This window comes from Bidens hawaiensis, unplaced genomic scaffold, assembly GCF_021521415.1.
Source record: "Bidens hawaiensis isolate Kalapana, Puna unplaced genomic scaffold, B.hawaiensis_p1.1 tig00019918_1, whole genome shotgun sequence".
Classification (NCBI taxonomy): Eukaryota; Viridiplantae; Streptophyta; class Magnoliopsida; order Asterales; family Asteraceae; genus Bidens; species Bidens hawaiensis.
The window spans coordinates 61,529-133,617 of NW_027493021.1; the positions used below are offsets into that span (position 1 = coordinate 61,529).

General features: G+C 35.8%; 1 pseudogene across 1 annotated transcript; it reads right to left on the reverse strand.

Annotated features, from left to right (window-relative positions):
• Window positions 1–10,569: 10,569 nt before the first annotated feature.
• Window positions 10,570–31,589, reverse strand: LOC143559440 (ABC transporter G family member 1-like; annotated as a pseudogene). The gene is made up of 7 exons (XR_013139942.1): window positions 31,326–31,589; window positions 31,172–31,251; window positions 12,092–12,556; window positions 11,906–11,992; window positions 11,707–11,832; window positions 11,442–11,636; window positions 10,570–11,363 (listed from the first exon to the last, which is right to left on the reverse strand). The product of XR_013139942.1 is annotated as an ABC transporter G family member 1-like (transcript).
• Between the last annotated feature and the right edge of the window lie 40,500 nt (window positions 31,590–72,089).

Consider the following 72,089-nt stretch of genomic DNA (forward strand, 5'->3'; position numbering starts at 1 on the left):
CCCACACAAATGCAACAAAACAAGACACTATTTTTGAATTCTTTTTAATTTTTTGTTTTGTTTTTCAAATAAAACACACACACACACACACACACTATTTTTGTATTTTTAATTTTTTTTCTCCCCCCTAAATTTGTGAAAAAAGTAAAAATTAAAATAGAAAAAAAACTTTTATGTTACATCAAAAATAGACCCAGACATCAAAACGAAGAAATTGAAGGAACCCTACAAGCATATAGAATCGAGTTGTACCAAAAGGCCTGGTAAACAAGTCTGCCATATTATTATCAGTGTGGACGTGTTGCAACTGAATCAATTTACATTCAAAACAGTCTCGGATATAATGAATTAAATTTTCAATGTGTTTGGTTTTAGAATGTTGAACCGTATTCTTAAAAATAGCAATCACAATGTCCTTATCACAGAAAATAGGAGCGTCAAGAAATTTCAAACCGTAGTCCAACAATTGATGTTGCATCCAAATGACCTATAAACAACAGGTGGATGCAGCTACATATTCAGCCTCAGGAGTGGGTATAGACATAGTATGTGGCTTTTTGCATTGCCATGAGATGAGCCGATATCCCAAGTAACTGACATCTAGAAAATGTGGATTTCCTGTCAATATCACAACCTCCGTAATTGCTGTTAGCATAAGCATATAAATCAAACTTTGAATTCTTAGGATACAAAAGACCTAACCTTGGCATCCTTTTCAAATATCTTAAAATTCTTTTAACATCAATCAAATGAGAGATTTTAGGATTAGCCTAATAACGAGCATATTGACAAACTGCAAACATGAAATCAGAACGACAGGCAGTCAAATAGATCAAGGACCTGATCATTGATCGATATAGAGTCCGATATGTGAGTTTCCCTTATGGATCTGAACTGAGCGTTGGTCTCTCAGCCATTGAGTCGAAGCAAACGTGGAGCCTTGCATCTCAAACTTGACCAACATGTCTTCTACATATCTACCTTGATGTAAAAAAATACCATCTGAACTCTGAAGAACTTGTAAACCCAGAATAATGGTCATGTTCCCAAGAGAACTCATCTCAAACCTTTGTTTCATCACATTCTCAAATTCCACACCTAACTGATGACTCATAGACCCAAAAATGATGTCGTCCACATAAATTTGAACCAAAATGATATATTTGTCGATTCTTTTTATGAACAGTGTCTAAATAATTATACCTCGCGTAAACACATGTTCTAGAAGATGATGTGTCAAGGTGGCGTACCAAGCTCGAGGAGCTTGATTGTAAATAGCCTTACCCAATTGTATTTAGGATATTTCGGATCAGTGAACCCAGGTGACTAATCCACGCATATCTCTTCTTTGACCTCTCCATAAAGGAAAGCTGTTTTGATTTCCATATGATAAATAGTAAATCCCATGTATGAGGCATACGTTAAGAAAATGCGAATGACTTCAAGGAGAGCCACGGGAGAATAGACCTCAGTGTAATCAAGACCCTCAATCTCACCAAAACTACGAACCACCAAACTTGCATGTTTCTCACAATCACCCCACTATCATCTTGCTATTTTGAAAAAAAACCATCTAGTATCAAAATAGTTCTTGCCTTCTGGTAACTCAACCAATTTCCAAACCTTCAACTTGTCAAACTGTTTCAATTTTTAATGCATAGCCTCATCGAGCTTGTTTCTTGTAACTCCATGTCAATGTTCTTCGGCTCAATCCGAGATATAAAACATGAGTAGAGACATTCATTTATTTATCCAACCTGAATTCTAGTAGAAACTCCTGCCTCAATTGGACCGATGACGTTCTCAATTGGCTGATCACGTTGAATGTTGGTAGGAACTTGATGACTTGGCACAAAATTACTAACTGGAATATTCGTGAAAGTATCTTGGTATCCAAATGTGGAAGTATATTGTCGAGATAGAGAGCTGTGCGAGTACGAGGTACTTGCAACATACTTATTAGGAATTGGTTCTGGGAAAATGGAACTTCCAAACGTCTGACGAACAGGGTCATTGACATTTGATGATTCAGTATCAACTACATGTTGCATAGATTTTTCAGAAACACTAGAAGAAGATTTTGCCATTGGAATCGACTCATTTACAGATATTGAAGATGCATGTGCTTCATCATTCATCTTCGATGGATCAGTACTTAGCACCATTGGGTTATTCATAGCAATAGTTGTAACAATAACCTCATCTTCATTATCAACACCATGCGAAGAACCTACAATACCTGCACCAACTTCTAGAAACACATTAAAAGGTTTAAACAATTCATTATAATTAAACAACCAGTTAGGACCAACTTGTGTGTCAGTCTCATTTTCCTATAGCCAACGCACATCATAGGACTCCACAATCAGTTTTGTGACCTTGTTGTAAATTCGATAAGCAGTGCACCCAACATATCCAATGAAATAGTAATCATCAGCATTTGAATCAAACTTTGGGACAGCCTCCAAATGCAAAAGAGTGCACGGGCATCCAAATGCGCAAAAGTGAGCAACTGTCGGTTTATGTCCATAAAGCAACTCATAGGGTGTCTTAGTATGATGTTTGTTCATGAGTACCCTATTTTGCACATAGCAGGCAGTATTGATTGTTTCAGCCCAGAAGAAAGCGGACAATTTTGAGTCACACAACATCGTATGAGCAACTTCAATTAGCGTAAGATTTCTCCTTTCAACCACTCCATTTTGTTGTGGTGTTCTGGTAACACTGTATTTCCGTTGCACCCCCCCCCTTTCGACACATAATTGATTTAACACTGCATTCTTGAATTCAGTACCGTTTTCACACCGTATACCCTTTACTCTCAAATTTGTCTGATTTTCCATCAACATTATGAACCTTTTAATTAGCTCTGCATTCTCATTCAAATTAAACAAAAAGAAAACCCAAGTTTAGCGTGAGTAATCATCAGTAATAACCAAATACTAAAAGTTACAAGAGATGCTAAGCACTTTAACAGGACCAAATAAGTCCATGTAAAGTAGTTGAAGCAAAGAATCAATTGTGTTAATCAGTTTTGGTTTGTGAGATTTACGGTGATGTTTTCCTTGTGCACAAGCATCACATTTCTCAACAGTTATGAAATCCTTGATTGTTAAACTGAGAACAATGTTATTTTTAGCAAGACGGTTAAGGTTTTTAACATTGGCAAGACCAAAGAGATGATGCCAAAGCATGGCATTGTGTTCCAACACTTTTGAAAATAAACAAGTAATTTTTTCAGTAACACATTGATTCATGTCGATTACGTACGCATTATCTTTTCTTTGTGATCGAACAAGAATCCAATCATCAGGTATGACAATGCCCCATTTTAAGATAAGACATTCTTTATTAGTAAAGTGTGTTGAAAAGCCTTTGTCACAAATCTTAACAAACTATGTATCAACTGAAGAACATAATTCACATTAACAAACTATAAAACCCCATTACTTACGGTACCCTTCTGAGTGATTTTCCCCTTTCTCCTCCCGCAAAGGACACATACCCTCCATTAATTGTTTGAATCTCATGAAATTGAAAGATGCCTCTTTTCATGTTCCAGGAACAACCACTATCAGCATACCAAAGTCTGATGATATCCTAAATAGTTGTTCCTGCACAATATGCAGGATTAGTTAGTTTTAGGTAACCAGTCCATTGGGACACTGGGTAAACCTGACTTATCTACACATGACACTTGTTTCCATGTTATATCTTCCATATTATCAAGTATTTCACAAGAAGTTTCACTAGGAATTTTAGATGACTGGTCCTTGACAGATTTGGGCAACCATCTGTAAAGGGGTTTAATGACTTTATGACTAACACATATAGGTTGTTTAACTTATAGATTAAGATTTTGGTCCCTTCGCCGATTTCAAATGAGGATTCGGTTTTTGGGCTGAATCTTTCTTTTTGTCAGGTTTATTTTCCACAATTGGCTTATTTCGTTCAATCTCCTGACTTGCAAGTTTTCGGGTGTTCCAGTCACCCTATGATAACTTTTCCTTGGCGGGTTTTCTATTAAATTGATTTATAAACCCGTATCTAGGCATACTCCTTTCTCCTCTTCCATAGCAAGGAACATATGGAGGATATGGAAATTTTATTGCTATGTGACCATGAGTTCCACAAGTATAACACGTTTGTCTCTTAACACGAAAGGCATTATGGTCAACTCCTGGTCTTGATGATTTGTAGGGACTTGTGGATTTCCTGTTAACCTTTCTAGTTTTAGTATTATTTCCACAAGAGCAAGTACAAAAAGTACATTCTTTCACAATCTTTGGTACATTATATTTACCAATTTTAGTTGGTTTAGTAGCATTAACATTTGCCAAATTATTATCAACAACAAACCGTGCGTCACCGAAAACCTTGTATTGAGAACCTGTTGTTACTGAGAACTCTAGTGACCGAGAACTTGTGGTTACCGAGAACCTGTAGCTGCTGAGATGTAACATTCGGCCCCTCACGTCACCAATATTTTTCTCTTTGCCCACGAAGAGCTCACGGATTTGCTTTTTTTGTTGCCCAGGTGGAGACTTCCCAGGATGTCACCCATCCTGCTACTACTTCCAGTTGAGCATGCTTAACTGTGGAGCTCTCCTCTCGTCCACTACCATTAAGCCCAAAACGTGTTGGTAATTTAAGAGGCAGGACATTTACTTATGAACCAAGGATCTCTCTTGTCCACGGCTGCTGTGGGATTTGCCTAGGATGTTACAAACACCCCCTTTGGACTCATCGTCCTCGATGAGGTTTGCCCCACCATCCTATCCAAGATGTGGGATTTGCCTAAGTTGTACCTCACGACACCCCCGGGGACTCACAGTTCTGGTGAGGTTTGCCCCACCATCCCGAACAGCACAAGAGTGGCTCTGATACCCCTTGTTTACATCCGACCACTCGCACCACCAATACTGTCCGCTTTGCCTACGAAGAGCACAAGAGTGGAGACATCCCATGAGGTCACCCATCCTGGTACTACTTTCACCTGAGCACGCTTAACTTTGGAGCTCTCCTCTCGTCCATTACCGTTAAGCCTTAAAAGCCTTGATGATTTAAGAAGCGGGGAATTTACTTATGAACCAATGATCTATCTTGTCCACGACCGAGGTGGGATTGTCTTTAGGGAGGCACATGGCATGGACTGAGCTGACAGGGGGGTGGGTGTTTGTAACATCCTAGGCAAATCCCACATCGGCCGTGGACAAGAGAGGTCATTTGTTCATAAGTAATGCCCCGCCTCTTAAATCATCAACACGTTTTGGGCCTAACGGTAGTGGACGAGAGTAGAGCTCCACAGTTAAGTGTGCTCAGGTGAAAGTAGTACCAGGATGGGTGACCTCCTGGGAAGTCTCCACCTGGGCAACCAAAAACAAATCTGTGAGCTCTTCATGGGCAAAAACGGACAATATTGGTGGTGCGAGGGGCCGTATGTTACATGAGAACCTATTCAAGATATTCAAACCCATCATCCAAACGCAGTCAGAAAAGCTCAGGAAAAGCAACCCAACAAGGGCGTGCTTTTATCAAAGAAACCATGGTACCACTTCAAATTAGTCTTCATACTCCCAAACCCACCTATCTTCAAGAAGACAAGCACTGCAAGCTGCATATTTTTTGACTTTTCGTTTATATCCTTTCATTCGAATGTATTCATTATAATGCTATGTTTTTAATTTTTTTCAATTTTTTTTGAATTTATGTTTGAATTCGGTTATTTAAAATTTTTTGTTCTATTATCATTTGTGTTTTCTCTCAATGCACGAATCACGTTTTCCTGCATCATTTATAAGACATAGTTTTGCATTGGCGAATCAGTTTACTCAATCTTACAGTCTGTGATCGGTTATCCAGAAATGTAACTGTTAATGGAAATGGGGACTCTGAACACGGTTATGTAAATGGCTATCAAATTGTAATCGTATCATCTCAATCTAACGGGCTAGACCGGTTATCCACAAAGGTTATCATTTAGTGGAAATCGGGACAATCATAGTCTAACAAATTATTAACTTTGTTAATTGTTTATAACGTGTGACATAGTTAATCACACAATAACAAAATAACATATATAATAAATAAGTAGAGATTAAATAATTATTAATTTATCTTCAACATTTTTTTAAAAGTCAACACTCATTTTCTTTGTTTATAGTTCTATGCCCCTTACACATCCGACCATTGTCCCCGATGACGGTGTTTTCAAGCAACCATTTCCATCAAAACACCATATTCTCCTTAATGTTTATTGGAAAATAGTAATGAGAGGTATAAATCGAGTTCAAAGATGATCTAAAAAAGATGAATGGCGTCTTTGGCGAATGCCTAAACACCAATTTTTGTGGAAAAGATAGCATGATAACCCAACACTCAATGTAAAACACACCTTAGTTGGCTAATATGTGTGACAAAAACGGTCGGGGGATGCTTTGGTTGCACATATTTGTAACCTTGTTCGTCGGAAAAAGGTATGGGGACCACAAATTCATTTGGTCACCTGAAAACCACCCCATCTTTCTCCATCTCGTCAAAGATTTGAATCCCTTGTTACGACTTATTTTTGTCGAGGCTACGAGAATGGTGTTGTTGGTGTTATGATAACTGGAAGGGTCGATTCTAAAGTTCCGGACAAGTTTCAGACGGTTTTAGCGGTAAATGGGTCCATTCTAAAATGTTGACGAAGATGAATGCATTATTAAATCTTTTAACTTATGTATATATATTTTATTTTATTTATTGTGATAATCCACATTACACATCACGTCATAAAACACTTGAGGAGTTAAATATTTGTTAGGCTGGGATTGCTATTGGTAACGAAATTAAAAGTTAGTACTCTTACTAATTAGATTGTTAGTTTAGATTAATATTGGTCAATAGTTAATGGTTTAAGATTATATCAAAATTCAATTTCCTAAAACAAAGTATCTCTTACAATTGTTCTCTTCGTGTCGATCATCCTTTCGAAATATTTAATTATATCTTCACCATTATAATATTAACAAGTAGAATTATGTAATTCGTGACTTCTAATGGCCTGTTCGTTTCGCGGAATTCAGTGGAATTGGATGGAATGGGATTATAAATCCCACACATTCCTGTGTTCGTTTCACTATTAACTGGAATTGGAATGGAAAGAGAATCCCATCAAATCCCATTTTCTTAGGATTTTAAAATCCCACCAGTTTTGAAAGGAATATTAAGGAATGTTTTAAACCCTAACCTAAGCCGCTCTTTCATATTATCATCTTCACCAGTCCACTATCATCGACTCTGTTTCACCGCCTCTCTCCACCACCATGCTCCACCGCCGTTCTCTACCACCGCGAACCACCGTACTGCTCGTCTACCTCCACCGTCGTTCTCTACCACCGTGAACCACCGTACTGCTCGTCTACCTTCATCGCCGTTCTCTATCACCGTGAACCACCGTCCTGCTCGTCTACCTCCACCGCCGTGCTCCTCCACCACAGGTTAGATTTTCGTTTTTTGTTTGTGTGCTTTAGTTACAGACAATAACGAAGAAGATGAAGCATGTATTATTCTTATATATTATTATTATTATAATCATCGAACAACTACTCAGTTATTGTTGTTGTCCCCTTATCGATAAACATATATTATTATTATTATTATTTATTGTTATAATTTAATTTTTGTTTCGTGTTTAAACATATACTAGACGGGTGCCCGCGCGATGCAACGGGTGTTTGAATCTGTTAATCACGTACAAATATAAGTGTTTATAGTTCGGTTAAAACCTTGAAATCGTTTACATCGGTCATTGGTTTAACTTACTTTTTTCTTTTTCTTTTTTTACTTTCGGTTTGTTGGGCGGTTTAAAAATTTTCAAAACGTAGTGATTGGTTGGTTCGCGGTTTATATTGGCAACCGGCCATATGAAACCAGACCAGACTGTAAATGTTGAATGCAATTTAATCTTTTTTATTATTAATTATTAGATATGTTTTGTAATATATATTAGATATAGTTAAAATTTAATTGAACATAATATTTTTATTAAAAATAACTTGGCTATACAACTTCAAATTAACCTAATTGCAATATGATTCCTTTTGTAATATTTGTTGTTATTATTACACGTCCTATATCTTCCATTAATAAATACCATTTATGTGGCTAAAATTATCATTTTTTATAATCATCTCAAGTATCATATTATGTTGGTTTTAGTTAAAATTGATGGTACATTTAAATTATTAATTATTATAAACTAAATTTATTATTAAAGTTTAAACTATGAAACTAAACTGGAACCAAGCCGTTAGTAACGATTCGGTTTCAACTTTCAATGGTTAAGTTTGGTTTTGGACAACAACAAATATGTATTAACGGTTGGCCTCACAAATTGAACTTAAAAACCATCAAAACCGACACTGAACACCCCTACGTAACATATTAATTTATTTAAAATGAAAAAAAAATTACAACATCATCATATTCAAATTAAAGAGAATAAAATCCTCATTTTTATGGTGCAATTTGTTTATAAAAATATTAACGTATAAAAAAACTATAGTCGTTTAAAAATCATGGGTGAGAAGTTAGTTTACAAGTTAAATTAAAAACATAATATTGTTAAAGATGAGGGACCAAACTTGTAAGTTAAGTAGATTGTGTTTAAAAGATATGTTTACCCTTACTAACACATGTACCTCATGCTTTAGTTATTGTACATTACTTAAAAATGAGTGTCTTAATTTACCCTTGTTTGGTGTATTATATATAGTATAGATTATCCTTCTTATTATTCCCACTTTTGAACATGGGTGTAGGTAAATCTTGGATACTTTTCAAAAAAGTTATCAAAAGTTTTTGAAATTTTGAACTATTTTTAACAAATGTCCATTGCACACCAACTGTTTGATGAAATGCTTCAACCAAATTTGTGCTTGATGAAATACTTTGATATGTATATTTATGTTTTAGTTCATGTTTTTCTATAGAAATGGAAAAAATAGAAAATATCGAGGGTGGAGTGCCGAAGAAGATGCAAAACTTATTGAGGCCTATGTAGACTTGGTTAACACGAAGGGATTTAAATCCAACAATGGCTTTAGAACCGGGTACTTGAAACATCTTGAATCATCATTGAAAGAATCACTTCCCGGAACGGACATTTTGGCTAGACCGCACATCCTAGAAATTTTTTTTTATATATTTAATATATTTTTTTAGTTTTATTTATTTGTTTTATAAATATTTTTTTGATTTTTTAATTAATTTTCTGATATTTATATTTTTAGATTTTTTATATTTTTTTTGTTATTTTATTATTTATATGCTAGTAGATTAAAGGGAGATGAATAGAATAGAGAAGATTTCAATTTCAATAACATATTAATCAACCAAACATATGATAGGATTTTCAAACATTCCATTCCATTCCATTCCAATTCCAATTCAAATTCCAATTCCAATTCCAATTTCTTTAAAAAAATTCCGTAAAACGAACGCGCCCTAAGTATTCTTGAGCAACTGAAAGTTCTCACATTGAAAGGTCAACAGAAAGATATTCTAGTTTTATGGGTAGATATTTTTCTTTATAAGATACATGACCAGGCCGGTCCACTAATAACAAATAGCCCTAGTTTTGGGATATCAAATATTTAGGGGCCCATTAAAAAAATAAATATCCATAATTTACAACCTGTATATTAAATGGACTTTGATGCCCTACTTAATATGAACTAGTAATTTTTCTCGTGCATTGCGGCACTTTGATTCATACAATGCAACGCAATGTTCTAAAATCAGTAAAAGTTAGAATGTTGTAAAAATGAGCGTAAATATTAAAGCGTATATAAAAAACGAAAAATAAACCATATTGACATACTTTCGAATAAAATATATGTCAAACATAAGCATGCTCGCGTTTGAATAAAAACTTATGTCTAAACGTAAGCATACTGTACTTAATATAATCATCCGTGGAGAGTATAATGGCTATTTGATTTGAGGGGCATGTGCCATAATTTCTAGCATACGAAAATGGGCGTCTGTTATTATCTTGAACGACCGTTTTAACTGTTCAAACACAGTGAGATTAGATCCTCCAAAGTGTGCATACTGTGACCCTCTTCTCAAACACTAAATTATGATTTTCATATAGTCACAACTTTATATTATTCTTCTATAATTTATGACATATATTTACACCAAAAGAGTTCAAAAGAACTAAACTATTTTTCGTTTATTGAATAACTGAAAACAAAGTTCTTTATATTAAAGGCTATGATAAAAAAAATAATAATAAAGTGAAGTAACTAGCTAGTGATAATAATCATCTTAATATTCAAATTACAGATAAGATAAATACTATCAAACTTTAAGAGAAATGGCAAAATAAAAACTCGATAACATGCCGTGCCCTCTTAAGCTCCTCTTAAGCTAGACATTCGGAACAACGTGTAGCTTAACATAAGTTGTAGAAGATCAAAGCATATGATAAACCATGGTTAAAACAATATAATATTTATTCTTCTGCCTTCCCTTTGGATTATTGTTATGGTTTCGTGTTAACTTATTTCGGTCATTTTACATAGCACTCCAATCACTTAAGGAATACTTAATGCGAAGGTGTGCCAAGAGGATTGACTATCACTTGCACTTTCTGCTTCTTTGGAATAGAGAACACCAAATTCATTCGACCTGACTTAACCTTCTCAGCAATCATGTTTATAGCCCCAAATAAGACCCTAAAAATCACCACAATCCCTAATATTATCAACACATCAGTCCACTTGGAGTAACCCATTTCAACTTGCCATTTCTCCCTTAATATATACTATCCATCGATGATTTTTGGCACCCCCGCTTCTTCATATTCATACTTTACTCCTTCAAACTCGTTCTTGAACAATCCTTGATACGCATACTTAAGGTAGCCAATGTAAAAAAAATGGGTATTTCCAAATAGGGTGAGGCAAATCATTGGGTAAGCGAAAGAACCCACCGCCTAAAGTCATGAGGCCGTGTATCCCTGCACCCACTATGATTCCCATCAGATAATTTGGAACTACACTTGCGACTATCATCATGAGGCTCTCAACTGTCAGCATACAAGAAAAGAGTATGGCTATGTAGTATGCAAAGTGATCCAACCCCTCACGAAGTCCAGTTAGGTAGTATGCTATGGCCCCTGGAATCACGGATACAAGGAACAAGTATGGTATTGAAGATAGCGTATTGGCTATAACGAAAGCCCCGGGTGTGTAATGTCCATTTAATCTTTCACGTTCGAATACTTTCATGTCCTCCACAAATGAGGGAAATCCCCCGATGGCCATCAATGTTAAGAACGAAGCCACAAACATTAGCATCGAACTTCTAGCCTACATGTTCGTATTGATAGTTTTAATTAAGAAGTTGTAGCCATGGTGTATAGACAATATATTAGTATAGTGTTTTACCTCAATCGAACTGTAACTCGATCCAACTTTAAAGTATAGTGTTCCCAGACCTAAGGACAATACTATATAGATAGCAAGGCGCAACCAGTAGTAGCCAATATCACGGTGCATATTGACAAAAGACCTCTTCGTGAGTACAAGAGATTGGGTTGAGAAGCTAGCATGGTCTTTAACTTTGTCATGTGTTGCATCTCCCTAAGAAATACCACAATCAGAACAGTCAATTATGACATTTTTTTTTGGTATTTATGAATACCTACTTCACCTTTTTGCATATTTCAGCAACTTTATGGTTAACTTCTAGGTAGGTACTAGATGACTTGTAGGAATCTACTAAGGTGTTGATAACTTCCTCTGTAGGTTTCCTTCCAGCTAAACCTAGTTCGATATCCTGTGAATTTCAATAACGTTACTAGAATCATAGAGAACAATTAATAAATACGATGTGTTCTGTTAGAAGTTACCTCATCAAAATCCTTGTTTATTGTTCGAAGAAAGTGGTCGGAAGGATTCTTGAAATTGGGGCAAGGGAAGCCATTCAAAGTGAAAAACTGCAACCAAACAAGATATAAATTTAGTTTATTTTCAGAATGAGTTCACATTTGTTCAATGCAAAACCATATTGAAGATGGTGTGATAGTCATATATACTTCATTTGCATAGCTTGTCTTCCCGAAGTAAACCGTTCTTCCAGAAGAAAGAAGGCAAAGATTGTGAAAAAGTTCAAATACTTCGCTGCATGGCTGGTGAATTGATGCAATGATGGTCCTTTCTTCGTGTTGATCAAGCCTTGCGATCCTGCTCATCACGTAGTATGAGGCCGCACTATCGAGGCCACTTGTTGGTTCGTCAAGAAAGAGAAGCTTAGGATGAATTAAGATTTCAATGCATATGCTAACACGTCTCTTTTGGCCTCCGCTCAGGCCTTTAGCTCCCCACCCTCCAATTCTTGTGTCCATTGAAGCTTGAAGACCCATCTCTTTTATAGTCATTTCCGCTCTCTCTTTCTTCTCAGATTTAGACATGGAGTCCGGAAGTTGAAGCTGCGCTGAATAGTAGACGATTTCACGAACAGTAAGTGATGTGATTAGTGCATCATCTTGAGTCACATAAGCCTGTATATAGAACGTGCGTAGTTTTCAGTTAGTAATTTTGTGTTAGTTACCGAAAATTAGAACATGGAAAATCTAGATGAGCCAAATAAAAGCATGTTTGGTATTATTATTTCTTACAATGTCCTATATGCTAGGGTTTTCATGATTCAATTAACTAAAATATTACCACTCATTAGTTGTTTGTTACACCTCCTCTCATAACAATCAGTCCGGCCATCTCTAAATTCAAATAGGAATCATAAATTTAGGATAATATACGTGTGTATGTCATAAATCTTAATTACATTATATGCTTATGTTGTCTAGATTAAAACAAAATTTTATTTTCTCTGTGTCGTATCTATTTATCCAGAAGAACAAATCATGCGATTTCCTAACTAATCTGCAAAACCGAACTACAAGAACTTATTATTATTGAATGTTTCACGTTAGTACGATATGTTTTTATCTTTTGCGGAAGAAATTTGTAAGCGCAGTTGTATTGGAATTTAATTATTACTTAAATCCTATCAAGTTAGAGCATTCACATTACCCTACATTAAAAATTATTATATTTTCTCTCATTTTCAAATTTAAATACTAATTTGTTATCCTTTATCATGGGTTGAGTTATAATAAGAAGATTAGTTTTCTTAAGAAGGATATTAAATAATCTTGTCAATTTATTTTAAAATTGAATGATTGAGATTAGATTAGAGAGATCATCATTTGTAAAACAAGGGTAAGGGCATAATAGGGATAACACATTTGTTGACTTTCTCTCTTCACATGCAAGACACATGTCAAATACCCCAATCATTTTAAAATGCCCAAAACTTTTTTATACTACATTTTTTTCGAAACAATTTCAACTTAATAACGAGTGTTTTTATCGTTTATATGAGTACCATATTGCTATATATAAAAAAATCATGGGTTTTTTACAAAGTGTGTTTTACCAAAATTGTGTTTTACAAAATTGTATTATACAAGTGTGTTTTATTTTTTCATAGTGATTTTGCATTGTGTAATTTAATTGTGTTTTTCATTATGTTTTTGTCATTGTGTTTTTATTTTTATAGTGTTTATTTCATTGTGTTTTTTACATTGTGTCTTTTTCATTGTGTTTTTCATAGTATTTTATTTTTCGACGAAATTTCCGAAGACTTTTCCGGCAAGGTGGCGGCAGTGGGTGGCGATGGGCGGTGGTGGTTGTAGGAGATAAGTGAAAATTTAAGTGGTTAATTAAATGGGTTTTTGAAATTAAATTAAGTGGGTTTTCAATATTAAGGTATTAGACAAAAATACCCTTTTTCTTAGCCTTCTTAGAATAATCAAACTTCTTATTTGATCTTTTCTCCCTTTATCATTACGTTTTCTTTTTTCTACACTCACAACCACTTTAAAAAAATATTAAAAAATTAATTGAGGTGAGCAATGTCTTCCTAAATATACAATACTGATGAAAAACATTTCTCTATTCTCCTCTCACAACAACTTTCTATAATTTACGAAACCTACTCATAAATTTATAGGAAGGTTAATGTGAATGCCCTTAGTAATGTGAAATTGGTGTATAATGAAAAGAGGAGAAATCCAACTTGGTTATACTAAAGGCAAGTAATCAAGTCTGACAACATTTTTCCCAACAAGCTTTATAAGGAGCTCTAGGAACTCAGGATTCATACTTTCACGTTTTATTTATTCATTATTTAGTTGTTGCACGAGATAACAAATGATAATGAACAAACATGCATGTTATATCCTCAGTCATGGTTCAAGAACTTTAGTGTAAAGAAGTTTGAAAGCATTTACTTCCAATGAATTTTAAATAAATATGTTATTGTTAATATATATATATATATATATATATATATATATATAGTAATGGCCCTGTAAGTGTCACATCACTTTACCTTTTTTTACATCATTTCATCTAACTGAAATGGTTTATCATCGCTTAACTTGCCTTAATTTAATTTAAAAATAAATTTTAAATTATTGTGTGATAGCGTAGAGGATTTGTAAGCCGGTTAACACTTTAACCCATCTTGTTTTTGACGTCTCGATCTCACCTGTGAAATGAGTGATATACATATTAACCTTTGTTACATCAGTTTTAACACCTTGCACGTTATGATATACGCTCTTCCTAAAAACATTTCTTAATTGCCTATTGGAGATAAAATAAGACTACAATCCATTTTGTCAATAACTCAATATTGACTTTGGGAGCAACTTAATGAAGTTGAGGTATATGATATATATCTCCTCACTCTTCTAGAAAGTAATAAGTTAGTAGTTTGTTGAATGGGATTTGATTTTTATTATGTTTAGTTCTTGATTAATTATTGTTTGATTTTAAGTCAATGACGAGGTTGTTAAGAACACGACAAACAACGATTATTGTTAAAACTTTTCATTAGTTTATTCTAAGGTTAATTATATATGTGATTATTTCTTTAATTAGCAACGGTTTGTGAGAATTTTGTATTGATTATGCCTATCAATAATAGTATATATGCTTATGATGAACATAATGACATGTGATAAATGTTGGTAATTTCCATCTTATTAGGCTCGTCACGTATAGGTGACCGGATTAGATTTATTGGGCATATGAAATTTATTAATGTTGTAATGGGTTTATGTGCAATTGGGCTTTATATATGGTAATTATTTGTTGGCCAAGTCAGGGTCACCTTATAAATACATAGCCATGACAGGGTTATTTTATGGTAAGAGGGATTATTGTAATTGAGTTTTGTGCTAGTTTCTTAATTATAATAATACGAGAGGTTTATCTAAATATCGTGTGCTCGTTTGTGTTTCTATTATCAATTCGTGTTCTTGAATTGGTATCAGAGCCTTGTGCTCTTGGTGTTTATCAGTCAATTAGAGTAATGATTGATTATACCGTTGAATTTTATACCACCGTCATCATATCCGAATATCGATAATACTTCCATCGTTCGTTATTGCAAGAAAAGGAAGTGTTGAGTTGAATTCAAAAGAGATCAATAATTCTTGATTAGTTGATTGGTAATAAAAGACAAAGAAGTTGATCATTTGCTAAATTTGTGTCGATAAGGAGTTCAAAGGAAAATAATAGTAAAGTTGATTTATTATTTTCCTTTGGTTCGCTCGATACGAAGAAAGGAAAAAAAGAATAAGTAAAAGGTTTCTTTTTTATTTTCTTGGTTAAAGAAATCTTAAACTAATTCTTTTTGTGGTTACGGTTTGACGAAGAATGATGGGTGATAAGGAAGCAGTGAAGACGAACGGTGTGAGCGGGAGCGTGAACCCTAATGCGTTCCAAAGTCTCATGCTTGCCTCTACCAATTACACGGTATGAGATATTTGAATAAAGGTACTCCTGAATGTGCATAATGTTTGGGATACCATTGCCCGGGTGTAACTGATGATAATAGAAACAACATCACGATTGCGTTAATTTATCAGTGGATCCCGGAAGCGACAATCATGCAAGTGGGTAATCTTGAATCGGCCAAGGATATTTGGAACGCTATTAAGACGCGTAATCTGGGGGCTGATCGGGTTAAGGAGGCAAGATTGCAAACCCTTATGAACGCGTTTGATCGTATGAGGATGAAAGAGACGGAGACCATTGATGAGTTTGAGGCGAAACTCTCGTGTACGGCGTCAAAGGCGGCGAGTTTAGGAGAGATGATCGAGGAAACTAAGATGGTCAAGAAGTTCCTTTCAAGTTTACCTCGAAGTAGGTTTATTCAAATTGTTGCCTCTCTTGAATAAACTTTGGATCTCAAAACTGTTGGGTTTGAAGACATGGTGGGACGTTTAAAAGCATACGAGGAGTGGATTCGGGAAGAAGATATGCATTCCAAAACCTAAGGTACGTTTGTGTTTCAAATGTTTGAATCCTCAAGTAATCGGTACAATGATCATGAGTCCACTTGTCGAGGTCGTGGAAATGGAAGAGAGCGAGGACGACGTGGTCGCGGTTCGAGTCAAAACCGTGGTCATCAAGAAAATGCCATGAACCGGGAAAACCGTGAACATAAGGGCAAAATGGGGACCTCTCAAAGCTTCAATGCTATCGATGTGATGAGTTTGGACACTTTGTCCATAAGTGTCCTAACCGAAAACAAAAATTTCAAGGCGAAGCAAAGTTAGCTGAAGCATCCGAGACAAGGGATCCTGCTTTATTTATGATGGAGTTTGTTCAAGAAATAGTGTTCTTTAATGAAAAGAAGGTTATACCTGGAAACTACGAGTCCAAAGATGGTGATGAATGGTAGTTGGACAACGGCGCGAGTAACCACATGACGGGTAACAAGTCTTTCTTTTCTTAACTTAACAATCGTGTCACGGGAAAGGTTAACTATGGGGGTGACTCTTATGTTGATATAAGCGGTAAGGGGTCAATTTTATTTGAGGCAAAAACTGGTGAACATCGTTTGCTTACAGATGTTTATTTTATACCGAGTCTTCGAAGCAATATTATTAGTCTCAGTCAAGCCTCAAAACACGGGTGTGATATTCATATAAAAGATAACTACCTTAAGATGCATGATGGGCAATGTAGGTTATTAATGAAGGTGACTCGTTCCTCTAATAGGCTATACCAGATACAATTAAAGATAAGTAAACCAGTTAGTTTACTTAGCCGAAAAGAAACTAGTTGGTTGTGGCATGCTAGGTGTAAAACCAAATTTAGTGACTTTCGATATCAAATTACGAAACCCGTTAAACATATTATGGTTAGGTTAAGAATTGAAGTAGCGCGAAATCCAGATACGAGACGAGAGCTTCGGTGCACAAGTTTATATTTACTTTTATGTGTGTGTTTGTAAGGTGTTTTCATCCACCCAATGGGAGATCACCTTGGGCGAGGTCGGTTATTTGTTATCAATGTTATTAATCTTTTAACTGACAATGAGATCGTTCATTTATATCTTATCGTTATATTATTTATGTTCGGTCATTTGAATTCACTGCAACCGTCTCCAAAACCGTGTCAAGAGCAAACCATTCAGATGGTCGTTTTGGGACCTACAATTGGTATTAGAGCGGGTTGAATATTATAATTCAACTTTGCTCTTGATATTCGGGTTCTATTTCCGTTATTACCCGAACCGAGACGTTAAAACCCGTTGAAGTTTGAAAATAAAGTTTCTAGATCTAGAAACAAATTTGGAAATAAAGTGGGAAATAAGCGTGTTTGAAGGATTTTCCTTGTAGATCCGGATGTTCGGGGTCTACAATTTCCCAATCTGGGCGTTTCGGGAACCGTTCCGCCATACGCCGAAAATCCGGCAACCCTACGGTTCTTCTCCGGCGATGATTTCAGAGATTGGAGATGCACACATCAAACTGCGATACTCAGTTTGGTGCCTATCGGTTATCTCTTTTTGTTGTAAGAGGTCGGTATTTCGGTTAAAAAAAGGGAAGTTGTACATTTTTTTGGCTACCGACGTCTGTGACTTTAGGTGGTTGGGGGTGTATTGTGTTGACGAAGAGTGACTCGTCAGAGCTCGATTTTGTGGCCAGATTGGTAATCGGTGGTTGGATGAATGGTTGTTCATGCTGGGAGAATGATGGTTGAAGGCTTATGTTTCGAAATATGGTTTTTCGACACCTGTGGTTTTATGACATCGACGGTGGTGACGATTTTGATGTTTTTAGGTGGGGATGGCGGTTTGAGTTGACCAAATCAAATGTTTCGAGCAACTTGCAGATCTCTCTGATGAATGTCCGAATTCCGGCGAGGTGACCTCTGTTCACATGTATGTTGGCGGCTAGAAGATGCTAGGTTTTTTTTGCTGCTGTTACTCTTCATCGTTGAAACCATCTGCAAGGTTTGATTTATTTTTCTTTTGGGCTTGATGATTGATGATGGGCGGATATGAGCTTCAAATCATAAAATTGATTGTGTTAGGTAGGGCTAGTGATTCTTTTTTTCAACGTGGACCTGTCATCATAACTTGGGCATGGCAATTAGACCACAAATTGGTAGATTATGTGAAAAACAAAATTGGCATAGAAAGTGATTATTATTTGGGTTGACCAAACTGACGAAAGTCAAAATTTTCTCGAGTTTTTCTTCATTATTGGACCGTGTTCAAAGCATATTATTTATGTTATTTTCTAGGTGTTCAAGAATTGGATCCTGAAAACGTGGGCTACAAGCATCAGAGATGCTTATTTATTAAGGTGATAAATTTTAAACAAGTTAGATTTAAAAGGGAATTAAATTGTCTAAGCTCTTAATGTGACATTCGTCATTTTTGGTTTAACTTGTAATTGTTTTTGTATCGGAAACCCGACCCGTTTTGGTCCTACTGATCCTACGTTATTAATTAAATGTTTGGTTTTATGTTCATTTATGATACACAATTGTTGGATCAAGAAAACATCCTTTTCGGTACCTTAAAACATCCTTTTATGGCTAAAAACGAGTTAAAATAAACTTATGGGACTAAAATTGTCAAATAACAAAATCTAGAAACAACCCCACACTAGGGGCGCCGCGCCATGCGACCACCAAGCCCATGGTGGTCGCGCAGCGCCTAGGCCTCTTTGCAGACCACCGGCTCGTTTTTCTTGTTGTTTTGTGCATTGTTTGACCTTTTAAACATATCCAAATGCATGTAATTCTTAACAACAACATTATGGCCAACCCTTCACTCTTTCCTTATATAAACAAGACCAATGCATCCCATTTTGGTATGCTCATTCACCTTAAACTCCCCCCAGTCTAGATCTAAGTATTCTTCTCCAAACTCTTGATAGTTTGACTTCACAAGGTCAAACTAAGACTAATATTTGTTTCTAACTAATTCTTGTTAATCAAATCTTGTTTTTATAGCTTGTTTAAAAAATGCTTCCCTTATTTCTTTGGCTTTCCCTTCTCTGGCCATGTCGGTTTAAGTGTATTGCTAGGCAACGCTACATGGAGGACTATTATATCCTTGTTAAACACTTTAATTTATGCTTTAATTTTGTTTAAGCTTATTAATATTGTTTAGTCCTTATTACTTTTAGTTTCCAAATCATTTTAATAGTTCAATGGTATTTGGGTATGTGACCACCATCCTCGGTTTCATCCCGAGTCAAGAGCCGAACCGAAACCAAACTTTTGTTTAAATACTTTATTGTTAACATATTGTATGTAAGACTTGAGTGTTATCAGTTCTAAGTTTTTTCTAATAAGTTCTATGGTATTGGGTATGTTGTAACCATTATCGGTCTTATTCCGAGTCAAGGACCGAACCAACATCGAACTCTCGTTTAAATGCTTTATATTTAAAATGATTTATTAATATGTTACATGTAACATTTGTATATTATAATTTCTAAGTTCATTTTAATAAGTTCTATGGTATTGGGTATGTGGTAACCATCCTCGGTCTTATTTCGAGTCAAGGACCGAACCAAGACCGAACTAAACCGAGTTCACTCTCTTAAGACACACTAGTTGTGTTTTGGGCCACCGAATCTCGTATTTTTCTCTAAAACTATATTATAAACTAATTTTAATTTTTTCTCAAAATACTTGGCATGTCGGATCCAACTTGATCTTATAACAAGTTTGGACCGACAAAACCAAACACTCGCTTAATGGACGTTGGGGTTCTTCTTAATATAACTACACACTTTTTTATGATTCTTTTGATTTCATTGAGTTATCTCATATCACTTATTACTTGGAATCTCGGCTTCGAGCTTGACCAATTATCAAGACTTGAACCGACAAATCCGAACACTCGAAAAATCTCGTTTTGGTATCTACCTAACAAAGGATCTTGCAATATTGCAACCTTACCCAAATATTTACTTAACAAAGGTTAAGTAAAACAAATGAATAGAATACTGAGTCCCGATTTCGAGTAAACTTACTTTTCAAAAACCATTACTTTAATTTCTTATGTAATTACATTTTAACCTTTAAAGTTTAATTATTTATCTTACTAGTCATGTTATTTTACTTTAAAGCTTTTAAGACCATCTACTAACTCAAGACCCTTTTTTAATCTAGGTCTTGCTCGTTGAACTTACATTTCCCCGTTTTATCGGAAACTAATCCTTCAAGTTACTTATGTCATGTGAGTACATTTCATCCCCCGTTTATATTTTTATACTTTGGGGGTAACATGCATACCTATTCAAATTATGATACTATATTCTCAAACCCCAAACTCTAGAGTATATGATACTTGAATATTTGCCCTATTGTGTGTTATATGCTTCATATATGCAATGCTTTACGTGCACGACTGTTTATTTATGTTATTGTTGAGACTCAATAAGTATGATCATACGCACCCCTAACTACTTTAGCCTTGTGCTAATAGAATAGAGCCTCATTATCCGAGTATGTCGGTTGTTACCGGTTAGAAAGGATCCTTATTTATTTTTGATTTATATACTGCAATTCTTGCCTTTATTTATAGTTTCATATACGAGTTGTGGATTTTGCCTCATATTATATATACTCGAAAATGTGAAATTGCTCACCAACATTCGTGTTGACAAATATTATTTTATGCTTTGTTACAGGTTTGGTTATTGGTTGATTGAAGTTCGAAGATGCTATCTTATTTGAAACCGTTTAGGTTATTAGAAGAATGAACAACTAAATTCTTATATTTGGTGTTATTTTGTATGAACGATGTTGTGTTACTTTTGTTGATTAAATGAAGCGAATGAGTTGTTTAAATATTGTCACTTTAATAGTTTCTTGTGTTCTTGAGAAATCCATTGCACCCCGGCATGTTCCACCGCCTTTGTTCGGGGCGTGACACTCAACCTCAAAATGTGGGCTATGAGTATCTGGGATACTTATTTATTAGGGGTGAGTTACCTAAATAATTTATTCACGGAAATAATAAGCTTTGTCATTTGTTCATTGTCCCCGATAGTTCTTCTGAGCCTATACTGCTTGAAGATCCAATATGGATAAAGAAGCGATAACTCCTTTATGAATGATTTAGGTGGATCATACCTTTAGGGGGTGATTGAAGAGGCTTCGGCTTTATCGGGTTGATTCGTGAAGATGCGAGACATGGTTCAACGAAGTTTTTAATATCATAAGTCAAGGGGGTAACTGTATGGCCAATTTTAGTGACTTTCGATATCAAATTACGAAACTCGTTAAAAATATTATGGTCAAGTCTATAATTGAAGTGGCGCGAAATCCAGATATGAGACGAGAGCTTCGGTGCACGAGTTTAGCTTCAACGTTGAGGAGATCTTCTAGAATGTTTGGTTTTAGCTTTAAATAGGACTTTATGTTTACTTTTATGTGTGTGTTTGTAAGGTGTTTTCACCCACCCAAGGGGAGCTCACCTTGGGTGAGGTCGGTTCTTTGTTATCAATGTTATTAATCTTTTAACCGACAACGAGATAGTTCATTTATATCTTATTGTTATATTATTTATGTTCGGTCGTTTGAATTCACTGCACATATCTCGAAAACCGTGTCAAGAGCAAAACCGTTCGGATGGTCGTTTCAGGACCTACACTAGGTTTGGTCACATGAACTTCGAGTCAATAAAGATAATGGCTAAGAGGGATGGTTGAAGGGATGTATGGCGTTACCCATGAAAACAAGTTATGTGAATCTTGTTTGGTCGGGAAGCAAACGAGGCAATCATTTCCTAGTTCGCAGCTTTTAGGGCAACTCTAGCTTTAGAACTTGTGCACGGTGATCTGTGTAGAGCGATTACCCCTCCAAAAATAGCGGGTAATAGGTACGTTTTTCTTTTAATAGATGATTACTCATGATTTGTTTGAACGTATTTGTTGAAGGCTAAATATGAGGCGTTGAAGCTTTCAAGAAGTTTAAAGAAATGGTTGAAGGAGATGTCGGGAAAAAGATCAAGACATTTCATACCGACCGAGGTGGTGAGTTTAACTCACATGAGTTCAACAAGTTTTCTGACATGGAAGGCATTCAAAGACATCTAACGGCATCGTATACACCTCAACAAAATGGGGCGGTTAAAAGATGGAACCGGACCTTATCGGAGATGAGACGAAGTATGTTAAAAGCACTGTGTGTTCGGAATTACTTATGGGGTGAGGCAATCCGACATGCAACGTACCTCGAGAATCAGATTCCTACTTGTAACCTAAAGGATACAAACGCCATACAAGACGCTAAAACAAAAGAAACTGAATATTGCTCATCTTAAAGTACTCGATTGTGTGGCGTATGCAAAGATAGTGGGCACTCACTTGAAAAAGCTTGACGATCGTTTGACGAGTTTAGTGCGTATCGGAGTCGAGACCGAGTCCAAAGCTTATCGGTTGTTCAATCCGAAAACCAAGAAGGTTGCGATAGCTCGTGACGTGGTTTTTGACGAGAAGAAGACGTGAGTTTGGTCTAATTCGGGTCAAACCAATGAAGAAATGGAGCTAGCAGCGGGTTTATTTTGGGTTGATTGATACGGGGTTATTGATACTGGAGTTGGGAAACTTGTAACCGAGCCAATTGGACGCAACAACATTAGCGACGACTATTCAGCTTTGTTTCCAAATTCTGAAACATAATCAATGACAACTTCTGTCGCTAATTCAGACAGCCCACCGGCACCTTTAGCGACAACATCTGATATTCGGGTCACTAATTCCAACAACTTAGCAACAAGTTTAGCGACATCAGCAACTGATTTAGCGATATAGGCACTTAATGAACCAGAAAGTAACTTACGAAGATCTACGCGTGTTCCGATCGCACCGGTTAAGTTCAATGATTTTGCCCTAAGTTTGGAAGTGGAGGACATTGAACTTTTTTTGTTAGAAGTAGGTGAACCGAGGAATTTTAGTGAAGAAAAATCCAAACCAGAGTGGATAAAAGTTATGCAAACGAAACTCGAATCCATTAAACGTAACGACACATGCAAGTTGACGGAGTTACCGAGAAGGGCTAAAGCTATCGGATTGAAGTGGGTTTTCAAGGTGAAAAGAAACGCAGATGGTTCGATTAATAAACATTAAGCAAGACTCATGGAAAATAGTTACGTGCAACAACCAGTAGTCAATTTTGACGAGGTCTTTGCTTCGGTGGCGTGACTTGAAATCGTATGTATGATTATTTCCATTGCAGCTACTGAGTGATGGCAATTACATCATGTGGATGTAAATTCAACATTGTTAGCGGTGGAGCATATTAGTGACATGGAACATCGAGCTGACATTCTTACAAAAGCACTTGCGAGAATCAAGTTTGACGAGATGAGAAGATTGCTCGGCGTTGAAGATCTCTTAGTTTCGAGTCGGAAATAAGGGGGTGATTGTTGGTAATTTTCATATTATTAGGCTCGTCACGTGTAGGTGACCGGGTTGGTGTTGTAATGGGTTTATGGGGTTACAATTGGGCTTTATATATATAATAGTTACTTGTTGGCCAAGTTAGTGTCACCCTATAAATACATAGCCATGATATGGTTATTGTATGGTAAGAGGGATTATTGCAATTGAGTTTTGTGCTAGTTTCTTGATTATAGTAATACGTGAGGTTTACCTAAATATCGTGTGCTCGTTTGTGTTTCTATTATCAATTCGTTCTCGAACATATATCACACAGTCAACATGAAAACAACAATTAGGCTATTATTATATACGTGTAATCTTAATATTGAATGCATATAATTTTAATTAATACATTTTTACATGTATAGTTGAGTATCTTTATCTTTAAATACTATTAAAGCAATACAATTATACACATGACCTTCTTCTAGGCTATCCACATGTGCAATCCAGTCAGCAACTTTCCATTCACATATTCTCTATTAGGCTGCCACGTGTGATGTTGACCAAACACCCTATATTTAAACCTTAATAATTCATAGTTTTTCACCCTAAACATATGTTTCTCTCTTTCTCTATTAGCCGGATCTCTTTTCACCCTCTCATATATTCCAGCTACTCTAGATCTAGATATGTATTAATCGTTTTCCGGTAAGGTTATATTTTATAATAAACTTCCGATTGTTGATATATGTATTTCCGGCAACATTATATTTTCTTCCGCTAACTGTTTCCTCTAACCTTTTTATCTTTATTTTCATTGTCAACTGATTTTATTAAAATCAGTTTAGGTTGTAAATCAAAAACAGCGATGAAGCTTATATGTGGACGTATTTACGTTTTTCCAGTTAGTTTTTCCGGTAATGTCTTATACCTATAACAATGGTTGTTTTATATTTATTTGAAATTTTATATTTTTCTTTCCTCTCATATATTCCGGCTAATCTAGATCTAGATTTGTATTAATTTTTCCGGTAAGTTTGTATTTTATAATAAACTTCCGATTGTTGATATATGTATTTCCGGCAACATTATATTTTCTTCCGATTATTGTTTCCTCTAACCTTTTTATCTTTATTTTCATTGTCAGCTGATTTTATTAAAATCAGTTTAGGTTGTAGATCAAAAACGGCGATGAGCTAATATGTGGACGTATTTACGTTTTTCCGGTAAGTTTTTCTTGTTAGTTTTTCCGTTAAGTTTTTCCGGTAATGTCTTATACCTATAACAATGGTTGTTTTATAACTTTCAGGTTATTTTCATTGTCATTTCAATTTCTTTCCACTTTGTTTTTTGTATTCTTTCTAATTGTAATCTAATTTTACTATAATCTATATAGGTTCTACATCAAACTCTAAGATTCAATTGACATGTTGAAGGTTTTGAGATATACGAAAATATTGTTGATTTATTTCCTTATCGGAATTATTATGATAATTATTCCGATTACATCCATTAATAATTCTTACTGATTTGTTTTTTAATAGTTCAGTATATCTAACATTAATTTATTCTTAATAATTTTAGTTTATGGCTGCCCAACTTGATAGATTGGCCAATTGCATGGAAAAAGTATTTGATTGAGAGTAGATTGATTGAGTTTGTTTTGGTCATTATGATTGTATTTTAGTTAACCCATTTTTTAATTTCTCTTAGTTTTTAATTTGTAAAGTATTGATATTTTCTTATATTTGTTTGTTATTTATTTTGCAGTATCGCCATAATACAATGTTGAAGTTTGTTAAATTTGAATTGTTATGTTAATTATTCCATTTCGAAGTTAAGAATCTCGCATTAAAAGTTTTCCAATCTCAAAATTCTTTCCAACCTTTATTAGAATTCCATTAAAGTACCAGTTAATTTTTGCACGATTCTATTTGAATTTGAATTCGAATTCAAGATTATATTATCAATGTTAATTGTAACATCCTACTTTTGGTTATGATAAATAAATGGAAATTTTGTTTATTCGATAAAGCGTCGTGTTTCGGTTTAGATATATAAACTATAAGATGACGGGCGTGGACTATAAAAGATGGAATAAGAAATGGAATGGGCCTTAGGTCCATGGGCTTAAGGGAGTATAAATACCCCTTAAACCCTAATCTTTTCCATTTTATTTATCTCCACACCATAGCCTACACCATCAAAAACACACACAAACACTATTCTTTAACCCGAGCCTAGATCCGAGGTTGAAAACCCGAGCTTGTTGGTGCAAGATCGTCGTGACAAACCTAAACAACATCAAGACCAGCTCGTGTTCATATAGCGACTCGTTTAAGGTACGTTTATATTTAGAAATCTTCATATATGTCCGGGTTCATTTAGATAATCTTAGATCTGTATGCGTATTGTAAAAATTAACCAAACATGATGATTCTTGCTGAAAACCATTAACGATTGATAGGTTAATCGCTAAGCTAAAGAAACCGTAACATATATGCCTAAATCGCACCCCTAAAACATGTACGTTTGGCCGATTTGATGGCTAGGGTTTGTAGGCGCTTGGATTCCGAATCCATTGATACCTAAATCGTGTTATTTGGTTAAGGAACTAAGGTTTAATCGCATATCTAAGGTCTGTTGACTACTATTTTTCTTGACGATTTTGACTTTGACCCTTGAGTCAAATTCTGGATAAGAACTGTTGGTGATTCGTTAAGGATGGGTGATTCGTTACGCGGTCATAACGAACGGGACTCATTCATTTAACTTGATAACGAATCAGCCCTTAATTCCTTAACTACCCATTCGTTAAATAAGATATCGAAACTAGTGATTCGCTATAGGCTCATTCGTTAAATAAGATAACGAATCTGGTGATTCGTTATAAGCTCATTCGTTAAATAAGATAACAAATCTGGAATGACGAATTAGATGGTAATAAAGAATGAATCTGGATAACGAACTAAGGAAGGTTATATAGCGAATTAGATAACGAATTAGGCTTAATTCGTTATAGGAAATGAGTTAGCGAATTAGAAAATAATTTTAAATCCTAATGAAAAATGTGTTAAGACAGTTAATGAAAATAAAATTTTTCCAGCTCGACCCTTGGACCCCGCTTGGGGCTGCCGCCCCTATAACCCCGCTGTCGGACCCCCGTTCGTTGTGGGCTATATAAGGATAGAAATACGATATGAGTAGTAATAGTTAATTGATACATGTAATTATTATACAGTTAACCGTGCACAGCTCAAGAAAGGAATAACTGTTAACGGTGAACGTAACCGCATTCAGGTGAGTTTCTAGCCCCACTTCCTTGTTATGTTTTAGGGGCTGTGTGCATACTCGATGTGAATTGTTAATACACTTACCTTAAGTGGTAAGTGTATGTCTTATGTATGAATGAATGCTTAATGATGCATGAACGATCTTCGGATATTGCATGTATCGTCAAGGGATAGTTAAAAGATATGTTTGATATATATTTATATACATGATATACAAATGATGTATGTACGTATGGAAGTTATGATTATGAATGTAGAGAAAGGTATGGAAGGTAAGTTTAGAAAGGGAACGGACCCTAATAATATCCGCGAACGTAGACCCTAATAATATCCGCGAACGTAGGGACCGGGCCCTAATAATATCCGTGAATGCAGGGAACAGACCCTAATAATATCTGCGAGTGTTCTAGGATGATGTATATGTAAATGTGTATGTATAAAAGGAAAGAAGGAAGGTATGATAGTATGAACGTACGAAGGAAGGTAAAGAACTATGTGTGTATATGTACCTTCGGGTGCGTATATATATGAATGTGTATGGATGTATTGTATGTTACCTGGTTAACTAGAACTCACTCAGCGTAGCTGACTTTTAGTATGCACGTAGGTGAGTAGAATGAGGCAGCTCTCTTGATGAGGACACAAGGCATGGAATTGAAGATACCGGCATCTCAAGGAAATGTTATGATGTGTTAAAGACTATGTTTTGATTTTAAATAAATATGAATGTTTGTTAAGACAAGATTTGAAAGTTATGTAATTTTTTATGGTTGAAGTTTTATATTCCGCGCAAAGTTTTAATTAACTCTGATATTTAGAACTATGTTTATGAGTAAATCCAACAGCGAATGTAGGGCGCCGGTAACGAGGCCTTACAATAATTATGTCAAATTATTGGTTAAAATAAAACCCTTTTGGTTCTTAAATTATTCAAATTTATAATTCATGTAAGATTATAATAATTTATAAATACGACATTTACATTTCAATAAATTTATACGATGTTACATATATATTACATTTTAAATATGTTACACCTGTGTGTAACACGGGTACTATCCTATTTCTATTAATTGTAAACATGTTTTGATTGTTAACATGTGTGGATGTTATTGAAAATTCCTATCAATTTTAAAAGTGTTTGTCATTCTTTTTTTTAATATACTTTTTTACATAAAACTTTTTCCAGTTTTTTTACCGAATTACCTTTTAAAATAAAATTAATGATTTCAATTGATATTTAAATTTTAAATGAAGATAGTCATTTGACTTTTCTTTAAAATCTTACTTAAAATTACTTAAATTTTGCTTAATATTGATGACATAATTAATAAGATTAAATACGTATAAAATTATAGCTTTTTTGATGCCTAAAATATATTCCAGCATTATTACCGAATTCCAACATTAATGATTTTAAAATACGTAGCTTGACCAAAATATAAGTATTATCTTTGTTGCTTAATATTCTTAATTAATTAATAATTAACATTCATAACATATTTATTTCCGTACGAAATTTGACTAATTACTAACTAACTTTTAAAGCTTTCCATATTTTTTATTGTCAACCAACATTCCATTTGTTTAAATTTGATCATTTTTATTTATGCCTAAATGTTAAAATTATGTCTAAAAATAAACCCACAAATTAATAATTTCAATCTTCTATTCGAAATTCAAATTAAAATCATCATTATAAGTTATTAAAAATATAATAAGTTGTTGCTTAAATACGAAGTTTAAATAAATCATTTCGAAATTATATTTAAATTTCAAATTTTAAATAGTCACTATAATTGTTTAATTTATGGTTAATAGTCATAACATAATTAAATCGGATTAATACGGAATTTTACAAATTAAACACAAACTTTAAAAACTTTCCATAATCTTCAATCTCAACAAACTTTCCATTTTTTTATATTTGACCATTTTTATTATGTCTAAATGTCAAAATTAAATTCTAAAATAAACCTCCCGATATCGATGCTTCAAAAATAAAAAAAAATTTCCATAATATTTTGAAGTTGACTAATTAACCATTTTTTTAATATTTTCTAATTATTTTGAAACGTGTTGTGTTAATTTTAAAAGAGTATCAAATTTTTTCGGTATGAATTCGTGTCGTCACAAGTTATTTTTAAGTTATACTATTTTTTTTAACTAAAAAGACATTCTTTTTTCATCTATAAATCATTTCGTAACCAAATTTGACAAAATATGAATATTTAAATTAAACCGAAACTTACACACTTTAATATTCAAATTTAATATTCAGATTTATTTCGTAACCAAATTTGACAAAATATGAATATTAAAATTAAACCGAAACTTACACACTCTAATATTCAAATTTATTAATCAGATTTAGACAAAACTTACATCATAATTAATTCGATCACATCCTTACAAAGTTTATCTAAATCATCTATAAATAAAAACCGTGTAATAATTTTGTCAAATAACTTCTATTGTTAACCGTATGATATTATAATGACTATCTCTATATAATTTTTATCATAAAATTCATTTTTTCATTCCAAGGATGTACATAGAGATTTATGATTTGTTTATAGTTTGTGAATTGTATTTGTACATTTATTTCTCTTATTAACAATACATTGAATTTGATTTTGTAGTTAGTTTAGTTTTCTTCATTGGAAATATAAAAAATTATAACACATTTCTTTATATTTCGATTATTGTTTAATAAACAAGACTTTATGACTTCATATATCATGATGTAGTTATTGATATATCTTTTTTACTTCATGGATTAAGTTAGAAAGATGTTTTAAGTTAGCATTTTACGTTATTTGTTGTTGTATGTTATTTTGTTTTAATAAAAACAACAAAGTAATACCTTATAATGAATGTAAAATTATTTGTTCTTATAAATATTACACTATCGATTCATTATTATTATTATTATTATTATTATTATTATTATTATTATCATTGTCGCTATATATATTTATTTACAATTTTCACGCGTATGATACACAGGTTACTAGCCATTGAAAATATTCAAATTTTAATTTACTGTTTGAGTCTTTGTCTCCAATTCTTCCAACATTATACAAAGACATTTTTTAATATGTGACAACCTTTTTTCTAAAAACTATTTTTATACACATAAAATGTATAATAATATCGATATGAATGTATTGTTTTAAAATAAATCAAACATTAAGATTTGGTTTGCAAATTATAGCTTATAATTAATAGTGTATAAATATATCAAAAACTTATTATAAAAGTCATAAATAAAAATCATTATATAATATAACTCAATTTACGTATCATGTTATATTTTTTTTTACTTTCATAACTTTCATCCGTGTGTAACACGAGCTTTCATCATTAAACATATTATTTTAATGGTATATTTAATTTGAATTATATTGTTTTTATAATTTTTCAGGAGGTGAAGCAACATGAGTTTCTTTTGTTAGACTATTTGAAGAAGTTGATGGTAGTTTAATATGAAAGAACATGTTTAGGTCTTTTGTTGATATTTTTTATGGTTTGGTGTACACTAACTTATTTTAACCTTAAACTTTTTATATCTAGACATTGTAAATGGTTAATGTTTTGGTCCGAAAGTTATAGAAGTTTTGTGTGCTTGAATTTGTTGTTTAAACATATTATGTTTGTTGACATGTTTTTCTACCCGTGTGTAACACGGGCTATACCCTAGTATAGGATCGTTTGTACACAGCCTAGCATATTCGTTTTTTTGTTTGTTTTGTTTTTGTAATAAAATTAAGACATTCAAACTTTTTTAAATAATTCAATAATAGTGACCCAATAAAAATGGAAAACGAAAACTTGGGAGACATGAAAGAGATTATAGGTGATCTTTGGAGTTTATGACGTACGTAACCAAAATAGTGAATCCATATTTACCCTCCTACTCACTTAACCATTAAATATTTTCTCAATAACTCTACCATATAGTTAGTTAATAGTTTTTTAGTTTTATATAAAAGTATTTTACTTCACTATATGTTTTTTAAACCGTAAATTAGACCAAAGAAGATCCAGACGAACCAAATAAAATAATATTTCCTGCATATGCTTTAAGCTTAGTTCTTACCGATGTCCCATATGCTAGGGTTTTCTTGATCCCATTAACTAATATATCACCACTCTTCCTAGTCTTGGGGTCTAATCTCCCTGCATACAAGATATCAGTTAAAGCAGTTATAAAAGTTTTGATCATTATTATTACTATTCCTTTGCAGCAATACCGACTAAGGCGTCAAGGAGCGTGGATTTTCCAGAACCAGAAGGACCCATAATAGCTAGGAGCTCCCCGGGACGGGCATATCCCGTGATACCTTGAAGTATGGATCGGCTTTTGTTGGTCCGTCCATTGCGCACCATAACCCACAAGTCTTTCCATGTCAAACACACGCCATTGATGTTGTCACCCTCTACTTCACCATGTTCATCATGGTATGGTAGTTCTGGTGCATGAGAGGTGATCTCCAATTCTTGGGGATTCTGCATCGTATAGAGAGAGAATAAGGGGAGGGATGTTGAGTTAGATTTATTTTTGGGTATTTAAAGGATGTGTTGACATTATATAAAGGTTAAGTAGTTATCCGCGTGACCTAGTGATTTTCTAATAAAAATATACTACTAGTGTAATTAAATAGTGATTTTATATCTTTTGACCACAAAAGAGAGTAACATATATGATTTTTTTTTAAACTAATTGCTTCTATAAACATAGGCCAAAGCAAACATATTATATCAAGCTAAAGTTAAATCAATTAGATCAAATTAACGACTTACAATTTCGATCTATTTTTGAAACAAAGAAAACTCAGAAACTTTATATCGTTAATAATACCACCAATCTCCACTTCCTTACCTTCGAAGTATTTGTTGTTTCTAGCATTCAAAATTCTCGAACAAGTAATAATCACTAAACTATGAAATACTTTCTTTTCCCGAGTCCCTAACCCCCACGTTCAAATGAACTTCCAAAATGTCTCTTACCGTGAAGTCATGATTGAACAAATTTGTCAATCGATCTCTTTTTATTTGGATTCTTGCAAGCTTATTTATAAAGGCATTAAACTCGTGTTATGTACCTATATTTTATGAGTAAAACATTTAAAACGCCCACAGGAGCACGTTATTACATATTTTAATGGTATCTTTTATACGAAAATATTTATTTATGATTTTTCATGGTCAACTTTTCTTTTTGTTAATTAAATAAAAGCTTACTATTTTGTAGGTGGAATCCGAAACTAGAACTATTTTTGTTTTTTCATCTTTAGTTGGTTTAATGCGTTAGAATGATTTTGTGGCTATAAAATATGTTTGCAGATAGTTTGCTTCGGGTCAGAAGTCCTACCAGGCAGTGGCGGGCCCAGGATTTTTTGTCAATGGGGTCCCAATTTTTTCGGTTTACAAAATTTTTCGGGTCGGTCGTTATTCGGGTCGGGTCGAGGCGAGGAACATAATAAAACACGGAACTATGGTGTCATTGGAAACGGGTAAGTAGAAAGAATCTAAATTACAAACTAGATGAAACATACACTTTTAATTCATACCCGAAAAACATGAACGTAATCTATATATATGGTCTTACATAATTGACCAAAACATGAAAAAATAACTCTAACACAAATAAATGATTAATTATAATATACATACACAAGGTAAATAATAAAAGAATATGCAAAATCCATGTTAACATTATATATGTTGCATGGTGATAATGACTATATGAGAGAAACTAACAAAAAGCACAAATACCCTAAATGCATAACTAAGACTAGGATATTAAAAAAACAACCAAAAAGGAGTATGATAAGGCTTGAACCTACAACCTCTCACAAGTAAAACAAGGGACTTTCCACTATACCAGTTCAATCTTAATAGTATGGGTTCCAAGTATTAATTTTTATGGGGTTCTTACAAAATTTAATATACCGTCTCTAAGTAATTTTTAAAAAACATCGGTGTCCCGGGACCCCGATCAAACCTATGTGGGTCCGCCCCTGCTACCAGGGTTTTTATTGGGTTCTGCTAGGAACAACAATAGGAATTGAAAAACACCCTCTCAATCCACCACAAACAGAGGGGATTTTGTCTTTAGTTGTTCCTTTATGTTGTATCTTATCCACCGTGGATAGGTTTATCCGCGACAGATAAGATACCCGACAACCCGCGACAATCAAATCGGAATAAAACATCGTATTTTATACGCCGCGGATAGACCTATGCATGACGGATAGGGTCAATGTTGACTTATTGAGCCTTCCGGCTCCCCCTCCTTTCTCTCTGTATATCACAAACACAACACACAAACAAATATACCTCAGGAAAAAAAAGCTATATTTTTGCGTGACACTTTTATCTTAGAAACAAAAAATGTCATGGTTTGAACATCTATTTCCAAACTCGAATGAAAAGCAGTCAGGCTATGCATATATATAACGATCAGTCGGAGCAGCTGGGCTTACCAAATTCGAATGTACTTCCAGACCTGAATGAGGAGCCGGGCTATGCATATAAAAAAAAGTCGGGCTATGCATATAACGAACAGTCGAACTTAGCGAATTCTAACCAGGTTTCTTTGTATATTTATATAATATAATAGAAGTCACTACTTGTTAGGTATTCGCCCTTCGTGGACGGAGGATAACAACACATCGAATACATACAAAGTCCAACCGGCAGAACAACACGGTCATCCTTCGTACCAGATACCAGTAAAAGGGTCGTATTACGGAACCCAATTTTCGTACGAGCTACGTGTAGAGGGTCCATATTACAGAACCCAGTCTTCGTACCAGTTACCTATAGAGGGCCTGTATTACGAAACCCCGTTTTTATACCAGCTACCAGTAGAAGAGCCATTGTATTGATCACGAACAGTACCGAATTACGTTCATGATACCATTCAAGAGGCTGACGGCGAAGGAGGTGAAGATGATGATGATGATGACATATGCGAGACGACAGTTTCGTATGTAACGGATAATGTATGACACAATATGTTTTGTTTAAATTATTATTATTCTTTTGAACAAGCTTTAAAAATGAGCTTATACTTGTTTCAGTTTTTTTATTTTCATAACTAGTTGGTAGAATGGGTTAAGAAGAGAGGACGAGAACATGGTTGTGTTATAGTGGTCCAACGGTCAAGGAACAAAAGTGTGGACCTTGCATGCAAAAGTGTTGCCCATTTAAATTCATTGAGAGGTATAACACGAAAGGTGATTGTTGGAAGATGGAGGTAGTCAACGAGACACACAACCACGGTCCCATTGTATTTGAGGAAGGACACACGCCTCTTAGGAAAATGACTGATTAGGAACTTGATATAGTTGAGACGTTACACCAGTAGGGGGTGAGGTTGGATAAATTTAAATCAGTCTTATGGGGTCAGTTTCCTAATAACAAATGTATTATTAAGCATGTATACAATGTCGTGAGGATCATTAAGGCGCAAACTAAAATTGGCAATACCCCCATAAAGGTACTTGAATGCCATTCGAATTTGACTATTTAAAACGAACATTTGTAATACTTATTAACGTTTTATTTAACCCAATGCAGGCACTTGAAAATTTTATCCATAACAATGTGTTTGTGTTTCATACCTGGGAGAATCCTTCCATCAAAGGACGGATGATGTTTTCTCCAGTCATAGGAAGTCGCATACAATGTGGCGTGCATTCCCTGATGTTTTTTGATTGACACGACGTACAATACCAACATGTATAAGTGGACTTTTATTCAGTTTGTTGGTGTAATGTCGACATTGTAGTTGTTTTGTATTGCGCACACAGTTATAATTAGGGAACGAGAAGGTAACTTCACGTAGGCCCTTGAGCGACTTAAAAGAATGGTCGACGTTTGTAGGGAGCCGCGTGTGATCGTGATTGACAGGTACATATCCCTGATGAACTCGTGTGATATCATCCCAAATGCTACAAAAAACCTATGTAGGTGGCACATCATATCGAACATAAAGAAAAAGTGTAAGAGTGTTTATCAGGAAGATATTAGTACTGACTTCGTGTACTGGTGGAAAGTAATGTATATGTCATCAACAACCGCTGACTTTGACTATAACTGCATTCAAATGGAAGCTATGTTAGTTGAACACGGAAGAGACGATGAGTCTTTCACGTGTATGGTTACTAACAATTAATCATATTATAGTTGTACATTTCATAAAGTTTTATTTTTATTTTGTTTTCAGAGGTTTGAAATTATTTTCGTGACAAATGGTTGGTGTCATAAAAACAAAAGTTTGTATGTTGTTGAATTGACGACCGCCAAAACTTCAGCGAGCATATAACAAACCGAGTTGAGAGTCAGCATGCCAACTTCAAGAGGTACCTTCACGGGCCGAACAATACACTAGACTCTACTGTGGCACATGCCCTTGAAGTTGTTGTGACACTCGTCATTTTTCAAACCCGAAAACCCGACCCATTTTAAATTTCAATGTAATTTGGATTTTCATTTATCAATAAGGTTTGAATTTCATGTTATTACGTTGTTTCTGAATATATTGTCACTTTTACACTTTACCCGCACAACACATTTTTAGAATTTTGTTGTCTTAATTTGACCTTAGAAGTTTTAAATAGTTATAATTATAGATTCTGATTATAATAAATATTTCCATAACAATTATATACATTGATGGATAATATGACCCATTACATGTTACACAAAAAATTTTGACTAGCATGTGCATCCATCAAATTAATATTTTAACATCCTTTTGTTAGCAGTTTTATATATTTATTATAAAATAAATAAATAAATTTAAACTCTTTTAAAATGGTCAAACCTCCTCCCACAACGCACTCTCCTAATCAATTTTATCATTAAAATATTCTTAAGAGTAGCCTTCTCATTTTAGTATAAATAAGAACCTACTCCTACCCATTTCATTGTTTACACCAATCTTTGACAAGTTCAAGAGAATTATTGTTTTTATTTTTAATTTCAAAGGTAGGATTTTAATTATGAAAGTCTTCTTCATCTTATTTCTTTTTATTTTAATTATTGTTCATATTAGTTAATCAAATGCTCACATGACCATAACACAATCATGTCTAAAGGAATCACATAATCCATACACCATGGTGTATAGGGTGGATGAGACAAAGACCACAAGAAGATGATCGATTACACGAAGGCTACACTTGAAACGTTCTCACGTCCTTATTTTATGTTTTGAATCGTTACATTTTATTTAAAGGACCCAAGGATTTTTAATAATATATGCTCGTAAATTTATAATCATATCCAAAAAATTCCATAGTTTTATTTCATCAAAATCCTTTTAGAAATCGTTAAAACATCGCTAGAAGCAATGTTTCAGTTTTGACATTAGATCTAACCGTCAAAGAAAGAGGCATATCTTGTTTATAACAAACTGAAAAGGTGCAATACTGGATTCTATGATAAACTTCATTGAAATGCGGTTATAACAAATATATTTACGCATTTTAATTCATTCGTATGAATTCGCAATCAATATTTTATAAACAGTGTACAAATTCGTATCCTTTGATTTACATGGTTATTTTGGCCTATTTAGGGTACGGATTTGTAAAAATATTCTAAATAAAAGTTGTTCAAAACATTATATTTTAGTAGACTGGAAAGTCTTGATTTATAATTAAATTGTTTGATATTTTAAATACCTTAAAAAAACAGAACAGTTTCGTGTCCAAAAACTGATTTTGTATTTCATCTTCCTTTTTGATATTTTCATTGTTTTTATCTTATCATTTATTCATTAGATTTAGTATTCCTTACTCTTATCCTAAAACAAATTTCTAAACATGGTTTTAGTGCTTCATGGTTAGGATTGATCAAGTCACACCAACATCCAATCCTTTCACTCGCCAATCATTGTGAGTTTCTCACATCCCCATTTTTAACGCTTTTACACATTTTGGGGGTAGCATATATATATATATATATATATATATATATATATATATCCTATCAAATCAACTGATTAGTTATATTTTCCAACTACAATTCACATCATGGACTTGTGTGTTACTTGATTACTTGCTCAAAACTTATCTGCACATGATTTCCTCAATAAGTATGATCATATGCCCCCTTTCACTTAGGACCATTTTGTTATGAGTGGAAAAGGGACCCCCCTGTAGGTTCCCAGCCGGATTTACACAGGAGTATCTCGTAACACGAGGGTGCGGAATCCCCTACGTATACGATACGAGTGCTTAGACAATGAACACGTAAATCACACGCAACACACAAGTATATAAGATAATACTAGTTATATTGCAAAAGAATATAACCAAGGAACAAACACGTGACTCAGAGAATCACACAAAACACAGTCGTTCGGAATTTTTTCATCTAAAGAGCCAAAGTTAGAGTTTATATAACTCGACAACTTCGCCTAACATACTAGGCGAATTTGTCCTAATTTCGCTCTAAACCAAGTTCGCTAAAACACAGGCGAACATATAAGAACTAGTTCAACACAATACGAACAATATAAACGATTACAGAAACAAATAAACACGAGATACTGAACTACTGGCATTATGCACCAACAGACTCCCCCTTGGCAGTAGCTTCATATCTCTATCTTCTTTCTCGTGTCTTGTAATCCAAAAAAGTCACGTACCCACCGTCTTCAATCATGAGTGCCCTGTCTCACACAGATAGAGACCACCCTCTGGTACTTCTTTGCTTCATCCTTCCACGCAGGAATATAGAAAATCTTCTTATCATTAAGTACCTGCAAATATGCTTTAGACAAATTAACCAAGTGCATCGGATCATACACCCTTAGGATCTCCTGTTCATCCTCATCTTCCATCACAGCTTCAGCAGTCTGGCAATCAACATACCACCATTTTAGATCCTTCAGCACATCCTTGGGCATCAGCTTCATTGGAACCTTTTTAAAGCATCGAATCGGCTTGTATTTCATTACCATCCAGGGCTTACCATCAGCCCGCATGCCTCGTTCCTTGTCTTCGACCAACTTCCCTTTCTGAGGCTTCAACAATTCAAACTTTTTCTCTTTCACACTTTCCTTCCGCACAATCTTTCCAACCCATCTTGCAAAGTTGTCGTCACTTCGATTATTCAATCTCAAATGTGCCAAATCTTTCACCTCACACTCAGGTAAGGTGTTGAGCGATCTCAAAGCCTTATTAAAGTACTGAACCCTATCATATCGCTTTATCACAAAAATTTTAGCTGCTCATCATACAACCAACAGATAATACCTTTCTTTGATTCAGCATAGCCCTTGATATTGTAACTTTTCTTGAACATTGTTGGTACCGCAGGCTTCTTTGTCTTGAAGAGCCACTGAGCAGAGCCTTCTTTCCATCTTGGCTGTTCTTCCCACTCAGACTCACTCGATACATTTTCATCTTGACCCAGCTTTACCTCATTAACACTTGGAATATCATGCTCTACACCATCATCAACTATCTCCCCTTCTTTTAACTCACTATCAATTTCTATCTGTTCCCCAATCTTTTCAATCTCACTAGCCGTCAATACATCATCAACTGAATCATCTTCATCATTACCCAACACCTCCTCATCGTCTACAACCACCACTATGTCACCACCTGTACTGCTTGACGGACCAGCAGACTCCCCCTGAGATGTGGAAGTCCCAAGATTTTGTTCAGTTTTTGGCAACTCACCACCTGCATCTTTCGAAGCATTGGGACCATCGTCTATGTCTTGCCTCTTCTTTGTTCTCAATTCATCACCCTTGTAGCTCGTCTCCCCCTAAGATGCTAAGAACTGTTTAAGAGCATCAAAAAGTTTACCATGTTCAACGAGAAGTGATGATTGTATCTGATTTTCTACCACAAGCCGCTGAATAGCTTGCGTCTGAATGAGATTGATCCGCGACTGTTCAGCAACTACCCGTTCAAGAGCCGAAATCCTTTGAGAGTCAGACAGAGTAGCATCAAAGTCAAACCGCATATGAGAAATATCTTGAGCATACAGCGGTGGAATTCCCAAACTCGCTGGAATATCAGAGGTAGGCTGAAAAGTAACCGTGGGTGGTATAGAGACAGGTAACCCAGCAGTCGCTACCAGCGTCGACTCAACAAATCTAGCGACTACATCTGATGGAGTAAGGATAGGAGGTGGTAAGGAAACAATCTCCGGTGCTGTAAACTGGAACGTGGTTGGAGGAATACCAAAGGATGATAATACAGTCACCAAGGGTACACTTGAGGTGACTGGTAAAGAAACTGCCAAAGAGACCGGTAACATAGACATACCCGATAATGATGGTGGAGTAAAATGAACAACCCTTGAACTTTCACCAACTTTAGAACTTTCACCAACCTTTGCCTTCTTTGATCTTCGTACCAAACGATACAAATCCTCCTAAAAATATGATTCACTATCGTCTGAGTCTTTCTTTCGTTTGCCATGAATTCTTTCTTGTGTGGCAAGAATTTGCTGTGCTTCGACTATATCGTCAGTGGAGGAATCAGAGACAGTTCCCTCAGAATCCGCCACAGATGTACCAACCAAGGAAACATTTACACTAGACACCTCAATGACTGAGGCCTGAACTTCAGCAGCTGGATCAAGTTTTTCCATATCAAAGAATCCTTGCCCTCCAATGGCAACTTCAAGATCAACCTGTTCTTCTGGGGCTGCAACAGGATCAGTAGGCGGTGCTTGCTGTACCACGGGTGGTGGTTGAACCACAGGAGGTGGTTGAGGGATATTAGCTTGTTGCGGTGCCGAATCAAGAAGTTCATCACCTGGAGGAGCAACATAGGCAGGATTCACTAAGTACCCAAACAAAGGAGTGTGCCTTGGACATAACTCTTCCCTGCTACGTGCACTCGATGATCGACATTGAGCAAAAATTCTCTTAGAAACACTCTCCACATAAGAAATAGGACGTCGTTGTGGCAGATTGGGAGCTACATGATTTAGAATCATCTGTAATAATCTTGGGTACATCAAAAATCTTTCTCGTGCCACTGCATGCCGCTGTCGATCGATCTCATAGAATATCATCTAACTGAAACTGTAAGGCTTGTTGTAAGTCAACGCAGTCATCGCCGATTGCATTGTTGCACCCATACCATCTGTACCAGCTTTGCGACCAGACATACACACAATCATTACATGCATCAGAAATCTCCACTGATCTAATAAGAACCCCTTCCTTTTCTGAGAGTCTGCCAATGGTGCTGAATACCCCATACGAACAAAAGCACCATTTCGGAAAGTAGCCGAAAAGTCAGTAGGGTTGTCAGTAGTCTCAACCCCAAACTGTAAAGCTTCCCGGATCTGATTGGCTGAGAACTGAACCACTTGATTGTTAACAGTAGCACGCATCACAGGTGGGTCAACATGACAGTCATACTCAACCGTGTTCCAGAAATCTTCAATGTTTGGTAGTGAGATCGGAAGAGTAGTAGTGATGGCATGGAAAATACGTGAGCGAATAAGAAACGTAATGATCTCACGAAAGTCATTAGTTGCACGACCATCCGGATCCAAGGTAAGAAACGAGGGAGGCACTGGCTGAATTGGAACTTGAGGACGACTAAATCTCATAAATGATAGAGCCGACGACTGCATTTGCATCGTAGTTGGAGCAGGAGATGTAGCAATCGTCGTGATAGGAGATGTCGGCATGGGAGACATCATCAATTGTGATATCGAAGCGAATCTCGGATCAGTGGATGCCGTCGTCATGAGAGTAATAACCGGAGCACTAACAGTAGTAGGTACCACTGGCAGTTGTCGAGGAACAGATGACCTTGGTTCGTAGGGACCAATCTCCACACCACTTCCCCTATGTACCCGCATCTTCTTGGGCTTCTGAGTCATAATTGCTTTTCCCATTCGTTTGCGTTGAGCAGCTTCAAAAGGTGCTGCCTCAACCACCTGCCGTCCACCAGCTCCCCCATTTCCACCACCACCCCCGTCATCACCATCATTCCCGTCATTGTTTCCACCTGGTCCGTCTTCACGTTCGAAATTGGAATCAACATGGATCCAATGATAATCTGATGGACATACATAATTAGGATTCGCCAAATAACCAATTAAACGCTTAGCCCTTGGTCTATTCTCAGCAGTTTTTTTATGCGTCTTCATATGTTTCATCGTATCTTCAATCATATGTTCCAAGACCAATACATCATAAACCTACATCTAATCAATAATTAAATCATGAATTAGATTGTTGATGATGAGCTGAAGAAAGCGAGGATACATCAAAAACTTGTTCTTCCGATGTCAAACCAAGCAGTTCTCCTTCAGATGATATAAAATCAGCTTAGGGAAATTGAACGACTTGTTCAGTATCAGCGCAACAAACGCAGATTCGTTATCATTTCTTGTTGCGCATAACCTTCATTTGTTATCATTTAATTTAACGAATGGAGTCCATTCATTACAACATTGTAACGAATGGGGTGTTAATTAACAAAGTAAAAAATGAGTTTTCATTTTTAACTTTACAAGGATTAAATATGCATCAAAATCTGTGTTTTGATGAACTTTACCTTAAAACTTTTACCACACCGGGTAAAAACCATTACCTTAACGTGTTTTACGTGAAAAACACATAAGTTAAAATAATTAACTTAAAAATGTGGGAAAATATTTTTGTATTTTCTTTTTCAAATTCACCCTTAGCTCGGAAATCGAAAATATTTTTGGAGTTTGAATATTTTTGAAATTAAAACAGAATTAAGAACTAAGACACATATGAAATCTATTCTACGAAAGCAGTACATATTTTTGTGAGTTGAGTAGAGAATCAAATTGACCAAATCGCCCTTCGACCATAGTTTTATATTTCAGCGTTGCTATGACTGGTGTTAAGTTAGTCATTGGTATTGTTGTCCACTTAAACTTTAACAACAAACATTTCTGAAATTTCAGTGATATGATTAGATTTGTTCTATTAACCACGACTTGTAAGTGCCCCCCCATCTTTCAGACCCAATTTGTATATCTCATATCATGAAGCTTATCATGTATATCTTTTTCTTACTAAAAATGATTAGCTGTGACTCATGCAAAAATAACAAATAGAAAATAAAGCAAAAGGATAAAATTTTTCCTTAAGATCGGTATTACTACACGCATATAAGGTTCCATTTTAACAAAATAAAAAAGATAAAATAAATTGAAATTGTACAGGCCTTAACCTCCAGTTCGGTACATTGCTATATAGTTTATGCGGAGAATATCCAAGGATTTAATGACACACCAAGAAAATAAAGTAGAATACTTAGGCCTTAACCCTTAGATCGGTATTCCTACACGCGTAGAGAGTCCACGACTTAAGCAAAAATAAAGAAAAAATAAAGTTGAATTTCTTTACAAAATGAAAATAAAAATAAGTTGATTATCCTAGCAAAATAAACGCATGCACACACATCAATATTTAAAAAGTTTTTGAGACTTAAAGATTATATTAACCATGCTTACAGATGTTAATCCATCATTTTCGGCTAGCATTTATGTTTATATCATTTACTTTTTCTTACTTGCTTGTTTTAAAGCCTACAGTGCACTAATACAAGTAAGCACACAACCTTTTAAGCTTATTTCTTACTAGATTTGGGACTAGATGACCAATGTACAATCATATTCTCTCTTTGCTTCAAAACTCATTTTTGAGGAGCATATTTTTTTAATGTTTATGGATTTTTTAAATATTTGAATGCTTTTGGATTTTATCTATACAAATGAAAAGCACAATATTGTTGTATTTTTCCTTTTCTATCCGAAAAACCAAAATATTAAAGAAAATAAAAAGCAAACTTAAAAACTATACAAACAAAAAATGATTATCCGAGCTTAGAGTTTTCAGCAACAGTTTTCAAACCATTTAGACCAAGCAAAATTTTAAATCACGTATTATCAAATGCTTTGGTAAAAGGTTAGCCTTTTGATAATCCGTGTGCACCTAATCTATGTCGATTAATTTCTTTTCATAGCAATCACGAATAAAATGATATCTAATATCAATATGTTTCGTTTTTGAGTGGTGCACAGGGTTCTTCGTCATACAAATAGCATCAGAGTTATCAATAAATATGAGAGTAGTAAGAAACTTCAAACCAATCTCGCAAGTGTTGCTAGATCCATAAAACCTGTGAATAACAACTCGAGGATGCCACGTATTCGGCTTCTGTGGTTGAAGTGGAGACAGGTGGCTGCTTCTTACACTACCAGGAAACAAGTCGGCTTCCTAGAAATTGACAACCCGTTGTAGTTGATTTGAAGTTGATCTTACCCCCTCCATAATCCGAATCGGAAAACGCAGTGAGATCAAAACTATCATCCTTGGGATACCATATTCCAATGTCAGAAATAACCCTTAGATAGTGAAATATACGTTTAATCGCCTCCATATGAGTCACTCGGGGACTCACTTGATAGCTGGAACATAAGAAAACAACAAACACAATATCAGGACGCGACGCAGTTAGATACATTAAAGAACTTATCATGGCTCGGTATAGGGTCGGATCAACGGTATCCTCCAATTCGTTTGTTGATAAATTGTGACCCACGGGAAGAGGAGTAGAAGAGATTTTTTAGGCAGTTATCTTGAATCGGCTTAAGACGTCGTTCACATACTTCGTCTGATGAATGAATATTCCGTCTTCAGACTTTTGAACCTGCAACCCCTAAAAGAAATTCATTTCCCCATTGAGCTCATCTTAATCTGTAGTTTTTTGAACAAACATGATGTCATCGACATAATCTGGACGAGGAGCAAATCCTCTCCAACAGTCTTGTAGAATAGGGTACTGATGTGATGCGTGCGGTGTGGTAAAAAAGTAAAGGATGGGGATTTAGCTCTCGCACAAGATCGTGTTTTAAATTTATAAAAGTGATTTCTACTAAGAATAAACACACACAAAATAGGCAAGTGTACCTATCGTATATTTAGAATAGTATTGGTAAGAACCAAGTATTGATCCGTGGACACAAATTTTTCTAATAATAAATCTTTGTTTTACTTTAATCGGAAGGCATAATCATTTTAGGGTTGATTTTCAACCTTTAATAGAAATACTTATATATAATATATAGGTGACAAGAAGAGAAATTCCAAACGAGTAAATCAATTATATGAAGGTTACCATCTAAGATCAAGAATGCACTCCATTCTTCCTTGATGATTATTAAGTAAACATGTGATAAACTTGCCCTAATAATATATGATAGAATAGCCCCTCATTTCTAAGTGAACATATTCTATGACATAAAAGAAAGTAGCATGCATATTTTCAAGTCCATCCTTGCTTAATCTCATACTACCACTAGAATGTCAATTTAAGTAGGAAAGTAGTTTAGTAAAGTCGAAAGATTAGGATTGACTTCGATTTCTCAAATACCAATTCTAACAAATTAGGGTGGTTATAGTTTAGTCACACAACCTCCCCTTGGTTGATTTAATTAGGTTATAAGTACACATTCCATTATCATATGATTTCTTTAAATAACATGATAACATAAGCAAACGTGTTAACAATGTTATTTCAGAATTATCAAAACTAGAGACATAGATCATAGCTTATATCTCATCATTTCTAAGTATAATATAAGGATCCATGTATTATCTTGAATAAGTTATCAAAGTATTCTTTTTTTACCATTTCTAGTCTCCAAGAACATGAGTGAATCATGAATGATTGTTAATCATCAACTTTTATTTGTTGAGTTAAAGTGATAAAACATTTTTCATCAAAGGAAAATTGCAAGATAGCCATGTACTTTACTAAACTAAATCACATATTTAAGATAACCATCAAGTTAAACAAAGCTTCTTCATAGAAATTAGATGGTAAATGGAGTTTAGCTCATAATGAGCATGGATATGAACATTAAAAGAGATGAAGATAACAAACACATGATCAAACTAGAAAAATCTAACCAAATGTGGGTTAATCTTCCTTCTTCAGTGGTGATAGATGATGATGATGATAACCTCCAAGCCTTCAAACTCTCCACAAGACCATCAATATGAGTGTAAAGTGAGTGTTTTTATAAGAGAATCCCGTATAGAAGTTTTCTTCAAGCACACTTGTTGAATGCAACATGCTCCAATATTTATAGGCAGTCTGGAGGATTAGGCACGACCCCGTGTAAAGGTAGGTACGCCCCCGTGTCCATCTGTACTCTCACATTTAATGCTCTGTCAGATCGTACATGATGACTCACCATGGGGGCGTGCTTCATGGGCACGATCACGTGTTTTTGGTGTCTTGTTATATTTCTTTTGGCTTTTCTAAAAGGTGACCACTACCCCATGTCTCCTGAGGCACGTCCCCATGTTCAGCTGTCCAAATTTTGTCTTTTGTTGCAGAGTTTTGTCTTTACTTGCAAAGGAAAGCATGAGTTCCATGAGGCATGGGGGCGTGTTTCACTGTTTTCTAGGGTTTTCTTTGATTTTTCTTTGGGTTTTCGTTCGTTTCTTCGTTTGAGGATTGAGTTTACCTGAAAATATATTTTAACATGATAAGTAGCTATTTGAACAATATTATTTGATTGAAGTTGCAAGTTTTAGAGATTGTTTGATGGTATAAAGATGTATATTTTTATATACATCAGGTACAATCCCCAGCTCCTCGTTTGAAGCCACTATACGTAAGATGGTCAGCAAGCGTGCCATACCAAGCTCTCGGGGCTTGGTGTAGACCATAAAGAGCCTTGTTTAATCGGTAAACAAGGTCTGGATAGTCCAGATCTTCAAAACTAGGAGGTTGTTTCATGAACACCTCTTCATGAAGTTCTCTGTTAAGAAACGTACTCTTAACATCCATTTGATGTACTTTTATCTTCTTAAGGCTGCATAGGCTAAGAATATTCGTATAGCCTCCAGTCTTGCAACAAGAGCATACACTTCAGTGTAATCTATGCCTTCTTGCTGATGAAACCCTTGAACGACCAAACATGATTTATTCCTTACGATGACCCCACGATCGTCGTTCTTACATTTAAAGACCAATTTGGTCGGAATATGATTCTTAACTCTATCTGGTTTATCAATGAGATCCCATACACCCATTCGACTGAACTGTTGCCACTATTGTTGCATTGCTTCTACCCAAGACGAATCTTCAAGTGCCATACGAACACTCATTGGTTCCATATGAGAAAAAAGAAAGTGTATTTTGTGAGATTCATGATTCTTGAAGAATGCATATTGGCATACACACATTGTACATTAGAATCATTTGCACTAGAAATCTTATGACGTGTCTGAACACCAACATCAATATCACCAATGATGTTGTCCTAAGGATGATACGTGTGAATCCTAAGTGTCGGATTATCAGGCACAACCACGTGATCACTTACGTTATTAAGATTCTCTTCAGCAAAATGACCATCATCTGCGTAAATGGTACTGAAGAAGAATCAACAAAATGACCATCATCTGATGATATAGATATGACATCAGACGTATCAGGATGATCATCTTGTGGTACATCTCTATAATTAGAATCTCTCGGTGTGGAGAACATTTGATCTTCCAAGTAAGCACACAGGGAGATCAATTATGGGAGTAAAATAATTAAATATAGGACTATTGGTTTTTATTGGTCCCAAGTATTTCATTTTTGCCGGCGCTGGTCCCAACTATCACTTTAACTGCCAACGGTCCCAACTTTCACACATGTGTCTGCTACCAGTCCACGACTAACCGAGTACTAACTCCGTTATGTTTTAGCTGACGTGTCCATCCTACGTGTTAAAAAATGTTGAGGTGGCTGCCTGCGTGTATATTAATAACAAAAACCCGTCTCCTCCTGTATATTAATAACAAAAAACCCTAAACCCAAATCGATATCTCCAATCGATCGACGATCAAGAACAACCCCAGATTAAAACCCTAATTCAATCATTGAATCGATCGAACAGGTTACAAAATCTGTTGTGGGCATAAAATTACATACAGGAGGAGACGAAATCACTTCAATTTCACTCACCCAATGACCCAAATGGTTGCCGTCACAGGTTGCGGCGGAGGAAACAGAAGGTCAGACGAAAGTCAACTCTCCATACTGGAGTTAATAATCGCAGCTTTCCGGAAATCAATGGCGGCGTGTCGGGTTGATGATCGGATGGACGAATAGAAACCTAAGTTCCGTCAAATGGAAATTGGTTGGCCGACAGACGTCCAACATTTGACTCACGTTACATTCGACCGGTTTCATGGGTTCCTAGGACTTCCAGTTGAGTTCCAGGTTGAAATCCCGTCTCGTGTTCCCAGTGCAAGGTATATATGTATGTAATTTTATTTATTTGGGGGTTTTTAGTTAGAAATTTATGATATTATTATTTGTTTATGTATTTTTGTTATTAATATACACGCAGGCAGCCACGTCAACGTTTTTTAACACGTAGGATGGACACGTCAGCTAAAACATAACGGAGTTAGTACTCGGTTAGTCGTGGACTGGTGGCAGACACATGTGTGAAAGTTGGGACCGTTGGCAGTTAAAGTGATAGTTGGGACCAGCGCCGGCAAAAATGAAATACTTGGGACCAATAAAAACCAATAGTCGTTAAATAAACTCTCATAATCGAACATCCAATCAGGAAGCTTGCCAGCAGGAGGTGCTGTGTAACTCTGACAGTCAACATGGTACCATTCTTCAACACAACCCGAAGAGAAGTTGAAAACACATTTCTTAGGGGATCCATAGCCGAAGAACTAACCTTCAATAGCCTTCTTCTGAAATTTTCCCGCATCCCATTTTAACATTGTGCAAGGACATCCGAAAGGTTCAAGAAACTTTAAATTAGGTTTGCAGTTATTCAGAAACTCATAACTCGTCATTTGCAACTTCTTAACCGTCAGAACACGATTGAGCATGTAACAAGTAGTATTCACAGCCTCATTCCAAAATTGTATAGGAAGCTTTGAATATTCAAGCATTATTCTTGTTGTTTCAATCAATGTCTGGTTCTTTCATTCAGCAACATTGTTCTGTTGATGTACATATGGAGCACTATATTTCGAATGGATTCCTTTTTGAATACAAAAGAAGTCCAATATAGTATTTTTGAACTCCGTACCATTGTCACTCCGAATACGTCTCACCTTGTGTTTGTAAATTGATTCGATCTTTGTGATTATGTTCTGGACAATAACTGGTGTCTGATCTTTTGAACTCATAAATAACACCCACGAGTACCTCAAATAGTTATCGATCACGACTAAAAAACACCAGTCTCCAGCAATACTCGCACGATTCACAGGACCAAACAAATCCATCTGAATCGTTCCAGTTCTGTATCAATGGAATTAAATAAACAGTGCGACTTCTTCTTCTTCCTTTGCCCTTCTTGCATGCAATACAGTGATCGGTTAACTTGAAGTGCTTCAGAGAAACCACTTCCACCAAATCATTTGCCATCAGATAGTTCATCTTTCTGACATGAATGTGACTCATACGCCTATGCTACATAATCGAGTCTTTCTCAATTGCTTTTGAGACAAAACACGTTTCAACAGATGTGAAAGTTTATACTATAGTACTCATGTTAAGTACATGAATATCATTCGACCGAGGAGAATGGATAACAACCTTGTCTTATGGAATGACATATCCTGGTTTGAGTATTATGCACTCCTTGTCTGTAAACACCGTGGTGTACTTTTTATCACAAATATGAGATACACTTAGAAAATTGTGATCCACCTTGTCACCATAATTAACTTCCTCGAACGTAATACGACCGTTCGATATATCCACTTATTTCGTAATCATGCCCCCATAATTACCTGCAAACAATATATAACCCCCTTGTATTTTCTTCACATTGGCTAGTAGGTCGATATTACCGGTAACGTTACGAGAGCTTCCACAATCCATGATCCAATTTTCTCCGGATATAGTCTTGCATAAACTCTACACATAACGAAACATGATTAGACTAAAAAAGCAGCCCAGGCCCCATTCATGGGCACCTCTTTCACTTCAACAGAAGGTTTAACTTTAACTGAATCCAAATGTGGTTTAGATGCTTGTGAATATGTCACTAGTCTCTTAGACTTTCGTCTCAGATACGCATCTTGAACCACGTTTGTGTTGGCATTCTTGCAAATTGGTTATGTAGGAACAAACAATTTGGGTTTTTAGTTAACTGAGGTTTCATTAACATGAACCACCTTGCGTGGATTCACATTTTGAAACATTATGTGGGTCTCGTCAACATGAGACATGGGTCTCTTGAGAATTTCCTTAACCACAGGAACCTTTTTGGGTTGTTCCTTATTAAATGGATGAATATTCTACACTTTTCGCGTTCCATAATTTCTTACAGCATGCCCTCGTTGGCCACATAATAAGCATGTTCTCATGTCTAGGAACGCACGCTGCGGTTTGACAGAAGCTTGTGCAACAGAAGGTTTACGAGAATCACTTGGAACTTTAACTATATCTTCATCATTAAACACTACAACCGTTTTCTTTTTATAAAACCCCAAGTTTGAACAATTTGAAAAACTTTGTAAATTGTTGGTTCCAGTAGAACTAACAAACACTACTAGTTTAATAGTATTGAAAGATTGTTTAAAACTTGGTTTAAGGATAGGCTTGTTTAACGACTTGGATCTTGCAAAAGCTTGTTCAAGATCATTCAGTTTTGATGTTTCATTTTGAAAGATGCTTTCAATCAACTCTGGATTGATCAGAATAAGCAGAATGTCTTTTTTAGTGAAACTTTCCTAAAACCATTTAATTTAAACACATGACATGTGTTTACATTAGCAGGAGTAGGATTGCTGAAGCACATCAAATACTCATCATAAATTTTTGGTTTTTCTGAAGTCTTGGGTTTAGCTTTATACGATTGTAATTTGTTCTCTTTAGATACAGTTGAACCATACACAGCGTCCTCAAACTCTTGAGGATCACATAGAATATGATTAGAACAAGGATTGTTCTGTTCCTTGTGTATAACTTCAGGTTCAACTATGTGCTCAATGATAACCTCCTCAACAAAAACTTTATTACTTTGAATCTGAGGTCCTTGAGTTGACGACTCAGCAGTAACTTTTTCTTTTTCACTTTGTTTAGGTTTCTCCATTTGAATGACTTATTCATTGTTCTTAGATGAAGAAACATTTGAACTTGTCAGAATTAACAACTTCTTATTTTCCAGAAAACAGATTTTGTGAATAGTCATTATGCAATGGTGGAGGAACATCAACAAAGCCTAAACCATTTTTAGAACACTTTTGTTTACCTGATACTTCAATTATTTCATTCAACAAAAAGGATGAATTTTTAAATTTGTCTAACTTACTTTTCAACTCAAGTACTTCATTTTCAAGCTCAGTTATTTTTGTTCTTTGCTTGAGGATTTCCTGGAACTGTTTCTCATTGAGAATCATTTTTACTAAAAGTTCGGCTTTCAAATCATGATTACTATTAGACAATTCATCAGTTTTAGTTTTAGATTTCTTTTGTAAATCCGATGATTGTCCATAGTTATCTTTGATTGAAGCAAGTTCCTTCAGCAGTGATTTATTTTGAGCATGAATCAAGTCATATTTTGACTTAACAGTCTCACAATCAGAACATGACACAATTTCAGATAATTTAATAGAGACAGAAGTAGGACTAACCTCATCAATCTTGGGCATACATGCAAAAGTAGTTGGTTGCATGTTGCATGAGATATCTGAGTCTGATTGAGTCTCTGATTCGTTCTCGGTTGTCAACCCATCACCTTGAGCGTCTTGAAAGTTCTCAACTTGTTCAAACATGGAAAGATTAGCTTGATTGCCATTGCCCACCAGGCGTTGATTCTAGTTAATCCCTTAAATTATGAGTAGAGCTTGTGAACCGGAAGCTTGAGAAGTATCACCCATAAGCTTTTTCTTTAGTCTCGTTATACTTTTTACCCGAGCTTCTATCTTGATTGCGGGGTCCATTGTAATACTTCTTCGGTTTGTCACACTCTTTGGCAAAATGACCAAAGTCTTGGCAGTTGTAACATTTAACTTTAATCTTATCAAATCCAACCCGCTTGTTCAATGTCGGTAAATCTTTACCAGTTCTTTGCATGAACTTCTTCACTTTACGCACTATCATAGCCATGATTTTATACTTTAGATCCATCAATTCTAAATCATCCGGATCAATTTGATCATAATCTTCATATGTCAGTTCACTCGTGGCAATTTTACCACTCACAAAATTTTCATATGAACTCATGAAAGCACTAAGAAGCAAAGTGTTGGTCAACTTCTTTCATGTTCACATTTGGTGGTTAAGTAAAGACATTACTAGCACCATTTGATCCACCAGAATTTGTATTTGAACCAAACTCCATGAAACAAACATTTGGCATTGGTTCATTAAATGAAGATGACACATCTTGAGAAGATTGAGTGAGGAAAGCATTGATTGGGGCTGTGGTGCTGCTCAATGGTAAAGATCCTCCATATAATGTTGGATCTTGATTTTCTTTTGAAGAATTTTGACACCTCATATCATACTCTCTTTCTTCAATTTTCTGCATAAACTCCATAGCAATGACATCTTCATTCTTAAAGAAACTGTTTTCTTTCAACACAAGCTGAAAAGTTGAATAAGAACCAGGTAGAGCATTCTTGACAGTATCAATTTTATCAGATTCATTTGGTTCCATCTTAAGTTTATTCATCTCAGCAATAAGATGATTAAAATCTAGTCATCGTTTCCTTTAAAATCTCACCCTTCAATAAATTAAAGTTTCTGAATTAAAACTTTAACATAACTTTCTTGCTTTTTTATGTGTTTCTCATACTTCTCATCTTGATGTGTTGAAACAAAGATGCACATGTAAGACCCCGTTACCGGTGCCTCACATTTGGACGTTGGATTTACTCATAAACATAGTTCTATTCATCAGAGTTAAATAAAACATACGTGGAATATTAAAACTTTCAAAAAAAGCATTACTTAAATCCATAACTTGTTTTAACACGGTATCTAGTCTTTCAAAATAAACTAAACTTTAAACATAAACGTCTTGAGTCTCCCGATGCCAGCCTTTTATTCAATGCCACGTGTCCCCTCAAGCGAACTGCCTCATCCAACTCACCTGCACGCATACTAAAATTCAGCTACGCTGAGTGAGTTCTAGTTAATCAAACATAATACAATATATATGCTTACCTTCAATCATGCATCTGAAGATACATAATAATTATTTTGCTAATTTACTCTCATTACATAATTTCATACGTATATTCATACTTTAATACTTTCATATTATATAGATACTGTCCATTCTATATAAGATATTATTAGGGTCTGGTCCCTCTTTCCTTTGTCTATCTCAGATATTTTAGGGTCTGGTCCCTTTCTTGTCTATCTCAGATATTATTAGGGTCTGGTCCCTGTTTACTTCTCTATCTCAGATATTATAGAGGGTCTGGTCCCTCCTTCTCTATCTCAGATATTATTAGGGTCTGGTCCCTCTTTCCTCATCTTCGTACATACTATCTTTACATACCCATAACATACATACTTTCTTTAATCAATCACACATATTCATATATTGTACATATATCTATCATACACATTCGTCCATCATAAACGTACCTCCATTGTTGGCACGTGCAATATCCGAAGATCGTTCACGTACCGACAAGCTTTCATTCACATTTAAGATATATATACATAACATATAAACCATATAAGGCATACACTTACCAGTTAAGGTAAGTGTATTAACTATCACATCGAGTATGCACACAGCCCCGAAAACATAACAAGGAAATGGGGCTAGAAACTCACCTGAATTCGGTTACGTTCACCGTTTATGGTAATCTCTTTCTTGAGCTGTGCACGGCTCACTGTATAATATGTACATGTATCAATTAACTATTGCTACTCATATCGTATTTCTATCTTTATATAACCCACAACGAACGGGGGTCCGGGGGCAGCGCCCCTGGCAGCGGGGTTCTAGGGCCGGCAGCCCCTAGCGGGGTCCAAGGGGCAAAGCCCCTGGCTGGGGTTAAGCTGCCAGGTCACATTGAAAAAATTTTATTTTCATTAACTATCTTAACACATTTCCACTAGGATTTTAAATTATTTTCTATATTGGGCTTATTCGTTAAGCCTAAGATACTGGACTAGTTTGCTTTATATGGGATATGGGCTTGGCCCAACTGTCCAACATGGTACCTAGGTCCCATTAGGTTCAGGCCCAAACAACATTGGGTCAGCAGAGAACTCTTGACAGAACCATTATGTTGACCGAGAACCCAAGTTTGACCGAAAACCCAAGTTTGACCAAAATCCCATATTTGGCCGAGAACCCAAGTTTGACCGAAATCACATATTTGACCGAAATCCATCCCTGGCGGAAAACACAGGTTGGCCGAGAACTCTTGCTGGCCACCTGTTGACCGAGAACCATGGGGTTTGACCAAGGACCTCAAACTTGGCCAAAAACCCCCAGCTCAGTTCATCCTTCTATATTTTTCATTTCTATCATTGCCCAGTTACTGTTCTAAGGTTTTAAATCATAAACTTTAACCATTTTTCTTTACTATTCATATCCGTTTTAGACCCATTACCACCAAGGCTCCGAGATCTATCCCGTTTTAGGCATAAAGCTTGGACCTTTACACATTTAAAACGTTCTAGGCTAGATCTAGGGTTCCTTTGTGAACCGTTTATACCTATGAGTCCATTTCATCCATTTTAAGCATCCAGTTTGCTACTTTATGACTTAACTATACCCGATTCATTCTATGTTTAAGTTTCATGGTCATTCGTTCATAAAAACATAAGCTTTAAGATCAAGCACATACCTTTAATCGTTTTTCTAGGTCACGACTAGCTTAGTTATGAGCTTGGATCATTTATCTAGCATGAATAAGGATGATAAATCAATGATCTTGGCTCGTTTGATCTTGGATCTTACTCTCTATCTTGCGGCCGAAAGGAAGAGGGTGTGTGTGTGTTTAAGGTGTAAAATGGATAAGATGAATGGAAATGGAAAGGATTAGGGTTTAAGGGGTATTTATACTCCCTTAAGCCCATGGACCAAAGGCCCATCTTTCCTTTTTAGTCCATGATTAATTTATCCAATTAGTTTACTTATCTTACCCTCTTTATTATTATTTACCGACTCAAGTAACTTTTCGTTATAAGAAATAATATAAATATTATTCGAAATTTGGGATGATATAGCCATATCTTAATACTTCCCACCTGGTGGAAAATATTATCTAGTAAAGCCATAGTTAAAGTAGAATATGCTTTTGTTTCGATCTCTAATCCCTTTTTCTCATCTTGAGTATAAGAATAAAAAGCATTTGGTTCAAAACCAGTAGTTGCATCACCAATCATAGGTGCAATATACACATCATCAAGACATCTCGAACAACTAGGGTGTACGGACCCTAGATGTGCTCGGAATCTTGGTGACCCAATTTCAGTGTCTAAGTGAAGCATCTGTTGCATCAACATATTTTGAGATGCTAAAGCATAAAAGCCAGCCATTTCAAAAAATATGGGTTCGATGATCAACAAATTTAAGTTTTAGGTTAAAATTTGTCCAAATTTAAAACTTATGGGTGAAAATTGTAACTTTTGGTAACGAATTAGTAAACTATGTAACGAATGAATGGGAAATGGTAACGGATGGTAAACAGTATCACGAATATATTATGGTAATGAATGGTATTACGAATCAAGTAACGAATGATACCACAGTCTTCACGAATGACAATAACGAATGAATATCATGAATGATGATTCAATGAATATGAATCAGTACACGAATGATCATACGTATGGCATGACTGATAGTATAACGATTAATGTAATGAATAGGGTAACGAATGTGGTAACAAATAGGGTATATTTCTATAGCGAATTTGATGATCCTTCATGACGATTAGAGTAGCGAATCAATGTGTTTCTGTAACGACTGAGTGATCACGAATCAATAACTTGATGAAAAATGGTTGATCACGAATGAGCTATAGTAACGAATGAGAGGTTATTCTGTTATAACAAACTTGCCACGTGTCCAAATTCAGTTATAAGCTGATAATGAATAGGTAGCTACAATATAATGAATGATTCGTTATAGAAAAACGAATGAGTCATTTGAATCTTCAAATCTTCAAACACCAATTTCTAGATCTGCAAACCTAGATCCAAAAACAATCAAGACTAGTAATCAACAATGGATTACTCATCCGAAACTCAGCCAAATAACATAATCTATAGCTCAAAATACTCGTCTAATACTTGTGAACAAACCCAAACTCATCCAAACCTCCAATTCCATCTCAAACCAAGTTCAAAATCCAAAATCGTACTAAAAGAAACCTCTGTTTCTAATACACTCAAATCCATTCAAACACCAATTAATACCACAATTAAATCAAATCGAATTTTACAAATCTGATTACAAACTGATAGTCATCCAGCTAAGCTTCAATTACCAATCTCAACATGATAATTAATTCAAAATTAGTAAAAATAGTTTCAGATTCAAACTTAGACAATTAACAGATGAATTCTCAACGGTTCACCATTATAATACCTTAATTCTGTTACACAATCGAACGCACAGCTCTGATACCAATTGAGATAGCTTGATTGAGCTTAATACTAATCTATTCATAATTGATAATGATATAGGATCTAGTTACTGATATGTGCAAGGTTATTTATAGCTTAGAACAAATGAAGTGTGTGTGAGTAGTGATTTCGGCAGAGTAACGGCTCACAATGAATAATTAGAACACTTGTTAAATTATGAAGGCATAACAACCTATATATATAGAAGATGATGTCCATTCGTTACACATCCCGTAACTAATGGATTCATTCATCTTCATTCTTTACATAAGATAATGAGTATAGCGAATGACTTATTCGCTATACCTCATTCGTCAACATTCCATAACGAATGGTGACTAATCAATAACGATTAGGTCCATTCGTTAAACATCGTTAACGAATGGACAATAACAATAGTGCATAGCATCATTCGTTAAACATCCTTAACGAATGAGCAATAAAGAAAACCAATGGGGCTGGTAAATTACCAAAATGCCCTTTACATTAATATAAATAAAATTACATTAAATACAAAGACAGAGACGACCAAAAAGATGCACTAACAAATATAGGTGAAATTTCAATCAGCTGTTTCTACTGTGCAAACTTGATTAAGTTTGGTTAAAGGTTGGTTTAGCGCTTGGCAAAAATTCGTGTTTATAAAACTTTGATGTGTAGTAAGCTGAAAAGCTCGTGCATTCTTCTTAGGTCCATATGCATTCTTTGCTTTGTTGTTAGGCACATTTGTCAGTTTTGGACATTCTGGATGGATGTGGCCAGGTTCTCCACAGTTATAGCAAACGCGGGTTTCTTTCCTTCTACATTTTTCATCTGTACGACTAGTCATTTTGCAATAATTGCAATACTTAGTTTTTTTAAAAGCACAAATTCCTAAATGCCTCTTTCTACAGCCTTTACAGAAAGGCTAAGAATAGGATTGACCTGCACCTTTCTCTCGAAATTCCTGGGTAATCTTCTGGGCCAAATCCTTATTTATATTCTCTTCCTGTGTTTGGATTAGTCAGTCTGTCATGGTATTGGCTAGCTCAATTGTTTCCTCAATAGTCTGAGGTCTAGCCGACTTTACCAGATCACGGATTTCATTTACTAATATCCAAATATAGCGAGAAATTAGTGCTGATTCTGGCGAAGCCAAAGCCGATACCATTCTTGCATATTCGAAGAATTTTGTCGTATACTCACGACATTTCACACCTACCATCTTGTTGTTTAAGAACATAGTAGCAATCTTCTCAGATCTGCACACTTCCCAATGCAAGAGAATGGGACGATTCATTTAGGAAGGAATGGCACACTTCCCAATTTGCAAGAGTTCGTTTAGGAATATGATAATAGAGGTGACTGAATGGGACGATTCGTTTACCACTGTTGAATATATAATCTCAGATCTGCACACTTCCCAATGCAAGCAAATGAGCTCATTCGTTAATTTCAAGTTAACGAATGGCCTTCATCCATTGTCACATTCGTTAGTTACAGTTAACGAATCAACAATAAGTTAAAACCATAAAGAATATCATGCTATTCGTTCTTCATTCGTTATCCTAATCAATAGCGAGTGAGGTCATTCGTTATCAAGCCGACGGAAGAGAATGTTATGTAATGAATGGGTTCATTCGTTATCATTTCTCATTTCAAATGACCTTCATTCGTTATCGATAATGATAGCTAATGGGTTATATTCGTTACCATCAAAGTAACGAATGGAGAATTAAATAACAAAGTAAAAATGGAAATTTTCATTTTCAATTTTCCAAAGTTTAAATAAGCATCAAAACCCGTATCTCGATAAACTTTACCTTAAAAAGTTTACCACTCGGGGTAAAAACTAATACCATTACGTGTTTTTCGTGAAAAACAAAGTTCAAATAATTAACTTAAAATGATTAACTGTTGAACACCACAGATTATGAGCTTCAATTAATACGAATCAGTCATACTGATTAGATCTAGGATTTAGTTATGTTATATACGTTATGTTTTTAGGTTATGATCGATAATATAAGATGAAGTATTGAGAGAACAATTTGACAGAATAGCGATATACTTTATGAATCAACACTTAAATTACTCAAGCCATAAACAACCTTATATAGACAATGTGATGCCATTCGTTATATGTCCTATAACGAATGGCCTCCATTCGTGTACGTTTACATAAGTTACTTTATGGTATAGCGAATGACTCATTCGCTATACCCCATTCGTCAACATTCCATGACGAATGGATCTAATACATAACGACTACGGTCCATTCGTTAAACATCCTAAATGAATGGACTATAATTAACAACGAATGGGCTCATTCGTTAAACATCCATAACGAATGAGCCTTACATAACGAATGGGTCATAATTACTAAAATGCCTTTTAACATTAAAATAAGAATAAATTACAAACGCTAATTACAAAGACTCGAGACGACAAAACCGTGTATTAACAAACACCCCTCGTCTTGAGCTCTTTGTATTTAATTACTTGAATCTTGAAGTCTTCTAATCACAACAACAATGAATCTCGGACGCATGACACACACGTACAACACGTTGGAATTGCATAGATTGATTGTAGTCTTCTTGACTTTCAAATAATATCTTATTTAGAAATAATACACCGTTGTCGGTCTCTGATAAATTAACGAGCCACATCGGATCGATGACTCGTATGAAGCTGGTCTTTAACACCTTACCCAGCACAATGACCACCTCGCCCGTCCGATTATCGTAGTACCATCGATTGAACGATAGGTGAATACTCTGTGGAAAAGTCTTCACCGGTACACGTTTCATGGTCTTCGGTGGTTTAAGTTTAAGGACAAGTTTCCTCCAACCCGTGTGAGGATCAATTTCATCAATATACTTACGGGTTGGGTCTTGTGGTATAAAAAATTTAAATCCATGGTTGACCTCGATAAGCAGATGTTGGTGAAACCATTCTGCTAGTCGATCTCTACCACGATTAATGAATGGCCGACTGGAGAGTGTCTGTACATCCCACCTCGGCAGTGAGAGAACGTCAATGATGTATTGAAAGTACTGAACATCGTTATCCACTTAATTATACAGACCTTCAACTCTGAATCGACCAACCAGGAAACAATATCACCTTTAACTATTTGCACGACTTTAAATGTAGTTTTCTGATTGGCTTTGGCACGTGCAGCAACATCCAGTTGTTGTTCTTGATCGACGTACCTGTAAGCATCAATATTCTTTCGAGCTCGTGTGTTGCGTTTCTTGAACCATCCTACGATGTCATCAACAGATGGATCAGACTCCCTTTCTGGCATCTTTTCTTTCTTCTTTGTAGTCTTTTCCAGATGATCTTCAACAGCTTTAACATAATCTTCAGTATATGTGGGAACACCCTGATCAATGTTTGAGCGATGATACAGATCAGGGTATTCCTCTGCCGTGACATCTTCCATCTAGATCTCCTCGTCTTCATAGATAAACGACGTATTCCCGTGTGGAATTCTCGCATCAAGCAGCACCTCATCATCATTAACAACTTCCACATCCTCCTCAGCCTCCGACACGTCTAACTCTTCATCGTTTAGTCCTAATAATAATGAAACTTTTTCGTGAGTTAGGGCATGATTGAAGAACTCACCCACCTCAATATCATCCGCGTTAGAAGTGGTCATTACCACCCCTTATCATCCATAAATAATACGGTGTTGGCTTTGATTGACTCGATAGGTTGAACATTTGTCGAGTCATGATAAACCACAAACTGTTTATCATTGCCTTCACCACTACCACCACTCGTACCAGCACCAGAAGATGAGCCGTGAGCTTGTTTAGGCTCACTTCCACCAGCACTCAGATCCTTGTCATCATCATCATTCTTGAGCTTCTTTAAAGCATCATCCTTACATGTTAACTGAAGAATGAGATCTTCCTATTCCTTGATCTTCACCCCCTGAGCCGATACAATCTCACGTAGCTCTCTAGTCTCTTTTTGATAATACGAGACGTACCCCATCAGACGACGTTGGTTTGTCATCATCTGCTCCTGAACTTGACGATCATCTGACATTTGATTCTCATATAAGTGAATCAAGGTCAAGAGCATATCCATCTGATGGGTTGGGGGCAAAGCATGAAACGATGCAGGAACAGGCTGCACCGGGCCCTGTGGACGGCTGATTATAATAAATGAGACGTCCATGGTTTGTGTAGTCATCATCGTTGGAGTAGGAGGAACCACCGTAGAAGTAGCAGCAGGCTTTGGCATTTGAGATAAAACAGATTGCGGAATTATGCCAAGCCGTGGATCAGACATAAGAGTAGTCGTCAATTTGAGTTCCGGGGTGCTAGTAGTAAGTGACACCACCGGTATTTGAAGTGCAAACGACCTCGTCTCTTGTGGACCAATTGACACACCAGAACCATGCATCACACGAAGTTTGGACGGTTGATCTTGAGCTATCGCCTTGCCCTTACGTTTTCGTTGAGCAGCCTGTGAGCTTGCTGCCTCAATGTCAACACGCCATCCATCACCACCGTCATCACCATCATCCCCTCCATCATCATTACCACCATCATTTCCACTCGGTCCTTCTTCACGTCAGAGTCTATGTCATCGTGAATTCAACGATCATCATAAGGACATTCATAGGAAGGATTCACCAAGTGACCAATTAGATGATTGGTTCTTGGACGATCCTCTTGTTATTTTCTCCTGTATGTCTTCATCCACTTCACTGTATCGGCATTCATGTGTTCCAATTTCAACACATCATCCCTCAATGTCTGATCAATAACTAAGTCAGAGATTAAATCCTGAATAATCAGCTGAATAAAACGTGGATACATCAAGAATTTACTGCGACGATTCTTGATTAAGCAGTTCTCCATGAGATGATAGAATATAAGCTCTGAGAAATTGAACGGCTTGTTCAACACAAAAGCTATGAATGCGGATTGTAACATAATCCAACACTCGTCGTATCCACCCTTGCATCCCCTAAGGCAATGAATAAGCATGTGTAGTAGGTACTTGTATGGAGCACGCAAGAATACCTTGTTGTACTGGGAACGATCAAGGTCTCCTGTATAAAATAGTGTCTGAAATAGGCCTCGTATCAATGTCTTGTCGAACTCACATGGACAGTCCATGGTGTCATGAAATCGAAGCACCCTACGAATAACACCAAGAGAGATAACGACCGGCTTGTTGTTGACGTCAGCGATAATATGATTCTCGGACTCCATGTAACAGGCCGAATTCCAGAACGAACGTATAATGCTAAAGTGGACTGATACGTTAGCAGTAATGGCATGGTGGATCCTCGATCATCGTAAGAATGCTATAATTTCTCCGAATAGATCCTGATTCGCAAAATTATCTTGCACAAAGGCACTTATATTATGCTTCTTGTCAAACGGTAACATAGGAACTGCAGAAGCTTGCTGTTGTTGTACATGTTGTTGTTCTGGAGCAACATGTTGTGGATCCTCAACTGGAACATCTTGTGGACGTTCTTCTACCATTCCTTTAAATCATAGACCCGAGAAGTAGTAACAACGAACATTCCTCATTAAAATATTTAAGAATTAAAAGTTTAATTTTGAAAATAATTGATAAGTGTCATTCATTAATCTTAAAATATTAGTTCATTCGTTATGACAAATGGGATCATTTGTTATAACTAATGACCTGATTCGTTATGAAAAAGATAGCGAATGATTGAGAACGAATCAATCATGTTTGAATAACGAAGTTATCATGTCGAATGTGAGTTCATTCGTTATCAGAACACAGGAATGAATTGATTCGTTATTTAATCTTAACGAATAGATCCCTGAATAGATCTAAAGCACGAATGAATGTCCATTCGTTGTCTGTTACCGAATGAACACAATGATAATTAACTTTGACCCCAACTTGTCAAAGTCAAAATTGAGTATGAACACTGACGGTCAACATGCAATTGAAAATTCAATTAGGCCATGTATGACGATGTATCAGCATAAGTTAAATACAAATGGACTTGAAATGACATCTATAATCCATTCTACACATGCAATTAGGTTAATATTCATTTGAACAATGGTGTTTGGTCATAAGTTAAGCCCGATGCAAGAACTGATTAATTGACCAATGATTCGTCCATGGTTTTTGACGAATTTTATTATGTTGTGATCGCCATTACCTTACGAATATGAAACAATGATCAGAACGTGATGTAGTGAAGGTTGAGATTCTGAGAAAATTTTGCAAGAGTTTGCCTAGGTTTTTGCGAATATCAAGATGAACGAATGAGTGATTCGTTCATCTACTGTTTAATAAATATCAAGGCCTGGAACACTTCCCAAGACAAACGGATAAGCCCATTCGTTAATTCAAAATTAACAAATGAAGCTTATTCGTTTATTCATTCGTTATCTCCGATAGCGAATGAATGATAAATAACGAATCAACTCAGATTTGTTCTTCATTCGTTATCAATATTAATGACGAATGGGGTCATTCGTTATGAATGTAGCGGAAGCGAATGATGATAATGAATGGACTGATTCGTTATCCAAATTAACATATAATTGACCAATATTCGTTATCCATACTGATAGCGAATAGACTTTATTCGTTATGACTTCTCATAACGAATAACTATTAAATTAAATTTCTATTTTAAAATTAAAAACCTTTTTCATTTTAAAAATTAAATAAGGCATCGAAACCTGTGTTCCGATGAACTTTACCTTAAGAATCTTATCAATTGAAGTAAGATTTAATACCTTAACGTGCTTTGCGGTCAGAACACATTAACTTAAAATTATTTTAAATAAATAAATAACTAAAAAATTAAATAGATAAATGAAAAATCTTTTTGGTATTTTCTTTTTAAAGATGTACCCTTTCGCTCGAAAAACCGAAAATAAAGTAGAAAACAGAAGTTGAAAATCACAATATTTTTGGATTTTTGAAAAAAGAAAACTAATATATGAAAGAAGTAATATTTTTATGAGCTGAACAGAGAATCATATTGACCAAATTGCCCTTCCATCGTAGTTTTATATTTCTGTGGTATTATGATTGGTGTTAAGTCGGTCACTGATATTGTTGTCCAGTTAAATCTTATAACAAACCTTCGAGTATGATATGATTTAATTTTCAATTAAAGCACATAATATCAGAAACTATCAGCCTATAATATTGGTTCAGGCTTAATTTGACTTTTACCGTATCACCCCAACTTGACTTAAACCATTATGTTGCTGATCAAAATTAAGTTTTTTTTATAAACATTATCAAGTGATACACCAAGCTTCATTTACAGTGAATGAGTATGCATGAGTTCTTCCGTAGGCTTACAGATATTGTATCCCCTGGGGTCTGTTTCTTACTGGCATTGAGACGCGCGCAAGGAAGGAGCAATGTATAAGTAACAACGGATTTTGATCAAGTCAGTAATTAGTTTGTACGATGTACAACAATGATCAAGTTTAATGACTTTGGATTTGATCTAAAAGCTTTTGAAATATTCATGCTTATGAATACCCAGATGATTAAGCCGCATAAAGACTCACAGTCTCCGAAAACTGGATGCATTTTATTTCGTATTTTTGTTTTTGGTGATCAGGCAAACATAAGACTTGAGTATGACAAGCTATTACATTTCTGCCATCATTACCAAGACTTTTGGAAGATACTAACACCTCTTTCAATTTGGTAGTTCTTTATGTTAATATCACATACTTTACCTTAACAACTTGTTTAAGACCTATCAATACACCAATGAAATTAAGCACACAACCTTTTAAACTTATTTATTTTTGGATATGGGACCAGAAGATCAATCTACTATCATTTTCTCTTCTTACTTCAAAGCTCATTTTTTAGGAGCATTTTAAATTCAGTCGCCCCAGTCACTTTTAGTTTATCGATAAATGACTATCATATAAATCTACAAGTAGATAACATGACCAAACATGAAACATGTTTCACAAACTTAAATAACAGACATAATTTTTAGAGAGAAAATTAAATAAAAACACACAACAATCGTCCCAAGTACTTTCCATTTTTAGGTAAATGGCCATCCCGAATATTTACAAGTAAACATCAGGTCCAAACATATACAAATAGATGTCATTTAAATCTGAGTAACTGGCATAATTTTAAGAGAGAGAGAGTGAAAAAAAATATTTTTGACATTTTTGAAATATTTGAATGTTTTTGTTTTTTCTCTATACATACTACAAAAAAAAACACAATATTTTTGACGTTTCAAATTTTTAATGTTTTTGGATTTTCTCTATACAAACTAAAATCACAATATTTTTGTAGTTTTTCCATTTTCTCCCCCAAAACCCAAAACATAAAAATAAGCAAATTAAAATAACCTAAACACAATGATTACTTTATCAGCATTCTCAATAAAGACCTTGTTACTTTGAATATGAGGTTTTTGAATTGTAGATTGACCATTGATATTGTCCTTTTTAACCTGTTTGTGTTTTCCTCAATGATGACAGGTTCAGAAATAATTTCTTCCTTTCCCGCAAACAGATTTTGGGAATAATCATTATGAAATGGTGGAGGAACTTCAACAAAACCCAAACCGTTCTTTGAACATTTTTGTTTACCAGATACTTCAATAATTTCATTTAACAAAAACGAAGAGTTTTGAAACTTGTCCAACTTGCTTTTCAAATCAAGAACCTCATTTTCAAGCTCAGTTATCTTAGTTCTATGTTTAAGAATCTCTTGAAACTGTTTATCATTAATAGTCATTTTCACTGACAATTCTGCTTTCAAATCATGGTTACTTATAGATAAATCTTCTATTTTTTCACTAGATCTCATTTGTGATTCTAGTGATTGTCTATATCTATCCTTGATTGATGCAATTTCTTTCACCAATGAATCATTATGATCTTTAAGTTAAACAATTCTAGACTTAACTGATTTACATTCAGAATAAGATACAGTTTCAGATAGTTTAACATAAGAAGAACTAACCTCGTCAATTTTAGCCATGCACGCAAAAGAAGATGGTTGCATATTGTACGAATCATCCAAATCCGATTCTGTTTCATTGTCAGAAGACAATTAGTTTCCACTTGCATCTTGAAAACTTTCAGTCTTTTAGTCTAGTCAGTTCCTTCCACCATGAGAAGATCTTGTAATCCTGAAGCTTTAGAAGGGCTATCTCTAGAAGGCTTTTCAGAAGAATCATTGAACTTCTTTCCACCAAATCTGTCTTGATTTCGAGGTCCATTATACTCCTTTTTTGGCTTATCACATTCTTTGGCAAAATGACCAAACTCTTGGCAATTGCAACATTTGACCTTCAATTTATCAAAACCAACTCATTTGTTCAGAGACGGTAAATCTTTGCCAGTTCGTTGCATAAACTTCTTCACTTTTAAAACAATCATGGTCATATTCCATTTGAGATCCATTAACTCCAAATCATCTGGATCGATTTGGTCATAGTCTTCATCAGTCAACTCAGTTGTAGTAATCTTGCTACCCACCAAATTTTCATAAGATGTCATAAAAGCACAAAGAAAAGCAAAAATCTGTTATGCTTCCTTCAAGTTCACATTTGGTGGTGCATTGAAGCTATTTGTAGTAGTTGATCCCCCTGAATTACCATTAGCCCAGAAGCCATGAAACGTACATTAGGATCACTATAAGAGGATGATCCCTCTTGTGAAGTTTGAGTAAGAAATGTAGTGATTGGAGCTGTAGTACTACTCAAAGCAAATAACCTCCATACATTGTTAGGTCTTGAGTTTCTTTTGATGATTCCTGACATTTCAAATCATATTCTCGATCTTCAATCTTTTGCATAAATTCCATTGCCGTGAGATCTTCATTATTAAAGAAACTATTCTCTTTAAGTACCATGTAAGTCCCGTGGAGGATCTTTCAATACGATATCAACTGATCTTGATGTTGGTGCGGAAATCCAACACAAGATGATTCAAGAACAAATGATACAAAGAATGCTTCAAAACACACATTCTTATTAACGTCGGGTGCTTAAGAACGTTTCTTACAATACTCGTATCACAATACTAGACAACCGAAACACCAATTGAACAACCCATCAAAACCCTATACAAGAGATCTATATATAGAGTAACCAACAAACTAGCACAACAAGAGCCCAAAGCCCACCGAGATCCATAAAGGATCTCGGTTTACTTACAAAACTCAAAACCAAGTTTAACTAAGTACAAACCATCAAGTATGGACCCAACAATCCCCCCCTTGGTTTGTAGCTTTGTTCATTAATCTTGCTCCATGTAGTCAATGTCAACATCCTTCAAACCACCTGCCCAAAATTTAGTTATGATGGTAGAAGCTGCCATACTTGTGAATTCCCTTGCAGCCGTTTCAAATATTGGGTTAGCTATTATTTGAAACGTGCTGAGGGTCTTGATATCTCTTTCTCCAAGTTTGAGCAAGTCTCTTGGATCAACAAATCTGTACTGCCCTTTGCCATTTCGTGAACGTATAACAACAGTGGCAGTCTCACTATCATACATCCAGAACCTTGTATTATCCAAGGTATCGTCTGGAATGGCGTTGGGCACAAGAATATGAGTAGCCTTATTAGTGGCAGGCCACATAACGTTTACCATGGTCTTTCCTATTCGTGGATCCCTAACCCCTTTTGCCTTATTCAAAAATGACTAAGCGATCTTCATGTTAGGAAATCCAGTGTCAACTTGACAGCGTAGAAAGTTCCAGAAGTCTTTTGCCCGCTTTTCATGAGTTGGGTTGTGGAATGGAGCATTGATTAGGTCACTGAGATCTACCTTTGTCCAGGACCCGAAGTCCTTCATCTTCTTGTAATATTCGGTAGACCCAGACTTCCATTTAACCCACCACATATTCTTGTCAGAATCAAAACCCCACGACATGATTCCAGAATGATCACCATATTTATCTGAAAATCCTTTGGGAAAGGTGACAATGAACCTGTCGGGATGATCGGACGACTCAACATTCTGATTGGAATTCTTTATTACGAAAAGTTTTTTCTGAATTCGATCTGATTTCTCTTTTGTCATTGGAGGAGCAGACGTATAATTTTCCAGTGTCTCAGATTCATCTACGTTAGCAGCTGGACGACCACTGTAACTACCACCTTGATCAACTTGAGGTGTCATTGACGTTACATCATCACTGCTCTTAAATTCATCTCCAAACTTGTGGATGAGTTTTTGTTGGAGGTCTAAGTACATTGCAGTTAAGCCTCCTATGTTGGAATGAAGCTCTTTGATCTTGGAATCCTTTTCAGAGTTGCCAGCCTCAAGTTCTTGAATACGTACGTTTTTTACCACAGAATCTTGTTCGAGTTCAAAAACTCGACGTTGTAAAGCTTGTACGTTAAAAGGAGCAGCCTCAAATACAACCCCTTTACCTTTGTTCCGCAAATAATTTTCTTGCATAGCAAGAATCTGAGCGATCTTCTCGGAAGCCCCAGAACTTGACTGACCCTAATTTATTGGGTTAGATGAACCAGATGGGGCGTCAGCATGTTGAAATTCAGCCTTAAAGTCAAACTCACGAGCAATATCATCAAAAATTTGATCTTGAGTTTGAGGCTAAGTAGTGGATGGACTAGGATCAACATGAGTCTCAGGAACATTCGACTCAACCTGATGTTGTTGTTTTTGTAGGCTTGTAGTCATCTGTGTTGTTGTTGGTGTTGTTGTTGTATCTACATTGACCAACACACCAGGTCTTGGATCTTTCTTCCTTCGTTTACGTGGAATAAGATCGGCTGTTGGTCCTCGGGAATGTCTTCTTCTAGATTTTCAGCAAGTGTTTGAGGAGGATTCAAAGCAGTTGACTGAAGTAATTCTTTGAATTTCTCAAAATCTTGTAACTGTTCAGCAGTCGGAGAAGTCTCCATATCACGATGTTCAGTCTCTAAATGTTGCACGTTTGTTTCCTCATCTTCCTCAACAGAGCCGATCTCAAATAGAGCAGCACGCCTTTGAACTGGCGCCACATGCTCTTCAGCCACTTGAGCTATAACCGATACAATTTCTGTTTCAGCAAAGCGGCCAAATTTAACTAAATCATGGAGGCCTTGATAAACGACCTTTGACCCTTTCCTGGACTTCTTCATCAATCCAAATTTATTTGGTTCCATCGACTTCATATCTAATGTCTCAACAAATTTAATATGGTCAGTATAACGTGAATCAAAAATCATCTATAAGAATCGAGGATACATTAGAAGCATCTCCTTCTTCTTCCCCTTCAGGTTGCTCAACATTTCATCAAAAACGAACTTGGAATAATTGAAATTCCAATCCATTATCAGAGCAACCACAGCCGATATCTGGATGTGGCTAATCTCATCGGATCCTCCTTTTCGTCCCGACAAACACATAAAGAATGTGTGTATCAAGAATCTCCAGTAGGGATGGAAAAGTTTCTTGATTACAGGAGGATAAGTTCCTTCATAACCCATTCTAGTCAATACTTCAGTAACAGAAGCAATCGAGTATTCCGTTGGGTAACAGGTTAATCCCCAAACAGCAGCACCTCATGTATAACAACCTCAGTGATCACGACCAGCTTCTTTTGAACAATGGAGTTTATAGCCATGGCTCCACCCCCTTCTTGTTGATTGATCAAGGAATTTCTCCAGAATTCGGTTATCATCTTCTTGCAAATAATCGATGTTTCTCGTAGTGCGTGAGAAATCCTGCACGTGTTGAGATAAACTATCATGGACTTGAACTCCTTGTGTTCCAAAGGAGGATTAAACAGATGTCCAGAAATATTGTCAGTATTGATATACATCTATTTTTACATCTTGAATCCCTTGTAAAGTTATATGTATTTAAGGTTTTGAGTTCGGGTTAGTTCGTGTTTCGTTTATCTTTTATTAATTTAGGTTTTGAATTATATATTTACCATGTTTAAAATCTTTTGGTGTCTTGCATGTTAAACTCTAATTATTTCTATCATTTCATGTGAAGTTTAAGTTCGTTTTTGCTCATAATTGGTTACATGATTAGTTCACTTAATGTTTTGATTTGATTTCATGTAGATGCTGGCTTGTAAGTCAAGGAAAAGAAGGCCTAGAAGTTTCTCATAGTTTATTGGAAGCTAAGGAGGATATCTAACATGTTTAAGTAATAAAACAACAAGAAAATTCGTAGTCCCTCCCTGTGTGCGCCACGCCGCGCGGCCAGGGAGGCCAAGCCTGGTCACGTGGCGCCTAGAGCTTCTTGTCAGCAAATTTTCGCAAGTTAAAGCCCAGTTCGCGTTATATAAATAGATTAAAAAAAATCCTAGACGGGAATATCACTTGTTGCAGCCGTTTTTGAGAGAGAAACCAAGAATTTGAAGGTGTTTTGAAGCTAGGTATCAAATAGGATCAAGAAGTCTTTCAAAGAGGTGTTCAAGGATCAATTACAAAGGGTTTTATCGCTCTAACTTTCATTCCTGGTCCATTGTTTCCATCATGTCTTTCTTCTTTGTTTTTAATATTTGTTTGGGATTATTTTTAAGAATGATTCTATGCTAGAATTCATGTCTACCTAGGTTTGTGATGAAGGCCCAAGTATTGACGAACATGCCATGTTATATTTGGAGGCCCATGATCGTGTCTCCAAAGGTGGCCCACGAAAACGGGCATAACTTGGCCCACGAAGCTCCGTTTCAGGCTTATTACCTGTCAAATCGAAGCTTGAGACGAGGAGCACATTGTGAAAAATGCCTACGGCGGTTTGGCCCCTGTCCCAAGCCCGGAAATGACTCCTAAATAAATTTATTGGCCTTTTATTGTTTTTTCAGCACTTTTTATGTTTTTATTTTTGGGTTTGTGTTTGGCCCATGGCCCGTTTTAGGCCCATTTCGTATTAGAACTCTTATTTATATGTTGGTTATGTAATTGCAAAAGTCAGACTTGAATTTGATAATAATTACTTTTTCTCTTCAATTTCCCTGACCTTTGGGTGAGATTTTAGGGTTTTGGAAGTTGATCACGGTATTCGTTGAATCAACGTGATCGATCTTCATTCTCGTTTTACCGCTGCATCAGTTGGTATCAGAGCCGAATTCCTAGCTCAAAATGCCTCCAAGGAGACAACAGAGACCGCTCGATGAGGTCTACGAACGAGAGTTGGAACAACAATTTATGGCGCGGGTGGAGCAACGATTGAATCAAGTGGTCGATCAACTCACTGATCGAATGGCTGACTTGATGAATCGTCGAAGGCCACCCCCAGAAAACAGGGATAATCCGTTTGATAATCTGTTTTTTGGTAATGATGGTTCGTATTCAAAAGAAAGTTACGAGAGGGGTCCAAAGCAAGATCGTGGAGATGGAAACCGGCGTTGGGATGCTGGGATCCGTACTGATATCCCAGAATTTGATGGGACTAGTTTGGATCCGGAAGGGTTCATCGATTGGCTGGTTATTGTAGAAAAAGTGTTTGAGTTCTGAGAGGTCCCTGAAAAATAAGCGGGTCTCTTTGATCGCTACCCGACTACGTGAGAGGGCGTCAGCATGGTGGCAACAATTGAAAACGACACGAGATAGGCTCGGAAAGTCACGGATCGTGACATGGGCCAAGATGAGAAAGTGCTTGGGGATACTTTTTTACCTCATAACTTTCAAAGGTTGATGTATTAACGTTTGTAGAATCTGAAGCAGGGGTCCAGGTCGGTTGATGAATATACGACCGACTTTTATCATTTGATTGCTCGTAATGATATTCAAGAAACCAATGAACAACTTGTTTCTCGGTATATTGGGGGTTTAAGGGTTCAAATCATGGACTCTAAATCTTTTTGATTCGTTAACGGTCGCCGAGGCACACCAACGGGCGTTGGCTTTTGAAAAAACAAAACCGTCAGGTGGGCGGTTTGTATTCACCAGCCCCTGCTGGAGGAAATTCGGGGTCAGGAGGTGGAGGAACTCGTGTCGTGCCAAGTCAGCAGAGGTCGGGGGCCAACAACATTGGGTTAACTTCTAAGGGGGCTTGTATTAGCGGGGTGAAGTGTTTTAAATGTGGTGAGATAGGTCATCAGCAAGTTGACTGTAAACAGGCGGGTAAGAGGCACTTGTTTGTTGAATATGATGATGAACAATATGAAGAATATGAAAAGGCCCCAGAGTATGATGAAGAACCCGAGTATGAGGAGGAGTTTGTGACCGGTGATGTGGGGATGAACTTGGTGGTTAGGCGTTCTTGCTATACACCAAAGGCTGATGGTGAAGGATGGCTTAAGCATAACATCTTCCACTCCACATGTACCATTTTGGGGAAGGTTTGCACGTTTGTTATTGATTCTGGAAGTTGTGACAATCTGATTTCTGAAGAGGCGGTCCAAAAGTTGGCCTTGAAGACGGAGAGTCACCACAAACCTTATAAGCTTCAATGGCTTAAAAAGGGGGGAGAGGTAAAGGTCTCAAAAAAGGCCCGTGTTTCTTTTTCTATCGGGACCACATATAAAGATGATTTTGTGTGTGATGTGGTTCCTATGGATGTGTGTCACTTGTTGTTGGGTAGACCTTGGTAGTATGATCGAAGTATAGAACATGACGGACGGTCAAATTCTTATAGCTTTATGTTTGGTGGGGTAAAGATAACACTTGTTCCTAGCAAGCCCAAGCAGCTAGCCACAAAGCAGTTGGGTAACCTGTTGACCATTTGTCAGTTTGAAGATGAGTTGGTGGGGGCAGACAATGTGTTTGTTTTGATAGGGAAACCGGTGTTCGAGTAAGTTGAGATTCCTGAAGCTATGATTCCTTTACTTGAGGAATTTTCTGATGTTTTCCCTGATGACCGGATGGGCTGCCACCTTTGCGTGACATCCAACATCATATTGATTTGGAGCTTGGTTCACAATTTCCCAATAGGTCCCATTACAGGATGAGCCCGATAGAGCATGAGGAGTTGCGTAGACAGGTTGAGGAGTTGATCTCTAAGGGTCATGTTCGTGAAAGTATGAGCCCTTGTGCGGTTCCTGCTTTGTTAACTCCAAAGAAGGATGGCACCTGGCGGATGTGTGTCGATAGTCGGGCCATCAACAAGATTACTGTGAGGTACAGGTTTCCTATTCCTCGACTTGATGATTTGCTTGACCATATTAGTGGTGCCACTATTTTCACAAAGTTGGATTTGAAGAGTGGTTATTACCAGATTCGTCTTAGACCTGGGGATGAGTGGAAAACAGCCTTTAACACTTGTGAAGGTTTGTATGAGTGGTTGGTGATGCCTTTTGGTTTATCAAACACGCCTGGTACTTTTATGCGTGTGATGAATCAGTTGCTCAGGCCTTTTATTGGGAAGTTTGTGGTGTTATATTTTGATGATATTCTAATTTATAGTGCTTCTTTCAGTGAGCAAGTCGTGCATGTCAAGAAGGTTTTGGCCT